Source organism: Gorilla gorilla, chromosome 6, assembly GCF_029281585.2.
Source record: "Gorilla gorilla gorilla isolate KB3781 chromosome 6, NHGRI_mGorGor1-v2.1_pri, whole genome shotgun sequence".
Lineage (NCBI taxonomy): Eukaryota > Metazoa > Chordata > Mammalia > Primates > Hominidae > Gorilla > Gorilla gorilla.
In genome coordinates, this window is record NC_073230.2 from 93,374,459 (window position 1) to 93,435,406 (window position 60,948).

Here is a 60,948-nt window from a genome sequence, read left to right on the forward strand (position 1 = left end):
ATTGGTAACATAAAAATGTCTTCCAAGCTGGTGCAAAGAACTTCTGCACCAGTCATTTAAGTGAGTTCTGAATGCATTTAAAAGAATCTTGATTTCATTCAACCTTACTATTGATGTGTCTCATGGGGAAAAAGGTTAACTGTAACAAAATCGTCAGACTTGAGGGAAGGTTTCAGGAGGATAAAATTAAAAGTGTTAAAAATGTAAAAGATAAATCAAGCTTTTCACTTTAGAACAGAATATAATTCAGGCTAGACTAATTTTAAATTTATGATAATTTCATTAACCGCAGAGAATCTGCCTTAATCCAATCTGTGAAAGAGTAGTTTGCTAATTAATAATTACAAAATATGGGCGACGTTTAAGCATTATTTTCAAGCACTATTTGCATTTGTTGTTTTCAAGCATCATTTACTCACAAGCTGCTAATTGTCACTTTAATTTATTTATCAATCTAGGTCTAACAGAATCTCTAGTAATGTTTTACTAGTCATTCCCAATGTTATTGTAATTACTAAAAAATTATATAAATGTATTTATGTTCAAATAATGTAACTCAGAATTTTTAAAGTAATTAAACTTCACCTAATGGTGCAGGCTATGTGTTAGCTTTCAACTTACTCAAAAAGATTTAACAGACAATTTCTAAGTTCATATTCTCAACTGTATAGTCAAGGGTGAAGAAAGTAAATAAACCAATTCGTCTTAGAAATTTATTAGAAAATTGGAAAATGACTGTTGGAAACCTGTCAGAATGATTTTTTTTCTTTTACTAAGCTACAAAATTTTTATCTATCTGTCTAAAACTCACAATCATCAGATAAAATAATTTGTCTCAACTACTTAATGCATTAGGGCATCTTTTCCACTTTAGTTAAAATCCTTACGTCTGTCTCCACAGCTGTCATAATTTATTTTTCTTTCTCAAGCTGTCCATGTTCATTTCAGTGGCAAAATGATAACTTATAGTAGTTATTCTAACAGATGATTAGATTGAAGACAACCTGTATAAATCCAGGAGTGCTTTTCAAAATGATTCAATTCTTTCTATATCAAAAGTAATATGGAAGTCACAGTATTAGTCTGTTCCCACACTGCTATAAAGAAATACCTGAGACTAGGTAATTTATAAAGAAAAGAGGTTTAAGTGGCTCACAGTTCCACAGGCTGCACAGGAAGCATGGCTGGAGAGGCCTCAGGAAACTTACAATCATGGTGGAGGGGGAAGGGGAAGTGAGCACATCTTCACATGGCCAGAGCAGGAGGAAGGGAGAGAGAAAGCGGCTGCTACACACTTTTAAACAACCAGATTTTGTAAGAACTCTACCGCAAGAGCAGCACTAAGGGGATGGTGCTAAACCATTAGAAACTACTCCCATGAACCAATCACCTCCAACCAGGCCCAACCTCCAACATTGGGGATTACAATTGGACACGACATTTGGGTGGGAACACAGATTCAAACCATATCAATCACAGATCCTCCAGTGTTCCTCTTAAATCTGTGACAAATCTTAGAAGTTCTCCTGGCTGGGCACAGAGGCTCATGCCTGTAATCCCAGTACTTTGGGAAGCAGAGGCAGGAGGGTCACTTGAGGCCAGGAGGTAGCAACTAGCCTGGGCAACATAGCAAGACCTCCACTCTACAAAAATTTAAAAAACAGGCCAGGTGTGGTGGTGTGTACTTGTGGGCCCTACTGAGGCAAGAGGATTGCTTGAGCCCAGGAGTTCAAGGTTCCAGTGAGCTATGATCATGCCACTGTACTCCACCCAAGGTGACAGAGCAAGACCTCGGCTCTTAAAAAAAAAAAAAAAAAGAAAAAGAAAAAAAGACAAGAACTTGTCTCTTAAGAAAAAGAAAAAAAAAGTCTCCCTGAGACTTCCCTTATTTCTCTTTTCTCTGGGTTTCCCTTAGGATTCTCACCTAAATTTTTTTCCTTTCTCCTTCTCATTCACCTTTTGTATAATCTCAACTATTGCTATGGAGTCAACCATTATAATAGTTCCCAAATCAATAGCTGTCTAATTTCTCACAAGCAGCTCAATCCAATAGCTCAATTTGTGTTTGTGGTATGCCTTTATATATGCAAAACCAGAATAATCCCAGTTTTAGTTATTCAAATGCTAATACTAGTTGATGCATACATTTTTGCTAAAATTAGTATTTTTTGCATATAATTTCATAATTATCAGTAAGCGTGATTTGTTAAATGAGTTCCATGTTATGTAAGCCTTTTACATGTAAATAAGGTCACAGGAAAAACATTCATTATCTTCTCGTTCTAGAAGACAGACTAGGCCCATGTAGAAGTCTCTTGTTTTAATACTAAATAACTAGAAATAACAGAAAGATAAGCCATTTGAAAATTTACTGTCACAGAGGTAAAATTTTTTTTAAAGGAAGTAAATATGAGGGGGGGAAATCCTGCTAAAATATAAATAGGTGCTACAACAAGATGTCTTAGAAAAAAAAAGAACTTTTTTAAATAAAAGAGCATAAATAGGAAAAAGCTATTACAAAGGGGGCTGCTCTGGAGATTTCTGGCTCCAGATAAGATGGAGTAAACACATTCCATTTTATTCCTCCCACTAATCACAGGAAAAAATCCTGGACCAAAAATATATATATTTATATCACAGAGAAGACTTTGAAAGGAGGAACAAACAAGGTAAAATGGCTGGAAACCTCAGAACTTGAGAAGCAACCTGGAAGTGAGCTTCCTGAATATTTTGTTGCCTCATAAATACCTTGGCCTGGGTGCTAGAGAAGGCCACTATATTAGTCCATTCTCATGCTGCTGTGAAGAAATACCCAAGACTGGGTAATTTATAAAGGAAAGAGGGTCAATTGACTAACAGTTCCACATGGCACGGGAGGCCTCAGGAAACTTACAATCATGGCAAAAGGAGAAGGAAACATGTCCCTCTTCACATGGCAGCAGGAGAGAGAAGTGCCAAGCAAAAAGGGGAAAAGCCCCTTTTAAGCCCCACTTAGTTGATGGTTTTAACATCAAATCTTGTGAGAACTCACTCACTATTACAAGAACAGCATGAGGATCACCCCCATGATTCAATTACCTCCCACCAGCTTCCTTCCATGACACGTGGGGTTTATGAGAACTACAATTCAAGATGAAATTTGAGTGGGGACACAACCAAACCATATCATTCCACCCTGGTCCCTCCCAAATCTCATGTACTCACATTTCAAAACACAATCATGCCCTTCCAACAGTCCCCAAAGTCTTAAATCATTCCAGCATTACCTCAAAAGTCTGCAATCCAAAGTCTCATCTGAAACAAGGCAAGTCTCTTCTGCCTATGAGCCTGTTAAATCAAAAGCAAGTAGTTACTTCCTAGATACAATGGGGGTATAGGCATTGGGTAAATACACTCATTCCAAATGGGAGAAATTGGCCAAAACAAAGGGGCTACAGGTCCCATGCAAGTCCGAAATCCAGTAGGGCAGTTGTTAAATCTTAACGTTCCAAAATGATCTCCTTTGACTCCATGTTTACATCCAGGGCATGCTGATGCAAGAGGTGGGCCCCCACAGCCTTAGGCAGCTTCACCTCTGTGGCTTTGCAGGGTACAGCTTCCATCCTGGTTGTTTTCATGGGCTGGCATTGAGTGTCTGTGGCTTTTCCAGGCACACAGTGCAAGCTGTCAGCAGATCTATCATTCTGGAGTCTGGAGGATAGTGGCCTTCTTCTCACAGATCCACTAGGCAGTGCCCCAGTGGGGACTCTGTGAGGGGACTCCACCCCCACATTTCCCTTTTGCACTGCCCTAGCAGATGTTCTCCATGAGGACTTTGCCCCTGCAGCACACCTCTGCCTGGACATCCTCCACACGTAAGCTGCCAAGGCTTGGGGCTTGCACCCTCTGAAGCAATGGCCTGAGCTGCACATTGGCCCCTATTAGCCATGGCTGGAGCTGCAGCAGCTGGGATGCAGGGCACCATGTCTCTAGGCTGCATAGAGCACAGGGGCCGGACCCAGCCCAGGAAACCATTTTTCCCTCCTAGGCCTCTGGGCCTGTGATGAGAGGGGCTACTTTGAAGGTCTCTGACATACCCTGGAGACATTTTCCCCATTGTCTTGGTGATTAACATTTGGCTCCTCATTACTTGTGCAACTTTCTGCAGCTGGCTTGAATTTCTCCCCAGAAAATGGGTTTTTCTTTTCTACTGTATTGTAAAGCTGCAAATTTTCCAAACTTTTATGATCTGCTTCCTCTTGAATGCTTTGCCACTTAGAAATTTCTTCCACCATATACCCTAAATCATCTCTGTCAATTTCAAAGCTCCACAGATCTCTAGGGCAAGGGCAAAATGCTGCCAGTCTCTTTGCATAGCAAGAATCACCTTTATTTCAGTTCCCAAGTTCTTCATCTCCATCTGAGGCCACCTCAGCCTGGACTTCATTGTCCATATCACTATCAGCATTTTGGTCAAAGCCATTCACTAAGTCTCTAAGAAGTTCCAAACTTTCCCACATTTTCCTGTCTTCTGAGCCCTCCAAGTTGCTAGGAAGTTCCAAACTTTCCCATATTTTCCTGTCTTCTTCTGAGCCCTCCAAACTGTTCCAACCTCTTCCTGTTACCCAGTTCCAAAGTCGCTTTCACATTTTGAGGTATCTTTACAGCAGCATCCCACTCTCTGTGGTACCAATTTACTGTACTAGTCCATTCTCATGCTACTGTGAAGAAATACCCAAGGCTGGGTAATTTATAAAGGAAAGAGGTTCAATTGACCTACAGTTCCACATGGCTGGGGGAGGCCTCAGGAAACTTACAATCATGGTGGACAAATACATCCTTCTTCACAAGGTATCAGGAGAGAAGAGTACCAAGGAAAAGAGGGAAAAGCCCCTTATAAAACCATCAGATCTCACGAGAACTCACCATCACGAGAACAACATAAGGGTAATCGCCCCCATGATTCAATTACCTCCCACTGGGTCCCTCCCACAACATGTGGGGATTATGAGAACTACAATTCAAAATGAGATTTGGGTGGGACACAGCTAAACCATATCAGCCACAATCTAGAAACACCAGCAGTCACCAACAGAAAATAGCCCCCAAGAAAAGTCAGCTTTCTCTAGCCAGAGGATGAGGAAAGAGGCAGCCCAAAGACAAAAACCCTTTAATCATATCTGCCTGTTCTTTGGGTGAATACCAAGCAAACAACATATGTCTCCCCCACCACAATGGCACTGCAGTGGCAGAACCAGTGGGTAGAGCATCATATTCTGCCCTGCTCTTCACAGTAACAAGAAGGTGCTCCTTCCTCCAGGGTCTGTGGGCAGAACTCTGACTTCTACATGTCTTTTGAAGGAATGGGCATGACTCCTCCCTGCATAATCTTTGGGAATAACTATGACTTCAACCCTTTTCCTGGAGGGTGAAAGGAAGATGCTGCTTGCGCACAGAGTCTATGTGTAGAGCTCTAACTTATAATCCCCACTTCAGTAATGTGGAGGTAACCATCACCAGCTGAATCAGTAGGTAAAATCTTGTCTTCTAAAGTCTTCCATGTAGTAAAGAGTGGCACCCCTCCAACTATCCAGCTAGTGTTAAAAGACTGTGGGATGCAGTGCTGTCATCTGGGTAACACAGAAATGGAGGAGATCTGAAGTGTAGCATGGTAAAGTCTTACTAAACTAGGCTAATATTTGCACTACAACTCACAAAAAGAGTGTCAGGATATGCATTTTGAACCTCGACAGTTTGCTAAAGTAGAATATTTAATAGGAACCAGAGTCTTAAAACAACATTCAAAATGTCCAGGATACATTCCAAATTACTGGTCATACCAAGAACTAAGAAAATCTAAATTCAAATGAGAAAAGATGATCAAAAGACGCTAATGCCAAGATGACACAGATATTGTAATTGTCTGAATGTGGTTTTCAAGAAGCTGTCAAAAAGTGTTTTAACAAGCAATTATGAAAACTTTTGGAACAAAAGAAAAATTCAAAAATATCATCAAAGAAATAGAAGATGCGGTAGGGCATGGTGGCTCATGCCTATAACCCTAACACTTTGTGAAGCCAAGGCAGGAGGATCATTTGAGTTCTGGAGTTTAAGATGAGCCTTGGCAACATAGTGAGACCTCATCTCTATAAAATTTTTAAAAAACTAGCCAGATATGGTGGCATGTGTCTGTGGTTTCAGATACCTGGGAGGCTGAGGTGGGAGGACTGCTTGAGCCCGGGAGTCAGAGGCTACAGTGAGCTATGATTGCACCACTGTACTCCAGCCTGGATGACATATGCAAGACCATGTCACAAAAAAAAAGAAAAAAAAAGATATAAAGAACAATAAAATGTAAATTTTATACTGAAAAATACAATAACCTAAATTTAAAAACATTTACTAGGTGGGCACAATAGCAGACTAGAGATGGCCAGGAAAGAATCAGTGAACCTGGGAGCCTCTCTGAACATATCCTGGTTTTGGAGCTGCCCAATGGAAAAAAAAAAAAGAATCAGTGAACTTTAAGACAAATAAACAGGAAGTGTTCAATTTAAAAAACAGAAAGAAAATGAATTGAACCCTATACACCAATGAGATAATAACAATTCATCTAACATTTCTGTCGTCAAAGTTCTAGAAGAAGGGAAAAAAGAATGCAAGACTGAAAAATACCTAAAGAAATAATGGCTAAAAACTTCCTAAATGTGATGAAAGACACAAACTTACATATTCCAGAAGCTGAGAAAACCCCAAACACAGTAAACCCAAAGAGATCAACACCCAAATACATCACTGTCAGAACTGTGAAAACTTAAGACAAAAGAAAAAATCTTGAAAGCAGTTAGAAGAAAATGACAATACCTACAGGACAACAATGATTCAAATAATAGCAGATTACCCATCAGAAATCACAGGGCCAGAGGAAGTGGCACAACATTTTTAAGTGATGAAAGAAAAGAATCACCAACCTAGAATTCTATATCCAGTGAAAATATCCTTCAAGAATAAGAAGAATCAATGCATTTGAAGACTTAAAACAACAAAACAACAACTAAGGGTATTTATCCCGGCAGAATAAAAGAATAGCTAGAAGAAATTGTTTGTACAGAAAGAAAATGATAACAGAACTAAGAACTTAGTTCTGTTGCAACTAAGAACATCAGATATGAAGAAAGATGTAAAGAATAAATATACGTTTAATAAATAATTTTTTCCTTGTGATTTAAAAAATGTGTTTAATAGTTAAAAGCAAAACTTATGATAATGTCTGCTTTGGTTCTCAATGAATGTAGAATATTTTCAGACAACTATCAAGGGAGAGAGTAAAATGACCTAAATTGTGGTGATGCACCCATATTCCACAGGAAGTAGTAAAATCTTGATAGTAGTAGACTATTAATTGTAACCCCTAGAACAACGGCTTAAAAAAAAACTGTGAAGCAACACACTCAAGAGTTATATTGTAGATAAATCAGAAAACTAAAGTAGTGCTCAAGTAGCCCACAAGAAGACTGGAAAGGAGAAACAGAGAAATAAAAAAAAGAAGAAGCAAACAAAATAAGTTAAAAAATGGCATCCATAAATTATAAAATATTAATCATTACCTTAAATCTAAATGGTCCAAAAACACCAATTAAAAGACAACAATTGATAAAAGGATTTTTAAAAAATGACCAACTATATGCTGTCTACACAACTCACTTTAAACATAACAATAGAGGTATGTTAGAGGTAAAAGGAATAGAAAAATTATACCATGCAAACAACTAATCAAAAGAAAGTTGAAGAGGCTATGTAAATACTAGATGAAGTGGACTTCAGAACAAAGAAAATTACCAGGGACAAAACAAGGCATTACATAATGATAAAAGGGTCAACTCACGAACAGAATATAACAATCTTAAATGTATATGTACCAACGCACACAGGGCTTCAAAATACATGAAGCAAAAACTCACAGGAATGAAAGGATAAATAAACAAATCTACAATTATAATTGAGGACTTCAACAACCCTTTGCTAAAAATTGGTAGAAACACTAGACAAAATGTCAGCAAGGACTTAAAAGAATTGAACAATATCAATTAATAAAATCTAATTGATATTCATAAGAACACTTCACCCAACAACAGCTGAATACACATTCTTTTTAAGTATGCATGAGATATTCACAAGATTCCAGGTCTTAGATTATAAAATAAACCTTAACAAATTCAAAATAATTGAGATCATAAAAAGTATATTCTCTGATCATAATGGAATCAAACTAGAATACCACAATAGAAAGATATCAGAAAAGTCTCCAAACACTTGAAAATCAAGCACCCTATGTCTAAATAATTTACATGTCAAAGAGAAAGAGGTTAGGGAAAGGGGAGATGAGAGGATGGTGGGTTGGTTATAAAAGGGCAACAGAAGGGTTCTTTGTGGTATTGGAACTGTTCGGTATCTTGACTGTGATGGTGGATACAGGAACCTACAAAGGTGACAAAATTGTTTAATATTTAATACACACACACAAGTACACATGCAATGAGTACAAGTAAAACCAGGAAAATCTACATAATATCAATGGGTTTTATTAATGTCAATATCATGGTTGTAAAATTATACTATGTTTTGGAGAATATTATCACTGGGGGGAATCTGGGCAAAGTATATAAGGGCTAAATCTCTCTGTATTATTTCTTAACCACTGCATGTAAATCTGTGGGATATAGCTAAAGCACTGCTTAGGGGAGATTTATAGCAATAAAAAGCTCATCCTTTAACCCAAGTTGCCACTAATTTTTGCTCAGAAAGCTCTGGCTGCAAAACTATGAAAATATTAACTGTATTAGTTGTATTCTAGACAAATAGATCATAGATTTAAATGTGAAATGTAAAATGGTACAACTTTTAGAAGAAAACAGGTGAAACTTTTGGTGATCTAGGGTTAGGTGACCAGTTAGACATGACATCAAAGGCATGAGTCATAAAAGAAATAATGAATTATAGTAGGTCAAAACTTAAAATGTTTGTCTGCAAAATACACTACAAAGAGGATGAAAAAACAAGCCAAACACTGGGAGAAAATATTTGCAAATTATATATCCAATAAAGCCCTCAAATCCAGAATACGTAAAGAAAATTCTAAACTCAACAGTGACTCAAACAAGCCAATTAGTAATTGTGTAATTAGAAGGATGTGGACAGGCACTTTACCAAAGGAGATATGTGGGTGGCAAATAAATACATCAAAAGCTATTTAACAGCATTATTATACTGGGCAGAATAATGGTCTCCAAAAGATTTCCACCTCTTAGTTCCTGGAGCCTGTGAATATGTTGTCTTACTTAGCAAAAGGGACTTTAGAGATGTGATTGAGGTTAAGATGATCCCAGTCTAATCATATGAGTCCTTAAAAGGTGACAACTTTTCCTGGCTGCAGTCAGACATATGTGAAAACAGAAGAAGGGTCACAGAGATATGATATTGCTGGCTTTGAAGATGGACGAAGGGGAGCCACAAAGCAAGGAATGCTGGGAGCCTCTAGAAACTAGAAAAGGCAAGGAAAGATTTTCCCCTACATATTCCAGAAAAAAACACAGCCTTGCCTATGCTGTGATATCATCCCAGTGAGACTTGTATCAGACTTCTGACCTACAGAACTGTAAAATAATAAATTTGTGCTCCTTTAAACTGCTAAAGTTGTGGTAATTTGTTATTGCAGAAATACAAAACTAACACAATTAGTCATTACAGAAATCAAATAAAACCATGATGAGATACTACTACATGCCTATTAGAATAGCTAAAATAAAAATTACTGACAGTTCCAAACACTGGAGAGGATGCAGAGAAACTGGATCTTCATAAATTGCTGGTAAGAATGTAAAATTATAGGCTATGAGAAATAGTTTTGCAGTTTCTTAAAAAGACTAAACATGCAACAATCACAAGACCCAGCAAGTACACTCCTGGGCATTTATCCTAGAGAAATGAAAACAAATGTTTACACAGAAACTTACAAAGAATGTTTATAACAGCTTTATTTGGAATAGTTGCAAACTGGAAACAATCCAAATGTCCTTCAATGGATAAATAAACTGTGGTATATTCGTACTATGGAATACTTCTCAGCAATGAATAGAAACAAAATATAAATATATGCAACAACTTGGATGGATCTCAAGAGTATTATTCTGAGCAGAGAAAGTCAGTCTCAAGGGAGTTAAAGACTCCCTTGAGATTCCATTTGCATAACATTCTCAAAGTGACAAACTAAGGGTATGGCGAACAGATCAGTGGTTTCCAGTGGTTACAGTAGGGGGAAATGTGTGACTATTAAGGAGTAACATGAAGAAATTTATTTGTGTTGATGGAACAGTTCTGTATCCTAGTTGTGGTAATAGTTATTTGAATCTATATGATAAAATGTTATAGCATTGCCTCCCCATAAAAGTATATCCAGCATTATACATAATACCCAAAAAGTAGAAACAACCCAAATATCCATCAGCTGATGAATGGATACCCAAGTGTGGTATATCAATACAATTAAATGTTATTTGACAATTTAAAAAATTGTGCATCCATGTTGTGTATGAAAAGAAAAAGAAAAAAATGAAGTACTGATATGTGCTACAACATGGATGAAAACATTAGGCAAATCTATGGAGACAGAAGGTAAATTAGCAATTGCCTAGGGCTGGATGGTGTGGAATCAAGACTAACCACCACTGGGTACTGGTCTTCTTTTGGAGTTGATGAAAATGTTCTAAAATTAAATTGTATTGATGATTGCACAACTCTGTGGATATACTAAAAATTATTGAATCATACACTTTAAATGGATTAATTCAGTGGTATATGAATTGTATGGCATATGTATATGAATCACATCTCAATAAAGCAGGGGTTTTTTTTAAGAGAATGTATATAAAAATTGATGGAGAGCCAGGTGCAGTGGCACATGCCTGCAGTCTCAGCTACTCAGAAGACTGAGGTGGGAGGATCCATCGAGCCCAGGAATTCAAGTCCAGCCTGGGCAATATAGTGAAAACCTCATCTGGAAAAAAAAAGGAAAGAGAAAAGAGAGAGGAAGGGAGGATAGGGGAGGAGAGGGGAGGATAGTGGAGGGGAAGGGAGGGGAGGGGAGGAGAGGGGAAGGAAGAGAAGGGAAGAATAAGGGAAGATGGGAAAAAAGGGTTAAAGGGAAGAAAGGAAGAAGGGAAGAGAAGGGAAGAAGGGAAAGGAGAAACCCTGCTGGAACCTGAATAAAGTCTGTACCTGGGCCGGGCACGGTGGCTCATGACTGTAATCCCAGCACTTTGGGAAGCCAAGGCAGGCAGATTGCTTGAGGCCAGGGGTTTGAGACAAGCCTGGCCAACATGGCGAAACCCCGTCTCTACTAAAAATACAAAAATTAACCAGGTATGGTGGTGCACGCCTGTAATCCCAGCTATTCGAGAGGTTGAGGCACAAGAATTGCTTGAACCCGGGAGGCGGAGGTTGCAGTGAGCTGAGATCGTGCTACTGCACTCCAACCTGGGCAACAGAGTGAAATCTGTCTCCAAAAAACAAAAAAAAAGTCTGTACCTGAATTAATAGTATTGTACCAACATGAGTTTTCTGGAGAGTACGTAGAAATTCTCTGTACTATTTTGTTGCTTCCTGCAAATCTTAAGCTATATCAAAATAAAAATGTTACTTTTAAGAAAATGGTACTGCTCGATGCACATAAGTAAAGGATATTTGAAGTAGGATGGAAACTTGGAGGCTTAGGACAGTGAACAGAAAGATAATGTGGTTATTAGAGTAGGAACAGACAAGTAGGTCAACCGCCCCATGTTTCCTTCTGCATAAAGCATCAAGCAAAAGTGGTACCTGCCTTTAGGCAGCAGTAACAAATGTAGGGGCCTCAACTGGAAAGGAAGGACTAGGGCCTTTAGAATAATGGTCACTGTCAGGACAATGAGGAGTATCTAGCCCAGAGACTAGCTATAGGTACACCCCAACCAGCAGCCTATTCTGCCTCTCCCCAAAAGCAGCTAGCGGCAGTCTGCTGGTCCACTCCAGCATGACTTTAAGAGTTTCTTCCATAAGCAGACTGGAGTGATTAAATTGAGCTTTCTTAGGATGGCCTGGCAGGACCTCCCAAATACAAAAATTCACACATGAATAATTGAGGTAAGCCAGCATCATGAGAGAGAGGCACCAAATATGGAAGAATGAACACACAAACAAAGTTAATAGAGTAGGCAGCACTGGACTTTAGAAACACCATCATCACTTCATTCAACACATATTTCTTGAGCCTCTCTAATGTGTACCGGACACTCTTAATTTTGAGGGACACTGCAGTAAACAAAATAGGCAAGGTCTCTACCATCACGGACATTGCAATTTACTGATTGAGACAGGCAATGAAAAAATAAGCAAAACAAAATATCTGTAGGCAAAAAGTATTTTGTACAAAAATAAAGCACAGTAAGTAAGCGGTGGGGGAAAGAGAATACATATGAGGATATGAAGTGCCACTTTGGGTAAGGTAGCCAGGGAATCCCTCTCTGCTGAGGAAATGACTGTTAAACAGAGACCTGAATAATGTGCCAGAGCAAGCTCCTATCATCCAGGGGGAGACCACAGCAGCAGGGCTAGGAACAAGTGTATGTGCTTAGAGCTTTGAAATGTTGACAACAGCAGGGAGGCCAAAATGTTTGGAGCAGAATGGGAATGAGGGAAAAAGGTCAGAGAATGCACAGGGGGCCCTGTCATATAGGCCATTCTAGGCCATTAGATTTTTTATTTTATTCTAATTTAGGCCATTCTAGGCCATTAGACTTTTGATTTTATTCTAAGTTTAATTAATACAGTATGTTCCAAGAGATACAAGAGAGTATTTTCACCAGCAATTCTTTTAAAAGAATCAACCAGCAGGCCAGGCACGGTGGCTTATGCCTGTAATCCCAGCACTGTGGGAGGCCGAGGCGGGTGGATTACCTGAGGTTGGGAGCTCAAGACCCACCTGGCTAACATGGTGAAACCCCGTCTCTATCACAAAATTAGCTGGGTGTGGTGGCAGTTGCCTGTAATCCCAGCTACTTGGGAGGCTGAGGCAGGAGAATCACTTGAACCCGGGAGGTAGAGGTTGCAGTGAGCCAGGATGGAGCCATTGCACTCCAGCCTGGGCAACAGAGTGAGACTCCATCTCAGAAAAAAAAAAAAAAAAAAGATCAACAAGCAATCACGTAAAGTAAAGTTTTCATTTTTGAAATGAATCATTCAATAAATGAGTAGAATAGCAGATGGGACACCAAAAAAAGAGCAAATTAGTGAGCTGTACAAAAAAAAAAACATTTTTTCTCAGAATACAGGACACACACAGAAAAAGATGTAAAGGAAGAAAAGGAAGACTTAAATGACCCATCCAGGATATCCAAATTTATTTAACACAAGTGTTGAAAGAGACTATTAGAAAAGTCCATTTAGGAAAAATGAAGATGGAGCAACAATATTCAAAACAATATAAATATAAACATATGCTTGAATTTTCATTAAAATCTTTAATTTATAGGAAACAGAAAAACTCCATATCTAATAAAGATACAAATACTTATCAAATAACCATTCATTATAAAATTTGATCATATACTATACCACAAAAGAGACCTCAACATTTTCAGAGAACAGTCATGATACCAATCATGGTTTTGGACCTTATTGTAATAAAATTTAAAACAAATAAATTGATTCCTTTTTTAAATTCCATGAATTTATAAATAAAATATATTCTAAATAGTTTGAGTTAACAAAATCAAATACCATTTTACATCCACCAGAATGGAAAAGGGAAAAAAAAAAGACAATACCAAGTATTAAAGAGTGTGGAGGGGCCAGACGCAGTGGCTCATGCCTGTAATCCCAGCACTTTGGTAAGCCGAGGCAGGCGGATCACAAGATCAGAAGTTCGAGACCAGTCTGGCCAACATGGTGAAACCCTGTCTCTACTAAAAATACAAAAATTAGCCGGGTGTGGTGGTGTACCTAAGTTGGGGGAAAAACTGAGAAGCGCTGGTTAAGTGCACAGGCTTACCAAAAGACTCAGACTGTAAAACCATTTTCCGCCCCCAATACCTTACCACCAGATCACTAAAGGTAGAACGGGATGACTAGACTGGAGCTGTCACTGGGTATTTTTCTTCCCTAAGGTAGGTTAGGCTCTGATGAAACCCTAGTAGGTTAGGTTTTCGTGAAACAGTTTCTTATGAGGTCACACCTTGTTAAGAAGAGTAGAATGCAATGAAGTATTTCAGAATACTTTTTCCCTCCCTCTACCAAAAGCAGGAGGGGATTTTTCTGTGATACTCACTATGAAGACTTGTCAGAGCTCCTGGAAGTAAAATTCACAAAAGCATGGGAATCTCCCTATGACTGGCTTTCCCTGGGGTTCGTAAACTGTCAGACTTGACCTCACTGCACCACCAGCAATTGTAATTCAGGTGTTCCTTCCCTGGCATTGGATGGTCTGGAGATTTCTGCTCTTGGGTTTCTGCTCCTGTAAGTTGTGGTGATTCTTTGTAGTTGCCTATTTCTCTAATTTGGGGGGTGGTAGATTGCCCTGTGACCTCATTTCTCTGATGGATCTAAGAAGAGTTGCTGATTTTTCAGTTTGTTCAGATTTTTATTAATACTTGTTGTTAGAACACAGTGGCAACTTCTAAGCTTATATGCCCTATATTTTATCTTCTTAAATAGTCTTAGCACAGTAAGTATATAAGGAAACTTCTTTAACTTGAAAAAAGGTATCTATCAAAAACTTAGGCCAGGCATGGTGGTGCACACCTGTAATCCCAAGACTTTGAAAGGCCAAGATGGGAGGATTGCTTGAGCCCAGGAGCTTAAGACCAGACTGGGGAACATAAGGAGAGCCCATCTTTCCAAAAAAAAAAAAAAAAAAAATTAGCCTGGCATGGTGGCACACACATATGGTCCCAGTTTGAGCCCCAGAGGTTGAGTCTGTAGTGAGCTATAATTGTGCCACTGCACTCCAGCCAGAGCAACAGAGCCTAGATGTATAATTTACATGTAAAAATTAATATCTTTTCTATATTACATTAATTAGTGACCAGTTAGAATATATATCATAACAAAAGTTATTTCCTAATTGTAATGTCCCCCTGAAATTCATGTTTACTCAGAACCTCAAAATGTGACTTTATTGGGAAATAGAGTCTTTGCACATGTAATTATTTAAGGATCTAGAGATAAAATCATCTGGGATTTAGGATAAGCCCTAAATCCAGTGACTGGTATCTCTGCAGGAGAAAAGACATGAAAATTTTAGGGACACAGGGAGGAAGGCCATGTGAAGATGAAGGCGGAGGTTGGAGTTATGCAGACACAAACCAAGGAATATGAGGAGCCAGCAGAAACTGAACAGGGCAAGGAAGAATCCACTTCTAGAGCCACTGGAGGGAGTGTAGCCCTCCCCATACCTTGATTTTTAACCTTTGGCCATCAGAACTATGAGAAAATAAATTTCTGTTAAGCCACTGATTTTGTGGTAATTTTGTTGTTGTTTTGAGACAGGGTCTCATTCTATTACCCAGGCTGCAGTGTAGTAGCACAGTCATGGCTCACTGCAGCCTCAAACTCCTGGGCTCAACCAATTCCCCTGTCTCAGCCACCTGAATAGCTGGGACTACAAGCATGCACAATCATACCTGGCTAATAGTTTTATTTTGTAGAGACAGGGATCTCACTTTGTTGCCCAGTCTGGGCTCAAACTCCTGGGCTCAAGCGATCCTCCAGCCTTGGCCTCCCAAAGTGTTGGGATTACAGGTGTGAGCCACGATGCCTGGCCTGTGGTAATTTTTTATGTCAGCCCTGGGAAACTAGTATGCCATGATATCACAAAAAAACTATAAATTACCTAGGAATAAATAAATATGCACAATACTTGTGAAAAAAATAACATTTTTTACAGACAAAAAGAAGAACTAAATAAATGAATAAATACCAAGTCCAAGGATGGGAACATCCACCATTTAAAAAAATGTCAATTCTCCAAAAATTAATCTATAAATTTAGTGTACAACATGCCTAAGGTCAAAATGATTTTTCATACCTTTACCTGGTGATTATAAAATTATATGAAACTGTATATTTTTAAGAATAACCAAGATTTAAAAAAAAAATTGGGCTAGAACAATAAACTCATTCAACCTAATGTGAAGTTGTATTATAAATCTATAGTGATTAAAATAGTGAGCTATTGATACAATAAGTAAAACAGCTCAATACACAAAAGGATAAAGATTCCAGAAACAGATATATATATATCTGTTTATATATAAGAAAGCCAATTGCAGAATATATAATATGTAAGAATATATAAGAAAGCCAATTGCAGAATTACAAATGGCAAATGAATATCCAAAAAGTTACTTAGCTTCACAAGAATTCAGAAGAATGCAAATAAAAAGGAAAATAAAATACTCTTTTTTAATGCAAGTCTGGCAAAATATAAAATTTTAAAATTATATCTACGGGTAAGAATGAGGGGAAGAGCTATTTTCATATTGCTTATGTATTAAATTAGTATAACTACTCTGGAGGGCAATTGGCAGTACAGTCATTGATTAAAATTAATATGTGCACCCCAGCAAATCTAATTCTAAGCATTTATTCTATAGAAACACCTGTACTGTTGTATAAGAAACCACATCCAGGATTATTTATTGGAGAATTATTTATGGTAGCAAAAATTAGAAACAATCTGAATGACTATTCATATAAGAATGTAAACTATAAGATACATCTATAATATTTTATCAGTAAAATAAACTATGGTACACCCATTCAATGAAATATTATGCATCAAAAAATAAAGTACTATTAATACTTTATTATATTGATATATTAATAAAGTACTTTAATAATACTATTTAATCAAAGAACAAAGTACCATTAAAGTACTTTGTACTATTAAGTAAATTACCAAATACGTTTTAACACTTAGTATTAGTATTTTAAAGTACTATTAAAGTACTTTGTACTATTAAGTACAAACAAAGTACTATTATGCATCAAAGAATAAAGTACTAATAAAGAATTAGAACCAACAAGGATAGTATGCATACGTGACCACATGCTCAGAGATAATACTTAAATATTTGTAACAGTTTTATAGGGTCTTAATGATAGACAGTATTGATAGACAGTATAATAAAAGAGTTCAGGTAGGTTTTATGCAAGTTCAAAAGTCTTAATGGTTAGATGGAAATACATTTACTTAAAATTTTTTTTTGAAACAGGGTCTCACTCTGTCACCCAGGCTAATGTGCAGTGGTACAATCATGGCTCACTGCAGCCTCCACCTCCCAAGGTCCAAGCAATCTTCTTACCTTGGCCTCCTGAGTAGCTGGGACTGCAGGTGTGCACCACCATACCCAGCTACTTTTTAAATTATTTGTAGAGATGGCGTTTCCTGAGTTGCCCAGGCTGTTCTCAAACTTCTGAACTTTAGTGATCCTCCTACCTTGGCCTCCCATGCACTGGCATTATAGGTGTGAGCCACTGCTCCTGGCCAGATTTTCTTATTTTAGCCATAGAAACACAAAATTTAATCAAGTGATGTTGCCAACTGGGTGAGGAGTTCACATTCTAATCTGATTTAAATTACGAGTAACTGTAATGATCAATTTTATATGTCAACTTGGTTAGGCCAGTATGCTCAGATAGTTGGTCAAATGTTATTCTGGATGTTTCTGTGAAGGTGTTTTTTGGATAAGATTAACACTGAAATTCGTGGAGTTTACGTAAAGCAAATTACTCTTCATAATGTAGGTAGGCCTCATCCAATCAACTGAAGGTCTTAATAGAACAAAGACTGACCTTTCCCAAGGGAGAAGGAATGCTGATAGTAGACTGCCTTTAGATTGAGATGGTACCTCTTCCCTGAGTCACCAGCGTGCAAGCCTTCCTTGCAGATTTCAGACTTACAAAGCCTCTGTAATTGCATGAGCAAGGTCTTTAAAATAAACCTCTCTTTCTATGTATAAATACTCTGTTACTTCTGTTTCTCTAGATAACCCAACGCAGTGATGATATGGCTAAAATCCAGGGATGTAAGATAGGTATGTGGCTAGCTCACTCTTGAGATTGGTGCATATCATCATGGTCACAGTGGTTCACTCATATAACAGTTTATATCCTCTGTTTGCTAGGAAACACCATCAAGCAAAGAAAGCAACCTCAAAATTATATAGCAAAATAAGCTCAAAAATCATGTGAGATAACATAAGTTTTCTTTGGTAGGTAAGCATTTTTCAACCCCAAGAATATTTGAAATTAAGTATATAAATGTCAAGATAAATCTGTATTATCAACAATTTAGTATTAAGAATTTTACACATATTTATTGTCTATATACCTGTAATAATTTAGATTTGGTCTAGTAGAAGAATAGCTTATTTGAACAACAGGCTTGTGATTCTAATTTTAAATGTATTATTAAGTAATTTATTTAGACTTGTGATTTTAATTTAGTATCATTTCTTTATAAACATTAATGGAACGGAACATTAAGAAAACTTAAGAATCACCTCTTTGGCCAGGCTTGGAGGCTCATACCTGTAATCTCAGCACATTGGGAGGTTAAGATAAGAGAATGACTTGATCCCAGGAGTTCCAGACCAGCCTGGGCAATATAGTGAGACCTCGTCTCTACAAATATAAAAAAATTAGCCAGGCCTGGTGACACATGCCTGTAGTTCCACCTACTCGGGAGACTGAGGTGGGAGAACTACTTGATTTTTTGAGCTCAGGAAGTCGAGGCTACAGTGAACCATGATTGCACCACTGTACTTCAGCCTGGGCAACAGAAAGAAAGACCTTGTTTAAAAAAAAGAAAGAATCAATTTATTTGATATATGAGTTATTTAAGTACTCAAAAAATTTTGTTAAATCACACAATGTAGAGCTTAAAAAGGAAAAAGAATATGTCAGTTTTTGTGAATACAGCTTGACATGAAGTCTAGGTAACTACATTTATAAATTGGACTTCACATTAATCAAAGACCTCTTACAAGTGATTGCTAAAATTTGGTTTCATAGCCTATACCTTTAATAAACTGCTAATTTTTAAAACCAAAGATAACCTTTGAAAAGTATTTTCTTTTCTTTTCTTTTTTTTTTAATTTTGAGACAGTTTCATTCTGTCACCCAGGCTGGAGTGCAGTGGCATGATCTTGGCTCACTGCAATATCTGCCTCCTGGGTTCAAGCGATTCCCCTGATTCAGCCTCCCGAGGCATGTAGCTGGGATTACAGGCATGCACCACCACATCCGGCTGATTTTTATATTTTTAGTAGAGACAGGGTTTCACAATGTTGGCCAAGCTAGTCTCAAACTCCTGACCTCAGGTGATCTGCCTGCCTTGGCCTCCCAAAGTGTTGGGATTACAGGTGTAAGCCACTGCACCTGGCTGGTAGAATATTTTCTATGGCAAAAAAAGTCATGCTTGGGGCACCAAAAAATTAGTTGACAATATTGCTGAATACACACACACACACACACACACACACACACACACACACACACAATAGTACCATATGTTTCTACAGGAACTTTTTTTTTAATTACACATATGAAAATAAGAGAATGATCATAAGTAAGAAAATAAGATGATAGATAAGAAAGGAATACATCTTAAGCTGAAAATAGTGTTTTCTTCTAGAAGAAAGCCAGGGAGACTATAATTTTACCAGTAACCTTTGAATATTTTGCAATGCAAGAGCATTCATGTATTGTCTGTGTATGGAAAAAATAAAGAAAGCCCTTTATCAAGTTATGTGTACCTATTTTGGGTTCAATAATCTGGGTCAACATACTTCTGGCCCTCTATCTTGTCTCAAAATGAGTCTGTGTCAAGGGGGTTAACCTTGCTCTTTTTATTAGCAGCAGAAAGCTAATCTCCTAGCACTACATTTTCCAACCACCTTTCTGCTTGAGGAGCTTCACATAACGGGCAAAACTAAAAAATACAAACTAGATTCAGAATGCAATTTTGGCACTAACGTTGAGAGTTTAGTTTTATTTGATAATATGACCGTGGCAAGGAGTGAAACATCTTCTAATGGTTTAGGGAATATTAATGAGAGAAGCAAAAAAGCATGCTTGAAAAGGGTCACTGGGGTGGGAAGCTATTGTCAATAGAGACCATATTTTCCAAACATAGCCAGGAGAAAACACTTGTTATTTTCAAAGGACTAAAGGTAGAAATCTTCTTGAGGAACTAAGACTCTTGTTTGTTTGCTATATGTTGCTGCAAATGTAATTGGGGTTCTTGCCATTACTTTTAATAGCAAAAGAACATGCAGGCAGGTTCCGTGTGAAGTAATAGCCTTTGAGGCATGGTCTGGAAGAGAAGGCAGAACAGAGAGAAAGCTGAAATCCTTGGCATAAAGCTTTCATCCTAGGGCAAAACTGGGAGGATCCTAATATTGAAGCTGAGTGTTCTTTTTTAGAGATGGAGTCTCACTCTTGTTGCCCAGGCTGGAGTACAATGGCGCAATCTCAGCCCACTGCAACCTCTGCCTCCTGAGTTCAAGCAATTCTCCTGCCTCAGCCTCCCAAGTAGCTGGAATTACAGACATGCGCCACCACGCCTGGCTAATTTTGTATTTTTAGTAGAGGCGGGGTTTCGCCATGTTGGTCAGGCTGGTCTCGAACTCCTGATCTCATGTGATCCACCTGCCTTGGCCTCCCAAAGTGCTGGGATTACAGGCGTGATCCTTTTAAAATTATCCTTTTTGATTTTGTCTTGAAGAAAAAATAGGCAAAATAAAGTGGCATTACTCGAGCTTGTATACAAAGGTTTGAGGAAGATGGAATATTTAATTAAAATTACAGCTACCTGTTGAAAACCTGTGCTTACAAAATTCTATTAGGTTATAAAATCATGAGGTTTTAATTTTATTGATTATTTTTTCTTAAGAAATAGATCAGTGATGCATATTGTCTTCCTTGATAACGCTTTAGTAATTATCTGTTAAGATTACCACCTTGTTGAAATTATTATTATTATTATTTTTTTTTGAGACAGGCTCTTACTCTGTCAGCCAGGCTGGAGTGCGGTGTCACGAACACAGCTCACTACAGCCTTGACCTCCCATCTGGGCTCCAGTTATCCTCTCACCTCAGCGTCCTGAGTAGCTGGATCTACAGGCATGTACAACCACACCCGTCTAATTATTATTTTTTTTTTTTTTGGTAGAGACAGGGTCTCGCAATGTTGTCCAGGCTGGTCTCAAACTCCTGGGCTCAAGTGATCCTCCTATTTTAGCCTCCCAAAGTGCTGGGACTACAGGCATGAGCCAATGTGCCCAGCTCCTTGCTGAAATTCTGTGTGAAAACTTGCCCAGCATAGGAGACAGCCCCACTTTGAGCTGGAAACCAGAGCCTGTTGCTGAAAGTTCTGATCCAACCTTCCTTTTTTCCCATGTGTTAAGCCTCAGAAGAACAAGAATCTCAGGCTTTCCAGGTGAGATACCCAACTGCTAAGCAGAGCTGAACTCTGCAGGACCCTCCAGGTGAGCATCAGCTCTCCTCTCCATGGCCCACCAGTGTCTCAGTGTGGCTGCAACCAAGATCATTTATTTTTCCACATAGTCAGGATGTTATGTACAATAAATCAAGCAAAGACCAATTGGGATTATTTACAGAGAAAAATTTTTCAGTGCTTTTCTGGAACAATAAGTAAATGGAAAGGATTTTGGTTTTGCCCTTTGGAGACCAAAGAGGGGGAAAAAGGTGCTGGAGAAATGGATTGAGCACAAGGTTTCGGTGAGGACACAAATCCAAACCATGTCAGTATACTTACAGTGTACTATCTCCAGAATTTTACTAAAAACCCATATTATAAAGAATCAGCATAGGCTGGGTGTGGTGGCTCATGCCTGTAATCCCAGCACTTTGGGAGGCCAAGGTAGGCGGATCACCTGAGGTCGGGAGTTCGAGACCAGCCTGACCAGCACGGAGAAAGCCTGTCTCTACTAAAAATACAAAATTAGCCGAGTGTGGTGGTGCATGCCTATAAACTCAGCCACTTAGGAGACTGAGACAGGAGAATTGCTTGAACCCGAGAAGCGGAGGTTGCAGTGAGCCAAGATCACACCATTGCACTCCACCCTGGGCAACAAGAGCAAAACTCCTTCTCAAAAAAAAAAAAAAAAAGAATCAACAGCACTTTGGGAGGCCGAGGTGGGTGGATCACGAGGTCAGGAGATCGAGACCATCCTGGCTAACACGGTGAAACCCCATTTCTACTAAAAAATACAAAAAATTAGCCAGGCGTGGTGGTGGAAGCCTCTAGTCCCAGCTACTTGGGAGGCTGAGGAAGGAGAATGGCGTGAACCCAGGAGGCAGAGCTTGCAGTCAGCCGAGATCACGCCACTGCACTCCAGCCTGGGCAACAGAGTGAGACTCCGCCTAAAAAAAAAACAAAAAAGAATCAGCACTGGACAAAGTAGAATAAAATGGAGTATGTGTGTAGTGAGAGGCAATAGTTCTAGCAGTCAGACATCAAAGCGGGGTCAAAAAGTTTCAAACGTGGAGTACAAGAGGGAATGAGCTAAAAAAAACAAGAGGTGGTGATTGGAAGATGAGATCTTAAAATTGTGATTTTGGAGGTGTTGTCATTACCAGTAATGGAAAAGTCTTCAAGTATAACCACAGGAGTAGGTGTCAAAGTGGAGTAGAGACGAGGTCATTGGGAGAGAGGAGATTATGGAACTGAAAAGTTAGGTATGAAAGGGTTACACATGGATGCTAAAATCACCAGGAATTTTGACGGTGTGTTATAAAAGAGAATGACTGTGAGCCAGGAGCTAGAACCTTTTGGAACAGGTGGGAAAATGTCCTGGCATTGGGGGCCAGTAGATAACATGAAAGTATTGAAGAGACTATTTAGAGATATTGTGAATATAAGGGATTTCGCTAATGATTGACTATGATTTCCAGGGGACATAAGGAAGGAGTTTGGGGAGTTGGGGGTGAATTGGGAGATGGAGAAAAGTACCCAACCACATAGGGAAGAGAGTCTGGAAGATGAGGGTTGCTGGGGGAACCGCAACTGCTTTTGGGGACTGAAGAAATCTAGATCAAGGGATACCACAAATATTGGAAGTGAGGCAGTAAGCACTGAAGAAGAGAGCGATCTTGCCAGAAGCACACTCCAGGGCTTGCTAGTCACTCCTGCTGCTGGGGGTGTAGAAAGCAGGAGACAGGCTGTCTTATGTCAAGCAAAACTAATAGGAGATTTCTTTCCAACCTCCTATCCCCATCCTCTTCTTCCAGTTGGTTTCCAGGCTCTGTGGAGGGATAGCAAATAAGGTTTCATTCTCCATAGACACAGAATGACTGCCTGGAGCCAGTATGAATTTCAAGGTCACATATACAGATTCAGGGGAAAGAGAAAAGGACACCTTTATGTCAGCATCTGCTTTCCTTGGTTTAAGGTGATCCCTAAAGCTCAAATCAATTTCTAATTCTCCATTCTATTTCTCCGCCTTTCCCCGTCTCCTAGCCACCTGCATACTGATAAAGCTCTTAGGAATTCTACTTACACCACTTCAGGCTACAGCCTCAAACCTTCCTGTAAGTCATTTACTCAGATTGCTACACTCTCGGTTAATGATTCCCAAGTCTCTATCTCCAGACAAGATCTCATTCCTGAGCAGCAGAAACTTAGCTGCAAATGTTTACTGGGCCTTGAGCACATCAAATGTGCTATGTCCCAGGCCATACTCACTATTTTGTCCTATCCCTGCCACCCCAAACTGTTCATCCCCCATCCCAGTTAATATGCCCCCATTCACTCATTTCCTTCCATGTTTTTCCTCTTTTTAAAAACACTCTAATCCCATAACAGATTACAGCCACATTTAAAAAAAAAAAAAAAAAAGAGTCTCATTATGTTGCTGAAACTGGACTGGAACTCCTGGGCTCAAGTGATCCTCCCACCTCAGCCTGAAGAAGAGTCTCTGCCCACCCCCATTTTATTAGCCATTTCTATCCATTCAACCTTCAAAATTCCTTAAATCTGCTCCTCTCCACCATCCCCATACCTCTGCCTTGTACACATCTGTATCTTCTCTTGAATAGACTCCAGTCCACCTTCTCAATATCCCCAGAGCCATCATAGTGACCTTTGAAAACACAAATGTGCCTCCCTTCCTAAAAAGTCATTAGTGGTTTTACATCATACACAGGATAGAGATCAAAGTTCTGAGCCCCTGTTACAACATTGCATGTTTGTCCAACTGCCTAGACTCTGACCGCCACCAAGGCAGGGAAGGTCTGCCTCCGTTATCTTTGAATTCCCAGTAACTGCTTGGATACACAGAATATCATCAATATTAAGTGAATTACTGTAAGCAGGCAGAGGAAAAGTATAAAAAGCAACCTAGTTTTAAACTCTCCCTCATGCAAGTTTATATGATGCAATTTTCTACAACTCTCACTACCAGCTCATTCATCTCTGCTCTGACCATGAATAGCAAAGAAATAGAAATCATTTTTTATTTGACAATTAACAAAAGACATATCAAGGTGGGTATGTGGTCTCAGTGTAAGTTTTTTTATATTGGGTCCTGACCCTACCATTTCCAGGTGTATAACCCTGGGTCAGAGACTTAATCCCTGGCCTCAATTTCATCACTTATGAATTGGGGATAATAATAGTACCTAATTCAAATGGTTGTTAAATGAGGCAGTGTGTGGAATAAGAAGTGCTCAATAAATTATACCCGTAGTTGTTACTTCAGCAGACCCCTTCATTAAGCCTGTTTCATTAAGGCTTCTAAAAGGAGTAGAACGTACAGTTCATTCATGGAGAACTACAAACAATGCTGCTTTGGACAATGGAAAACGTGCATGCATTTCCTAGAAGAGGATGTAACATGTCTTTACTTTTTCCATAGAGTTCAGCCCATCCAAAGTCAGCCTCATATGGAGGTTGGGGAGTTTTTGTATCTTTCTCTCCCTGCTCCCCTCTTCTCTCCCAGTGTTTTCTCCCTCTCTGTCCTCTTCCCCAGGGTTCAATGGCTCCTGGAAGAGAGGCAGCAAAGCCTATAGCTCTCCAAATAAATAGGCTTGGGTCTCATGGGGACGGGCAAGCCAACTGGCCTAGACTTGAAGTTTACAAAGAGCCCTAAATGTTGACTTTCAACATTATCTCACAATTCATTTATTCATACATCATAAAGATACAGTGACACAACTGAAAAAACTCATTCATTTTAAACTTGAGTTCCATGACTGGACCACTCTTCCTATAGCAAACCAGGAATAAATATTTTTTATGAATTGCATAATTATTTTGTAACTAGCACATTACATTGTATTTTATCTCTGTTTATGAATTTGACCTCTACAAACAAGTTAATATCATTCAACCTATTATTTGAAGATGTTAATTTGTTGAACATAAATATTAAAAAAAACTTTGTTTCTGTTATGCCATTTCTTCACTTTTTAATATGTTGGAATTCTCAGAAAACGGCCTGGCTGTGGGGAGGTTTCCTTTACTCTTTGAGAAGCCACGGAGTGAGGCATCTACAAGGCAAATCTTTCTTTTGCTGATAATAACCATCTTTGATAGCATCCCTTCCATGCATTTTTGCTCCCTTTTTAAAACAGAAGTAAGGAGAAGAAGGGATAAAAGGAACATGGAGGGCCGAACTCCCTGTCACGTATTATATAAAATTACAATAATCACGAGTCACCTATTTCACAAATTACTGTGAGCGTTACAATTAAGAATACACTGCAAAGAACTTTAAAGAGTTAAAAGTACAATTATGAAAGGCAGTGTGCTCCAGGGACCATTTCAGTCTGTGAACTCTTTGTTTCTAGTCCATGGCTAGTTAAGTATAAAAAATTGAAAGTAAGCATTTAGAAACTGTTACAGAAATTTGACAAAGTAATTTTATGTCTGTTGAACCAAATAATAAAAGATTTGGGCTTGTATTTTGTATGTCTGGTTTTTTTACTTCCTCTTCCAGTAAGTCATTTTCATTGTATTTTACAAAGGCCAAGAAAAACCTGTCCTTCACTGCACATAGTTTGAGAAGCATTGATAAAAGGTATTATTATTTCTGAAATTTTGCTTAAAAACACTTAATAACCACTAAATAAGTCAGAAGTCATTATTTGAGAAACACTGTTTCATACCAAGTATAAGGAGTTGCCAGCACACAAGCAAGTTCCAGAACAAGTTTGTTTTGTATTGAGTAACTTGGTTATTTGGTAGTCAGAAACCACTTTCCCCAGGAAACAAATGTAACCAGGGGTTATGTTCTTGGTGTGGCCTATACATCCTAGTTATCTCAAAAGACAGCTAAACTATACTATACAATGTAATAACCACTATAACATTCTTACAATGGTTTCTGATTTCCAAATTAGAAAATATGTCTCATCTCCATCCCCATGTGAGGAATGACAATTCCAGCCCTAGCATGGTGGTGGGGCTGGGGGTAAAGATGGATACTACTTCTGCAAAAGTTGCTTCAACCGCAACATTCAGAAAGAGAAAGAATATGGGGGTAGAAGATTCCTCACACAGATTATTGGGGGAACTCACTGGTCATGTTAATAAAGTTAAAATAAGGTTTCCATTTCTCTTGATTCTCTGAGGGTGAGCTTAGGTAGGTTTTGGTGGACTTGAAAGTCCTGGCTCATTATCACAAATGCTTCCATGCTAAATCCCAAGGTGCTGTTCCTCCTGACCACCCAGCACCAAGATGGCAAACAGGTTTCATCCTGAACTGAAATCTGTTCCCTAGCTCAGGGATTCTTATTTCCCTTTTGTTGTTGTTTTAAAAAATTGTGAGGACAAGTCTGGGTGTGATGAGACACTTTGCCAAAATCAATTAGTGACGCCTACCATGGGCCAGGGAAGAAAGGAAAGTCAGCACAAAAGCTGGTTTTGGTTGTTGTTGTTGTTTTTGCTATCCTGAGACTAGCCTAAAAGATGTAGACCTCCAACCCTTTAATGTCACCTGAAACCAGGTTGAAGAACATGACTATTAAGAACATGACTTTTTTCTCTTTTTAAAAAATTGGGAATAGCAAAAGGGAAATAGACAGAGAATAGCATATACTTGGATATTCTTATTTGCCATCTATGTGGTTTCCTCATTTTGCGGAACCTGTGGAAAGACACGGTAGCCTGGCTCCTGACCCAGAATCCATGAGGCATAGTTGTATGTACTTCCCTTGGGGCCTAAGAGATTAAGAGAGAAGCCCAGACAATAGTCCAAGGCCCTCTGCTTTAGGTCTTTCTTCTAAATTCTGATTCTTTAAATTTTTTTTGTTAATTTTAATTTTTTTTTTTTGTAGAGATGGGTTCTCCCTATGTTGCCCATGATGGTCTTGAACTCCCCACCTCAAGTGATCCTCCCACCTGGGCCTTTCAAAATGCTGAGATTATAGGCAAGAGCTACCTTGCCAGGCCTAAATTCTGATTTTGTATCTGAGGCTCTTCTCTTCCTCAATAATTGACACCAAAAATAGTCCTAGAAAGGAGATTCCACCCTTCTCTAAACAGTCATAGCCTTAGCCTATGTCAGAGTTCTTAACCCAGTGGTCCATTGATAGTTCAGAGGAATTAATGACCTTGGATAAGAAAAAAAAAAATCTTGATTTCAAATGGAATTTAGCATTTTCTTCTATTACAAAACTAGCAGACAAACCTCAGAAGCATTTGCAGTACTCGCGACTGTTACTAATGGAAATAACAGTTATTTTCATTATTTCATTATAGTTGTTTTCAGTATCATGAAAGAACATTTGCACTCCTCTTTATTTAAAAGAATGTTGCTAGATCTTGTTATTTAATATGTTAAATAATGTTGCACACTTTACATTACATTACTATAGCAAAAAATTATGTTTTAGATATTTTAACAATTACATTTCAATTGTTGACCTTTAATTTTAAAGCTAAGGCAAAATTAATGTAAGTAGAGAGTTTATTTGGGCCAAGTTTGAGTACTGCAACCCAGGAGCATAGATTCAAGTTTCCCTAAATATACACTCTGATTAGCAGCAGTTACACATAGATTTTTAAGGGGAAGGAAGAGGCAGTTCCTAAATTCCTTGCGTTAAAATAACATAAGCTGTGGATTGGTTATACTTTGTTCTTTGTATCATAAATTCCAGGAATATGAAGATAATGGGTGGGACAGCTACTCGGGAACAAAATGTCTTTAAACAACTGTCCCCAGGCATGGGTATTGGGGAGTGACTGAAGTCCCATACTCATGTCGCTCTGGGCCTGATAAATTTTGCATACCTCACAAAGCTCAGACTGCTCTCAGCTATTTTTTTTCCTTACAATGTAATTGATTTCCTTTGCAATCTATACATTTTATTCATTTATTTAAAAAATTTTTTTCTTTTCTTTCTTTTTTTCATGAACCGCACAGGAGAAAATCTATGCATTTTATTGTAAGCATTTATAAACATTATTCTGAGAAGTTATCCACAGGCTCACCACTGCCAGAAGGGTCCACGACACAAAAAAGGTAATGCCTCATGGGCTTTCAAAGGACAACTTTTTACTTCTCTTTCTACCATCCAGTATAATCCAATATCCCTTAGGACTGAAGCAGAGATACACACACACAGGGAGAGAGGTGTTTGTGCTTTTTTTTTTTTTTTTTTTTTTTTTTTTGGTGAGAGGCAGGTGGGAAATTGGCATCCACTTTTATTTACTGGTTCTTTATAAAACTGATATTTGTTGAAAATTGTCAAGTGTGACCATTTCTGCCTACATATTGTAGGGTGGCAATTAAATACCGAAAACCATTAGAAGCTTATTTCAGATGTACTCATTTATTGTAATGGTATCAATCTTGATGGGTAAATTTCATTTTACTTTTAAAATTGTATTTTAAATTATTCCTTCATGTTACGGTTGTTAGAGTAAAAAAGGAAAAGAAAAAGACTACACTTCTTCCCTTTGAGTTTGGATGAAAAAGACGTGTCTAAGTCCTTAAGTCTGTAGTCTGGAAGTATTAATAGAGGCTGGGCATGGTGTCTCATTCCTGTAATTCTAGCACTTTGGGAGGCTGAGGGAGGAGGATGGCTTGAGTCCAGGAGTTTGAGACCAACCTGGGCAACACAGCAAGACTCGGTCTCCACACACACACACACACAGACACACACACAACTTACACACACTTAGCTAGGTGTAATGGTACATGCCTGCGGTCCCAGCTACTCAGGAGGCTGAGGCTGGAGGGTCCCTTGAGTCCGGGAGGTCCAAACTGCAGTGAGCTATGATTGTGCCAATGTACTCCAGCCTAGGCAACACAGCGAGACCCTGTTAAAAAAAAAAAAAGTATTACGAGGCACAGGATGTTTATTTATCTGCAACTACGTCCTGTTATAAAAAGTAGTGATTCCAACGTTAAATATTTACAAGACGCATCCCGTTACTTTCCCTCCCTTGGCCACCGACCCCCATCCCCAAAAGCTGCTTTTCTATGTAAGTTTCTCACTGGAATAGCGAGTGAGAAATGTGTTTGAAGACTAGGGAAACGAGAAAGGTATGCGGGCTGCTAGAGGGTTTCGGGTGGGTTGTTTGAAAAAGGAAGTGAAGGAATTCAAAGTTTCACGTCATGAGCCTAAAGTAAGGCGTGTCCCGGCCGTCCCGAAAATATCTGGGGAAATAGGTTTGTGAGGACAAAGACCAGGGCCAGGCCCAGGGCGGAGCCTCCGCGGCCCCGGCGCAGGGACTCGGCCTAGGCGGAGGACGGGGCGGAGCGCGGCCGGCACCGTCGAGCCGGGAAGATGGCACCGCCCACGGAGCTGCTGGCCAGGCCGGAGCGAGGCAGCGTCCCCGGCTCCCGCGCCATGGGGCGGCTGGTGGCTGTGGGCTTGCTGGGGATCGCGCTGGCGCTCCTGGGCGAGAGGCTTCTGGCACTCAGGTAGGTGGGACTCCCGCGCGCCCCTCCTCGACGGTCCCCAGGCTCGGGGTGGCCGCGTGGTGCGGGGAGGGCGCAGGCTGGGGGAGGGATTCCTGCGGGACCTGGCCCTGCGGCCGGGGGTGGAGAATTTTTGAATGCTGTCCCTCCCCCAGCTAGTTGAACCCCCATCACCCCGACTCTCCGCTTCTAGTGAAAAAACTAGCAAAGTTTGGAGTGAATCGCGACACTTTCTTGAAAGTTTATAAGCCCTTGCTGCTAACAAAGTTCTCTTCTGCTTAGGCTGACAAGAGAATGCTTTGCAATTACTCAAGGGCCAAACTGGTGGTTTAAATTGAAAACAAAGTGACTACTCATGCATTGAAACCTTAACTATGAAGATTTATTTCAGGTCATTGGTGCTGTTTCTCCTTGTTGCCCAAACCAGACCCGTCTTTAATAAAGTTGTTCTCCACCCATTTCTGCATAGTTTGAGAAACTCTTCAGCTGTAGATCAAAGACACTTGAAATATTCAGCTACTGTTCTTACTTCCTATTTATTCACCAGGGAAGCCTGAAGCCAGAATGCCAGACAGCGCAGACACTATTCCATCTCGCATTTTAGTTTTAATGAAAATCTCTGGTAGGTAGACATCATCGTTTATAAATTACCAACTCAACGTTTGTTTTTGTTTATTTTATTGTTTGTAGAGATGGGGTCTTGCTGTATTGCCCAGGCTGTTCCCTAACTCTTGCACTCAAGCAATCCTCCAGCCTAGGCCTCCCGACAGTGCTGGGATTACAGGTGTGAGCTGTTCTGCCCTGCCTCAACCAAAATTTTATAGTCATGCAAAAGAGTTCCAGAAATACTGAGCACCTGCTATGTGTAATGTTCTCTCTTAGGCTTCTGTAGTAGAGTACGACCCTTATGGAATTTAATACAGGGGAAGAGAGAATTAAAATACAGTAAATATATAAATTAGGATGTCCTAAGGACAGACACAAATGAACCCCATAGGCTTAAAGAGGAAAGATTACATCCCCTGAAGGTGGAGTTCTAGAGGGAGGAAGAGACATTCGACCTGACCTTGAAGGGTGGGTGCAACACATATGGGCATGAAGGGGCCCATGCCAAATGTATAGTGCAGCAGGAGCAAAGGGGCTAAGGTGGGAAGTTGGAAGAGTAGCAGATGGGCCAATTTGAAGGGAGCATAAAGTCAGGAGATGAGAATAGTAGGGTGGTGGGAAGGATAGGTTTTGAGGCCATTAAATATAAATTGAAAAATGGGGCCCCACTTTCATAGGCCCAATAGTGCTTCAAAAGGGAAATATTGGTGGGTTTTGCTTTTCAATAAGAACTTAATATAACTAGTTGTGTTTTATAGAGATAAGCCTGGAAGGGGGGATTGGAGGAGAGCTATGGTTCTCTGTACATTAGAATCTCCTGGAGGGCTGGTGTCTGAGTGGCACCACCAAAGATTCTGATTCAGCTGTTCTGGATCAGAATCTACAGCTCACACCTGTAATCCCAGCACTGTTGGAGGCCTAAGCCAGAGGATTGCTTGAGCCCAGGAGTTAGTGACAGGCCTGGGCAACATAGCAAGATCCCACCTCTACAAAATGAATAAATAAATAAATAAAAAACAAAATTTGAGTTGGTAATTTATAAACTATGGTGTCTACCTACCAGAGATTTTTTGTTATAATTAAAATATGATATGGAATAATGTATTGTTTGGCAAGCTGGCTTCAGTGTTCCCAGGTAAATAGATAAATTAGGAAGTACATAATGTAAGAACAGTGGCTGACAGTAGCAGTGGCATTTTTTATTTTTAAAAACATTCCTGATAATTCTAATGAGCAGTCAAGGTCGAGAACTACTAGAATAGAGAGCAGACATGGGGTAACTGGTTAAGGTATTGCAGTAGGTCAGAGAGGATAACAGGGACCCAAACTCTGGAACCCCAGGGATGAGGGAGAAGTCAAAGGTGCTACCAGAGTTTGTGCCACAGCTCCACTGTCCCATGGTTGTAGTTTCATGTACTGATAAAGCAGTGCAAAGAGGAAGCGTGTGGTGGCTGAGATGGGAGTGAGAGTTGAGGAAAGAACGCTTATGGGTAGGAAATGGACATGTTGACCTTAATTTTCATGTTAGGTAATGCCCATTGTGCTCTACAGAACATTCATGAGTTGGATGACTTTGTATATGATCTGTCCTGCTCTCCATTTCAAAGGCAAGACCACCAAAATTCACAAGCTTATTATGTTCTCACTAATGTGTAAGCCACCAGTTTTTCTGCAAGTTGGAAGTTTTCTCAACAGTCAAATTTTCCCCCTTCTCACTAATCTTAAGGTTTTAAAGTTATAGCTGCAAATCTAAAAAAAAAGAAAAAGTAAATAAAACTTATTGACAGAATGCCTGATAGTTTATTTACAGGTTTTTGTTTGTTTGGTTTTTGTTTTTCTTTGTTTTTTATTTTGACACAAGGTCTTGCTCTGCCGCCCAAGCCAGAGTACAGTGGTACATCAAAGCTCACTGCAACCTCAAACGCCTAGGCACAAGCAGTCCTCCCTCCTCAGCCTCCTGAGTAGCTGGGACTACAGATGCGTGCTACCATGCCCAGCTAGTATTTTTATTTCTTGCAGAGACAGGGTCTCACTTTGTTGCCCAGGCTAATCTCAAACTCCCAGCCTCAAGTGATGCTCCTGCCTCGGCCTCCCAAAGTGGTAGGATTATACACATGAGCCACCACCCTCGGCCTACTTTACAATTTGATGCACCTTTTCTTTACGTGACTGTGATGCACTTTATTGGGCAGTGACTTTATAAAACGGTAACTTTATTGGATATGTGGAGCCCCAAATGGGCTGACGTGAGAATGTTGGGGTAGGTGGTGGGTGGCTGGATTTAGCAAAGAAAAATGTAGGCTACCCAGTTAACTTTGAATTTCACATGGATTTTTTTTTTTTTTTTTAGTATAAGCATGAAATACTTATACCATACTTTTAGCATTAAGCGTGGAATTTGAGACATAATTATACTAAAATATCATTCATTGTTTATCTCAAATTAAAATATCACTGGGTACCCTGTATTTTATCATATGTTCGAGTGCCTTCTGTCAGAATTTGGTGACGCTTAGAGTCTGTTTTAAAAAGGAGCATGTTCGGCCGGACACAGTGGCTCACGTCTGTAATCCTAGCATTTTGGGAGGCTGAGGTGGGCAGATCACTAGAGGTCAGGGGTTCAAGACCAGCATGGCCAACATGGTGAAACCCCATCTCTAATAAAAATACAAAAATTAGCCAGGTGTGTTGGTGCATCCCTGTAATCCCAGCTACTTGGGAGGCTGAGTCAGGAGGATTGCTTGAACCCCAGAGGTAGAGGTTGCAGTGAGCCAAGATTGAGCCACTGGACTCCAGCCTGGACAACAGAGCAAGACTCCCTCAAAAAAAAAAAGAAAAAAAGTATGTTCCCACCTCCCCATAAGGAAAGGCTCTTCAGAGGAAGTTGAAGGAACAGAGGCTTTATGTTTGATTTTTGCTTTAATCTAATGCCTACTGTTTGATTATTCAATATTTAGAGATGGTACTTTGGCAATCAAGTTATTTCTCTCCCCAGGTTGCCCACTTCAATTTTTAGTATAAGGATGTCCCAGAGGGATAAATGCCATCAAAGTTGTCTTTCTTCTTCTGAACTGTAACTGGGATTCCACACCCTCCTTTTCCACCCCTCCCTAGTTGAGCAATAAAGGGGAAAATAACAGTATACAAATATTCCCAGGCCAGTTCCTGGTGTCAAGGTACACAGCCATGGATGAATCATGAGGCTTGAGTGCATCAGAGATCTAAGCGTGGGCGGGAACCCCCAGAGTACCCATGTGAATGTTCTGCTTGCTGCCTGGCACCTTTTATGACAATTCCCACAAGAAGCTATGTGGTCTGTTTCTACTTCTGAAGGAGCAGCCTTTTTCTTTCTTTCTTTTTTTTTTTTTTTTTTTAAACCACCATCCTTTAAATCATTTATTAGGTGACTCTTGTGTGCTGGTCAGTCAGTGTGTCAAAAGTGTAAAAACTTCTTTATTTATTTTTTTAATCTATCTTTTAAAAAATGTTTTCATTCTTTTTTTCTTTTTTCTTCAAGGCAGGGTCTTGCTCTGTCACCCAGGCTGGAGTGCAGCAGCACAATCATAGCTCATTGTAACCCAGAACACCTGGGCTCAAGCAATCCTCCCGCCTCAGCCTCCTAAGCAGTGAGGACTGTAGGCATGCACCACTACACCTGGCTAATTAAAAAAACATGGCCGGGCGTGGGGGCTCATTACTATAATCCCAGCACTTTGGGAGGCTGAGGTGGGTGGATACCTGAGGTCGGGAGTTCAAGACCAGCCTGACCAACATGGTGAAACCCCATCTCTACTAAAAATACAAAATTAGCCGGGCATGGTGGCACATGCCTGTAATCCCAGCTACTCAGGAGGCTGAGGCAGGAGAATCAGTTGAACCCGGGAGGCGGAGGTTGCAGTGAGCCATTGCACTCCAGCCTGGCAACAGAGCGAGACTCTGTCTCAAAAAAAAAAAAAAACAAAAATTTTTTGTAGAGATGGGGGTCTTGCTGTGTTGCCCAGGCTGATCTCAAACTTCTAGCCATAAGTGATCCTACCGCATCAACTTCCCAAAGCACTGGGATTATGGGTATGAGCTACTGAGCCCTGCCAAATTTCTTTATATTAAACCAAAATGTACATTTACTGATATTTGGAAAGAAAGCTCTTTTACTTTTATGCCTTCATCCAGTCTTCGTAGATAGCTTCCCTTTTACATTATAACTAAATACTGAGGTTAGAGAGGTTAACTAGTTAGTTCAACAGAATAATATAAATATTGAATAATATAATTAATGAATAATTAGTGCTGAACCTGTCGCCTCAGCCAGGTCTCCTGATTCCAAATACAGTTTGCCCCAGCTCCCCACAGTCTTCTAGCTTCTCTGCCAGTGGAGCAAATTTTCCCTAGGTTTACAGGCCTAAGCACAAATTCTTAGTTACTTAGTGCAAGTATTGCCAGAGCCCAAGGGGTGAATTCCAAAGGGTTTTTACAAGGCTATACATAAAAGATAAAGCCCTGGCTTGTATATCACTTGCACGTAGGAGATAAAGCCCCAGCAGTTGTATGTAAATTCAAAAGCGGAAAAGTATGGCACAAAGAAACTCCTGATAGTAACACTGTGTTCCCACTTTGCTTAGGGGCATATTGGCACCGTAGCATGGTACACCTTTACTGCTACCTGCCATGAGGCCAGATAATAGCTAGCAGCCCCTGGTCTCATTCTACTCTGGATGGGTACTGCTGTTTCCTGAATGAAAGACACTGAGATTGATTTCATGCTAATGACTGTTGGTTAAGAGTTCATGCTTTCTATTCACAATAGCAAAGACTTGGAACCAACCCAAATGTCCGTCAATGATAGACTGGATTAAGAAAACATGGCACATATACACCATGGAATACTATGCAGCCATAAAAAAGGATGAGTTCATGTCCTTTGTAGGGACATGGATGAAGCTGGAAACAATCATTCTTAGCAAACTATCGCAAGGACAGAAAACCAAACACCACATGTTCCCACTTATAGGTGGGAATTGAACAATGAGAACACTTGGATACAGGGTGGGGAACATCACACACCGGGGCCTTTTGTGGGGTAGGGGGAGGGGGGAGGGATAGCATTAGGAGATATACCTAATGTAAATGACGAGTTAATGGGTGCAGCAGACCAACATGGTACATGTATACATATGTAACAAACCTGCACATTGTGCACATGTACCCTAGAACTTAAAGTATTAAAAAAAAAAAAAAAAGTTCATGCTTTGTGGACAGGTAGCCTGAGTTCATTCATAGCTCTACTATTTACCTGAAACCTTGGACTAATTATTTCACTTTTCTGTGCCCCAGTGTTGTAATCTGTAGGATGGGGTACTGCCTGCTCCACAGTGGGACTATGAGAATGCTTAAAATAATGCCAGGCACACAGTCAGCTCCATAAATGTCATCTATGTAGACAATGAAATTCAAGCATAATTCCTTAAACCTTTGTGCCATACATCCCTTTGGCAGTCTGGTAAAGCCTTCATTCCTTCTCAGCATCATGTTTTTAAATGAGTAAAATAAAATATATAGGATTACACAGGAAACCAATTAAATACTGCTGCCAAGCTATTTTAAAATCTATGATATAATATGCTTTTTTAATTAAACCCTTAAATGGATCTAGAGGTAGGTAAATGTCTAACAGCAGATATTTTGAAGTTGCAATGAATGTAAATGGCACTTTGAGCTATCTACAACTGAAATGCGATAGAAAAGTATCTATAATTTCTATTAGTGACAGTCACAAATACTACTAATAGTATTGTGGTTTGTTGCTTATACTCATCATCAAAGGAAATACTCAATTTGAGTTAAAGGTTTAAATAAAGATGTATTTTTCCCCCATCCAAGTTCATGGATCCCTGAATTCTACCCATGGATTCCTTGGTCACTGGACTCCATAGGGGTCACTTGGGGAATGATTGTGACACCAATGAAGGAAGCCAGCGGATACTGTTTGCTGTATTATACCTACCATAGGCTCGTGATGAGGAAATAATAAAATAAATAACTGTAATGAAAAAGAAAAGAAAGGAAAACAAAAGGAACCTAAAACAGAGAAGGCAAATAGCTTTCCTTTTGAGTGTCAATTTTAACAGACTCCCTGTGGTTGCGAAACAATGTGTCTGAGGCTGGCTCTGGGTTAGAGGGAGAGTGCTGTTATTGATTAGCAATTCCTGCATGACAGCAGAGTGGCAACAGCCATGCATCTCTGATCTGGCACAGTCATAAGCATGTTATAGACATGAAGTGTTAAGGAACAAATAGGCTCTAGCAAAAGTAAAGAGTGTTCCTCCTCTCATATCATCACTTATATGTGTTTATACCATTTATGTTGTATTTTTTACATGAATACTTTTAGGTTTATTAATCTAATCCAAAAAGGTTTGTATAGCTTTCTCTATATTAAGAGAAATATGTGTATTTCTTAAATACACAAAGTTCTTAAATCTGATGCCAGCGAGGATTGCTTCCAGCCACAAGTAACATATATCAGATTAATAGTAGTTCATTCAAAGAGGGATTTATTTTCCTCACATGAAAAACAACTCTGTGGGTGACCCAATATAGAGCTTGTTCATTGAGCCAGTGATTATATCAAGGAACTGGGTTCTTCATATATTTTCATTCTTTGATTTCTCCCTATTGACTTTATAGCTGTATCTTTCTCAAGGATGCAGAATGGCTGCCGCAGTCTCAAGCACTGCGTGTGTGTTCAAATCACGAAGAAAGGAGATTGAGTGATGCCAGCTAGCTCTCCTCTCGTGACTCTCCTTTGTATCTAGAACACAGTGTCTTTCCCCAAAACCTGGGTCATATGACTACACCTCAATACAGGGGAGTCTGGGAAAGCAAATATTTGCTTTGCCCACCACTACAATAGAAACGACAAGGGAGAAAGAAAGGGGGTTGGGCATGGCGTTAATTTTGTCAGCCGCTAGGGTCTGCCACCCAGAAAACAGAAGTCCACTAACAAGCAGGGAACTGATTGTTCTGCCAGGGAAAAAGTCTGGCAGTTTCCTACTGAAGAAATTTGGAAGTCTTGATGGTCCAGGAAGGATAAAGGCAAAACCTTCATTTTCTTTTATCAAAAAGGAAAGCCAAGAAAAAAATTAGTTAAGTAGAAGTTATGCACAACCCTCATGTAACTCTTCCATGTTAATAGCAGGTAGGCTGCATATGAAAACATGATATTATACAAGAAAACTAGTTGATGAAGATTGCCCTATTTAGCATCAATTACTTATGCAAACCTAAGTTGACTCTGAAACAGGAACCCCATATTAAACTTTTCAAACACATCAGAATATGTTACTTTGAACAGATTTTATTTAATCCAAAGAGATTATCTTTGAAGAAGGTAGATGGTAAACATTGTTATCCCTATTTTTGTATAGTCAAATAGGCATAGTAGTAAGTTGTGTAAAATTGACATCCAAACCAATGCATGATACTAAAACTTGGTGTACAAACAGCAGTTATAACCTATTGCTTTGTATCTGCATCTGTTTCTGGAGTCATATAACATTAGTAGAATCTTGGAGGTGTTTTAGGCTCATCCTTATTTTATCCATAAAGAAGACTGACACCTATAGAGATTAACTGACCTACCAAGGGTCATGGCAGTTTCACTGCTAAGACAAAAACACAGATCCCTTTATTTCTTTCTGAGAAAAGTACAAAGTAGTTTAAAGCAAAAGCTTCCCTGCTTCCAGCATTTCTGGCTAAGTTGCGCCGTGGGAAAATTGTTTTGTCTGATTCAGTTTTCTCATCTTTAAAACTGGAATAATGCTACGTAATTTACAGGGTTGTTTGAAGAATTAAATGAATGCATGGAGGTAAATCACTTAGAACAGCGGTAAATTATACCTTTTTTATTATTTATTTCCTTTGACCACCCACAATTATCATCAGTGTCATCCTCATCATCACAATTAAGATTACTACCACATTAGGCTACATAAACTTTTTTTCTCTCTCTCTGTTTTATAATTTCAATTTTATTTTAGATTCAAGGGGTACATGTGCAGGTTTTACATGGGTATATTGTCTGATGCTGAGGTTTGGGGAACAACTGATGCCATCACCCAGGTAGTGAGTATAGTACCCTGTAGTTTTTCAGCCCTTGTCCACTCCCTTCCCTTCCCCTTCTAGTAGTCCCCAGTGTCTACCATCGTCATCTTTATGTCCATGTGCACCATTGTTTAGCTCCCAGTTAAAGTGAGAACATGTAGTATTTGGTTTTCTAGCTTATTTTTCCTCTCTTAAATCACTTCTGTGACACGTAGGCCATGAGATTTATTGTATTTTTTAATGCTTTATTTAAAAATTTGTATTGTTTAATACATTTAATGCATTATTTTTTATTATATTTAAATATCGATTTATTTATACTTTTTGCCTTATTGCTATATTGTTTCAAAAAATTTAACATTATTTGAGTTACATGATTTCAAATACATACTGATTAACATTTTAATTAGAAACTTTATGTATGATATGAATTGCCAAAATGTGTAGTTGGTACAACCTATGAGTCGTTCTGGGTTATCTAGAAGAAACTGGTGGCCTGCCCCATACTCTAGAAGCCTTCCCCAGCGTCTAGACCTCAGAAGCTGTCAGGAATATGCACAGGAGAAGGACACATGGCAAATAGCTATTTCGTCTCTTAAATGTATGGTATGTGGGAACCACTGAAAAATGTAAAGTTTCTACAAGGTGCTATTTTTATTATTTATGGCTCTAGAGAACAGAGAAGGTAAAAAATGTGAGAGAGAAGGGAAAGCCAATAGTATGTGGCCTTCAAAACGAAAGATCCCACAGATATTGTCCCAAACTGCTTCCTGGCCCTCTAGAGTGGAGAGGGAGGGGGAAGACATCCTATTAGAGTTCAACATTCTCTTATTATTTCCTTCTTTTAATTTTCTGGGTATACAACAGCAAATAGTTTTGCTAAAGTAGTTACAGAACTAGTTGGTGTTCTCCAACCTTCCTATTCCAATACATACTGTCATGGATGGGTACACTAAAATCTCAGAATTCACTGCTATATCACTCATCCATGTAACCAAAAACCACTTGTACCCCCAAAAGCTATTGAAATAAGATAAATAAATTCTTATTTAAAAAAATACTGTCATAGGGATGCTACCTTCTTTTCTTTTTTGTTAGTAACTATTTGTGGGATGTCTTTGGTGTGTCAGGCTCTGAGCAATGCCGTTTTCTCTTGGCTTCTTTGCAGTCTCTGTGTGAGGCTTACAGTCATTTTTCACGTTTGACTCTTCAGAAGGAAGACAGGGCTTCTGGTTCTACATCTAGAACTCTTTTCCCACAACACCAACACTGAGAAATGTGACATGGTGCTGTGTTTACATTTGCATAGGAACTTGCATTATAAGTTTTATTTCTTGAGTTATTGGCTTTTTTTTTTTTAATAACCCACATCAGTATATAGAACTTTGCAGTAGGCATTTTTGTTTTAACTTCATTTCTGGTGCAGTTTTATTTTCCTACCCTTGTTTTTCTATTTTCTCTTTCATCTGCTTTAGACTTAAACTGTGTTTTATGTATTGCTGTAAGCCTCTTTAAACCCTTTCTAAAACAGAGCAGGGAATACATAAACAAATAGTTTTTTGTTTTTTGTTTTTTTTTTCTTTGTAACAGAAATCGACTTAAAGCCTCCAGAGAAGTAGAATCTGTAGACCTTCCACACTGCCACCTGATTAAAGGAATTGGTATGTATATAAAAATGCTTGTTGGGCACATTGCATTTTTTGGCCATTAACATTAAAACACTCATTAATGGCATTTTAGCATGAAATTACTGCTTTTCAGTGGATAAATCACGTTAGATCAACAAAAACCTCTTTGGTCAACCTCTTGATCTCATGAACCCTGTATTTATTCTTCTTTCCTACCCTTACTGTAATTATTCTTTTTTGTGTATAATTCTATGTTTAGCATTTGATTTCTTGCTTGTTTTGTGACTTCTCTGAACTATTTTTGTTGCGTCTGTATTGTTTGTCAAGTATGGCCGCTGCAGTCTGTGTTCTGTGAGCCTTGTGGTCAGCTAGTGAAGGAAGCTTTAAGTAGGCAGTGACAGCATTTACCCTGCTCACTACTCTATAACTAGGATCTGATCTTATGGCTAACACATAACTGACCAATATGGTTTGGTTGTGTCCCCACCCAAATCTCATCTTGAATTGTAGTTCCCATAATCCCCATGTGTTGTGGGAGGGACCCAATGAGAGGTCATTGAATCATGAGGTGGTTCCCCTGTGCTGCTGTTCTCGTGATAGCGAGTGAGTTCTCATGAGATCTGATGGTTTTATAAGGGCTTTTCCCCCTTTTGCTCGGCACTTCTCCTTGCTGCCGCCATGTGAAGAAGGGTGTGTTTTCTTCCCCTTCCACCAAGATTGTAAGTTTCCTGAGGCCTCCCCAACCACACGGAACAGTGAGTCAATTAAACCTCTTTCCTTTATAAATTACCCGGTCTCAGGTATGTCTTTATTAGCAGCCTGAGAACGGACTGATGTACCGGCACTTCACAATATGTATTGTAAAAACTTGTTTTTATTTTATCTTCTAAGCTATGACTGCAGAGGGGGAGTCTCCCTCTTCCCTTGACTTTATGTAGGATGTATTGTGGAGTCTGAGTCTTTGAGTAGGGGTTCCTAAGAGCAAGCCCCAATTTTGCTATAGATAAGGAGGGATCTGTCCAGATTCTTCTCCAGCACTGAGGGTCTCTCTGGTGTGTTTGCAGTTTTTCTCCAAGGTAGAGTCTGTGTCTTGCTGTCTTTTACCCTTTATCATCTACTAAGTACATGTCCCTAGTACATAATAGACTAGTAGTTAGTAACTATTGTTAAATTATCAATGAACAATAAATATTGGCTTTCCTTTTTTTTAAATTTAAATTTTTTTTTTTTTGAGAGGTGGCCTCACTTTGTCACCCAGGCCAGAATGCAGTAGTGCAATCTTGGCTCACTGCAGCCCTGATAACCTGGGCTCAAACGATCCTCCCGCCTCATCCTCCCAGGTAGCTGAGACTACAGGCACATGCCCCCACTCATGGCTAGTTTTTTATTTTTGTAGAGACAGGGTCTTGTTGTGTTGTCCAGGCTGGTCTTGAACTCCTGGCCTCAAGCAATCCTCCCAACTTGGTCTCCCAAAGTGCTGGGATTGCAGGCATGAGACACTGAGCCCAGCCAATATTGGCTTTCCTTAGATATGGTTCATGGTATGATTAGAAACAAAAAGAATTAGCAGTCAAAACACCTAGTTTCTAGTTCTATTCTGCCACAGTGTAACCTTAGGCAAAGTTGGTTTTTGTATTTGTCACCTATAATGATGAGTTTGTGATTAGACTAATGGTTTTTAGACTTTAAAAAGCCTGGGACCATTTATTTATAATCTTACTCTGAGAGCCACAGTGTGGAAATAACTAGACTGTCATTGAGTCACTTCTAGTCCTTTACAACAACATCCTTCTCTAGAGGTAGGAGAGACAATTTAATATTTTGTTTTACTCTTTAGAAATTAAAACTCAGGTTACATGGAAATGTTCTCTTCTCTGAATAGGTAACATTGTTAAACAAGTTTTGAGTGTCCTTCCATCTTTTTCTTTTTATGAATACTCCTGTACATAATTTTTAAAAACATAAATGAGGTCAAATTATGCATAATATTTCAAAACTAGCTTTTTGTACTTAATACTAGGTTTTGGAAACTTATGTTTGTACATAGAGTTACCTTTTCTTCACAACTGCACAGTATTTTTTGTGCAAAGTTCATATAAACAGTGTATGTGCAAACAATATAGAAAGATATAAAATGGAAAGTAAATAAAAATAAAAATCTCTCATCAAACTCTTCATCACCCCCAACAGAAATAACCCCAAAGATAAAGCTTCCTTTTTTATCTTTCCTGATAGTTTCAGTGCATTTGCAAACAAATATATTAACTCTTTTTTTCACAAATAGAATTTTAGTGTAAATATTTCACAACCTTCTTCATTCCTAAAACAGTGTGAGCAGCTTTCCACATCAGCACATATAGTTACTTTGTTCTTTTTAATATTTTCACATTCCATGATTTATTTAACCATTCCCCTTTTAATGTACATTTGGGTTGTTACAGTTTTTTGCAACTATGAACAAATCAGTGAACATCATTGCTGTTGAGTTTGTGTGTCTGTAGAATACGTCCTTAACAGTGGGATTGTTGTTCCCTTAGAATATGTGTTTAGAGTTTTGACAGTCATTGCTAAATTGCTCTCAATTTGGCAACAGTAATAAACTCAGTACCTCATAGTTGTAACCACATTCACTCCAGACAGAGTTCTCAGCACTCTTTTAGTAAAAATAAACCATCAGTTGACAGTGCCACCTTCAGAGTTTCTCTACAAATACCTTGCTTGCCTCCCTTTCTTTTTTTCTTCTTTTAAATCAGCTTCCTTAGGTTGATCTGCCTCTCATTCCTTAGGCATCTGTTTCCTATGTGTTCTTTCTCCTTTTTTTCATTGATACTTTTGTATTTCCCCAGTTCTACCTCCCCTCCCCTAGACTGGTTGGCTGTCCTGGAATTTCCATTCTTTCTTTCAATTGCCCAAACACTTAGTGGGAGGAGGCAAACTCATATCAAATAGCAGATTGACTACATCTGTGCTGGATCATGCAGACAGTTCAAGAGTCCCAAGTAACTTAGCAGCTTCATCTTGCCTTCCAGCTGCAATCAAGAAGAGCCCTCTCAGAACTGGTCACTCAGCAAAAGCCAGATGGCATTAGTAAAAGATGTTGGGCAAGGGTGGGAGTTTGGGCCAGTGATCTCTTAGGTTACTTTTGCTGCTGAGTTAATAATTGTCACATTATTAAACAGCCCTTGGCCCTGGGAAGCCCACCTTCTGTGAATACAAGTCTCAGAGTAGACAATAGGGCACAACCAGCCATGTTACATGACAGACTGCCAAGTGCATTCCTCTTACAACTCACTGGGATGGAGCGCTCCTCAGAGAAAAACAAGCCCAGCAACATTTGTATTCTGAACAGGCATCTGTCTATGTTTGTGACCTTTATGTTGTGATGTGTGTGAGCTGCTGTCTGGAATTGGAAAGAATGAGGAAATATGTCACCTATGGCCCCTCTTGTGAAGTGTTAAATGCCTCTGAGGCACTTCAAAAGGCAACAGAGCGGAGAGGATGGGTGATTAGAAGCACATTTGGGATACATTTTTAGATCTAATTAGAATTGTGCTTTTTTTTTTCTTTTTTTCTTTTGCCCTGTGGTTAGCACACACCATATGAACGTTTGTTGAATGCTATGTTAGTGATGCATAATGGTTAATAATAACTTTTGGTTATATATCTTTAACAACAGTTGCTTATTCACAGGTCTTTGATAAGAAGAAATAACAATGTGCTGGACACACATTTCTATACAGGCAAAAGTGACTTTTTATGATAGAGAGGGCTGTTTCTTATTTTCTGCTTTGAAAACAGTAGTAGCTATGCACTTGAGGCCAACTAATCCCTCTAAGAGGTGAACCTTCCTTCCCCCTTGCCCTTGATTCCCATCAACACACACATACATATGCACACACTACAGTGCTTCAGTCACCATCACTGGAAGTGAACTATGTGCAACTTTTGGGTGCTTTATATATATCATATCATATTGTGTCTGTTTTAATAAATCATAGTTATTGACTACATATCATACAGGATATGTGCCTTCTGTGGGTCAGAAAGTAAGTTCACTATTTAGTCCTTTTCAAAAATTCCTTCCCGATCTATCTTATAGACAGAAACTAAGCTTTTATACACCCAAGATTTGGCAGATTAACATCTGCATATTAAAATGTCAAGAGCTAGTTAACTTTATTTGAGGCTTAAAAGTTAAAAAATCTGATTTTCTAAATGTCTGGCCTTCAAAATTTGAATGGACTGTCTTTCTCAAGATAACTAACAATTTTATGCACTCGGCAGTCAAGACCTTTACAATAACTGCTGCTTGGGAGATTGAGGGGAAAAAAGCATTAAAGTTTGTGGCCCTTATAATCAAGTACTTTACAGTCTACTGATGGGAGAAAAGGAAAACAAAACAAAACAAAACAAAAAACCACTGTGAGATATAGATATGTCTTTTCTTTCTCTAGCAGATAAGTACCTGAGGCTCAAGGAGGTTAAGCAACTTTTGCAAATTCACTTTCCAATATAGTGTCTTTTCCCAGGGTGACTAATGTATATACTTGATGAGTGAACCAGAAAAGTAGGAAATAATATGTTACATATGGGATGCTCTATTGGGTATAGTAAAGGATGCGTTGCTGTTATAAAATTATAGTCACTTAGAAAAGAGATGTTTATTTTTATTTTTCTCTCATCAGTCTTAAGGTAAGCGAATTGCCTAGGGTAGTTAGGTGACTGTGTTCCATATGGTCATTCAGGGGCAAATGCTGATGAAGCAACACAGCTGTCTTCATCTAAGACTAGAACTCTGCTTGTTGCCATTTCCCAGCAGGAAGGGGTTGAAAGAAAATTTATGTAGATTTTTTTTCTACCCAGTAGTTGCATATATATTGTATTCTCACATCCTATTGACCCAAACTTAGACATATGGCCACATCTGTCAGCCAGAAAGGGTGGGCAATGTTATCTATAGCTGTGTTGCTACGTGCCTATTGCTAAAAAGGCTAAAAAGGAAGAAGGGGAACATGGATGCTGGTGAACACTTGGCCACCTCTGACACAGATAATTGCTAAAGTAATAAGAAGAGATGGAAATTAAATGTGCTAAGCTAGGAGACTTTCTAAAGAAAGGGTTTGTCATGCTACGCTGTGCCATTCATGTGTTTTTGCTCATGCTGTTCCTTGTGCCTGGAAATTCTCCCCCTAATTCCCCTGAGCAGTGGATGCAGTGGATACCCTCCCCAGATCCCCCCCAACTTCTCTGAATGTTGGCTACCAAAAGCTCTGAGTGCACCCAGGGAGCTAAGTCCTCCTGCCCACAGGCAATAATGGACTGACACGGGGTGGATTAAAAGAAATAAGAGACACATCAATCAGTTGAAATGTGTGGGACCTTACCTGGACTCTGAATTAAACAAACTGTAATTTTTTAAAGCTACACCTTTTAAACATGATTGGCTATTTGAACACTAACTAGATATTTGATGATATTGAGGAATTATTGTGAATTTTTAGTGTAATAATGATATTGTGGTTTGTATAAATATATTTAGGGATAATATGATACCTGAGATTTGCTTTAAAATAACACAGGATGAGGATAAGTGGTAGGACTGCAAGGGAAACAAGACTGGCCATGAGCTGATAACTGTTGAAGGTGGGTACTGGGTATATAAGGGCTCATCACACCATTCTCTTGATTTGTGTCTATTTCCCATAATAAAAAGTTTAAAGAGAGAGAACCGATGAAGGGGAGGGAGAGAGTCAAGCACACAATAAGAGTGACAAACAGTGCCAAATCAGCCAACAGTATTCAGTTTTCACATATTTATATAAATATCACCTGGAATGCAATATTGAAATTAATGTATATCACTAGAATAAAAAAAGTAAAGATTTAATAAATTTGTTTTGAAATAAAATAAGTTGAAATACGAAAAAGACAGAAAAGGTTTTGAAAGAGGTTTTAAAGAAAAGTGCAGGATATTCATTGGTAAAGATGTTGGTGAGAGGCTTGGAAGCAAAATTTCAGGGGAAAAAGACAACATATGGAATTGACCACAATTGAATTTACAAGTGAAGTGGCTTTACAGAGGAATCAGGGGATGTTTCTGAGAGAGGAAATTCATTAAATTCTAACTTGAATATTTTCTGTTTGCCTTTAAGTCAGAGCAAAGGCTTTGAGTCCCAGCTTCCCAGTTTGTGACCTTGAGCAATTGCTTAACTTTTCCAAAGCCTCCAATAGTCTTCACTCTAAAATAAAAGATAATCATACTGCCTCTTAGTATTATGAAATCATATGAGATATTGTATGCAGGGTATTTACAAGGAGCCTGGTACTTGGTGTACCTAATGTATGTTAGTTATTATTATTAAATTAGAGGAGCAAAAATTTCTCTAGCATTGACTGCTCTTGACATAATCACACCGAAGAGGGGATATGCGATGATAAAACCTTCCTGCAGTAGTGGTATAGAAATGATGACGGGGAGAAGATCTGGAAAATATTCCAAAGAAGGCTACAGATAGATACATTTTTTCCATTGGAATTAGGCAATGGAGTTAAACAGAAGTTATAATATGGTTGAAATAAATGTATTTTTTTAAAAAAGATTTCTCTTTCCTTAATTATTAAAAAATATACAATTTTGTAGAAAATTTTAAACAAAGTATAAAGAAAAAAATAAAAATCATTCATAATCCTATCAAAGAAGGATTGTTAATTTTTTCTGTATGTCTTCTTTTTCCATGTGTGTAAGCATTGTATACTTGGAAATTAAATTTTCTAAAATAATTTTCAGGAAAAACAAATTTTAATTAATTGAGCTTCTACTAAATAGGACTGAAAAGCAAAACCTGGACTAGAATTCTCTCTCTCGGTGTGTGTGTGTGTGTGTGTGTGTGTACATGTGTATGTGCTGTGTATACATGTGTATGTGGTGTAGCGTTCCCCTGATTCTCAACTTATTACCAGTGGACAACCACTGTGGAACTAGAGTCTAGTCATTCTTAACCTTTTTGGGGGAATCACAGTCTCGTTTTTGAATCTGATGAAAATCAAGGACCGTTTTTACAGAAACGTTCTCATCTGTGCATACATGAGACATTTTGCATTGCATAGAATTTCCGAGGGTTCACAGATACTTTGAAGCCCAAAAGTGATCCACAGACCCCAGATTGAGAACTCCTCCACTATGCCATGCTTAAGCTTATTTCTGTGTATCTTCTTTCTGAGGAGCAGGCAGATGGGTCATCTTTACAATGTGAAGTTCTTGGCATCTTTATTTTGTTTTGTTTTTCTGCACTACGATGGAGCAAGCAACACTGGAGGCAACTGGCTAAATGCAAACTCATGAAGCAAGACCAAAATGGCTGGATAGATAGATGCTGTTTGGTTTTGACAACCTAGAAATAATCTTGAAGAAATCCTATGGAGAAGTCTTAAAGAGGAAGATTGGATTTTGTAGACTCAAAGAATGTGTCATGGTTTGGCTTAATCTAAGCCATTTTTATTCTTCTTTTCTTGTGTTTGGGTCTATTATCTGTCTGTAGAATTTATACAGTGAGACTGCTGGGGAAAGTCTTATGTCTAATTATTTGCTGTGCTGTGTGGAGTGTACTGCAGACAGTCAATAAACAATCAATAGTAATTGTAGCCTGCCTCAGAGACAGGAGTTAGAAACTTCAACTGGCTTAGGTGCATGGTATTTTTCATTAATTTTCTTCTGCTAGTTTTTTTCTCTAATTTAAAGCCTAAATTTAAAGATTAAATAGAAAAGCTTTCTTTGCTTATGAGCACAAGTAGGCACTGTTTTTAAAAGAAGGAATATATAATCCCAGGTGTTTTACCTCTGTTAATGAGAAAGATGTCTGTTTGCTTCAGATTGAATGAGCAAAGAAGAGGACAAGGATATTTGCATGGTTAAATGCCTATGAGCCCTTCCTTCAGAAAGTAATATTCCCCTGATGTCAATTACTTTTATACGGACATCTGGATGTTTATCATGAGAGTGTACAGATGTCAACTTTTTCTGTATTATAGCTGGAAATGTGGTGATAACTTGACTTTGATTTGAGTAAACATAAAATATCTAACATTTAAAGTCAGAAGTTCACTTCAGGAAGGGGTTTAAACTGACATTTATTAAAAAGAATGGTTCCTTGGAAAAAACATCAGAAGCATCCCTAAAGATACAGTCACTCTGATAAAGTAAACAGAGTCCCAGTTATGCTCTGTGTAACAAATAACAGAACTTGAACATGACATTTATCTGTTCCTTAAACTTACAGAAGCTGGCTCTGAAGATATTGACATACTTCCCAATGGTCTGGCTTTTTTTAGTGTGGTGAGTGTCTTCTTCCTTCCCCAAATTCAGCAGAGGAGATACAAGGGTATTTGATGAGGGCTGCAGAACAGTAAGTTGCTTTTAAAATTCACTTTCCAAAATGCATTCTGAAGAAAAGAGAGGTCAAATAAGATCTTGGAAAACTTCCTCTAGCTTTTCTAAATGTAGAGATGAAGACTCTTTGCCCATTGAGATAGTGTTCTTTATTTCCCCACTGCATTGCACTAAAATATTCCAATGCAATATGTGTTTTGTTTTGTTTTTTCTTTTTAAATTTTTTTTATTTTTTGAGACGGAGTCTTGTTCTGGTTGCCCCTGCTGGAGTGCAGTGGCATGATCTCAGCTTACTGCAACCTCCGCCTCCCGGGTTCAAGCAATTCTTTTGCCTCAGCCTTCCGAGTAGCTGGGATTACAGGCGCCCGCCACCATGCCCGGCTAATTTTTGTATTTTTAGTAGAGATGGGGTTTCGCCGTGTTGGCCAGGCTGGTCTCAAACACCTGACCTCAGGTGATCGCCTGCCTCAGCCTCCCAAAGTGCTGGCATTACGGGAGTGAGCCACCACGCCCAGCACAATCTGTTTTAAATGTGCATTATTAAAAGGGATATTTGAGGTCTTACTGTGGATACTCAATACTAACATTATACTATTTTAAATACAGCATCTACTCATCTTTCTATTACTATTCAACTTGAAGCAAATATTCTTGCCATTATTATTTATTTTCAAATATTATACCAACCTTGCCCTTTTGCTTTCTTTCTTTTTTCCCCTGAATAGCCAATCGTAAGTGGAAAGTCATTGAGTTTATTTACACCCTTCATTTTGCCTTGATTCTTGTAAGCTGAAAAACAATATCCTTTCTGGGTATACAATAGAAAGACTTTAAAAACAATTGGCTTGTGAAGATTGTTGTGAATATTGTTGAAACTAGCTTGTAACAATGTCCATTCTAATTGGAAATCCAGATAAGGGGACAGTTGAGGAGGTTCTGACCACCTACCTCCCTGGCTTGGGCAGACATAGGAGTTCTTGGCATCTTCATAGGTCCAGTTTTTCTGGAGGAAGAAGTAACCAACTCTGACACCTGACTGTAATTATTCCATTTCCTCTCAACATCCATTATTTTCAGGCTCTGAGACTCAAGAGGGATGTGAAATACTGGGAGATACTTAGAAGGGAGTCACCACACTAATAAAATAGTTGTTAGACTTATGAGAAAGGTGAGAGAACTCAGCTTGGAGTAGAATGAGAATTAGAACACTCTTCAGGTTCCTGATGGTTTTTATGTGAAAGACAGTGAGCAGCTGGTTATTACCACTGAGGCAATAAAGAGATACTATGGGCTTTAGCAGAAACACCAGTATATATATTTAATTTTTAAAATAAGGTTTTAAAAGGAATGTTTTATTTAATTGCCTACACAGAATGAATAAAGTGATATTTATAGTAGGACTCTGGGTTTGTTTAGGAGCACATGCTTGCACATGTGTGGCTTAGGAAAAACCACTGGGACCACTAGTCTAAAATATTCATAAGTAAAGATGCAAACATTCTGAATAAAGTAGAAGGCAGTTGCATTGATTTGTTTATTTGTTTGTTTATTTGTGTTTTTTGTTGTTGTTTTGCAAGGATGTGTTCTTGGAGATTTTTATAATCTAGAATTCACCTATTTCAAGATTTCTCTCCAGCCCCCATAGTAATAAATCTGAAGTAGGAGGGATGAGGTCTCCAAACACATAAATCTACAGCCATTTTAGCTTGGGGGCATATTATAGTTACAAAGATCTTATAGCCATATCAATATAACTTTTTCTGCTTTTTTTCTGTTACCCTCCTTTGCTCATTTGACTTTTTTTAAAATTTAGAAACATTCTCAGTTTGCTGCTGTTTTTCATTTACTTGGCATTGTCTCTAATAAAACCCAGAGTGTACTCTCTTCTTAATAAAGAGGTCCTACATTGTGGAGGTTGTTCATTCTTCTTCCTAGCATTTTAGCTCATCTAACCCAACCTATTTTACAGTTATGGGTTGAGGGTCACCTCAAAACTAATGTCACACTTCATGAAGAATTGGATGACATAGAATAAAATATAAAAAATGTAAACAATGTGAGTGTGCTTAACACCACTGAACTGTACACTTAAAAATGGTGAAAGTGATGAATGTTATATGTATTTTATCACAATTAAAAATAAATTTTTAAAAAGAGAAAAAATACTTAAATAAATAAGGAGTGCGAACATAACCATGACTAGTTATCACCATCTGATAGTGCTTCCTTTGCATGTAAATCATGCTTTTGTTTTGGGGACATTCATAAAGAATAGGGATTAACTGAAGTGGCACCGCCATGTAACAATAGCATAATTCCAGTTTGTTCTACTTACCAGGCCTGCCCTCCATGAAAATATACAATTGTAGATAATCTTTTTTAATTGGAGAGATTTCCTCTTATGTCCAATTTTATACATAAAGTAAGACTTTTTTATTGTGTGCCTAAATTTGTGTAAATATGACTGCATCGTATTAGTAAACTGAATTAGGTAGTGCATTCACATAAAATTTAACATCACCAAGAAGGCTTTACCTTAAGAATGTAATGATGAATCACCATTTTAGATAGACTGATAGGTAATTTATTAACTGATTTAAAAGAGAAAAGACCTATATCATCTCAGTGAGTACCAAAAAAGCATTTAATAAAATTCAATACTCATTCCTAAAGTTCCAAGCAAACTAGAAAGATAAGGAAAATTCCCACAAAACTACAGCAAACATCATTCTTGATGGTGAAGCATTGGCTGCATTTGCATTAATGCTCAGAACAGGAAGAAAATACCCAACACCACAACCATCAGTAATCTACTAGAGTTCTTAGTAATTCAGTAAAACGAGAAAAAGAAATGTGAGATAGGAAAGAAAAAGACAAAACTGTCATTAGAGAAGCAGGGACTGGCTCAATTGCCCAGGCTGGTGTGCAGTAGTGCTATCATAGCTCACTGCAGCCTGAACTCCTAAACTCCTGTGCTCAAGAGGTCCTTCCACCTCAGCCTTCCAAGCAGCTAGGACTACAAGTGCTCACCATAACACTCAGCTAATTTTTTTTTTTTTTGTAGAGACAGAGTCTTGCTATGTTGCCCAGGCTGGTCTCAAACTGCTGGCCTCAAGCAGTCCTCCCACGTCAGCCTCCCAAAGTGCTGGAATTATAGGCATGAGCCACCAGGCCTGACCTAAGGCTGTAGTAATTTAAAAAGTGTTATATTGGCACAGGAATAGACGTGAGACATTAAAAGAACAAAACAGAGAGTCCCTAAATAGACCAATATGTAAATGTCAGAGATCTAGCACATGATAAAGGTGACATTTTGAATCAGTGGGAGAAGGATGGACTGTATGCCAGGCACTGTTCCAGGCACTGGGATCTAGCAGTGAACAAATTTCCACAGTCAGTATGTAGATGTCACTTTTCTCCACCCTCAGCTCTCCCTGGAATCACCTAGTCCACCAACCTTCTGATTACTCTCTGAAGAGAATAAATCCCTGATCTTCTTTTCAGTTATTTTCAGGCTTTCAGTATTCCATCTTCCCGTTATTATTTTTTCTGTTATCTTTTCTCTGTTTTTTGAGTTTTTGTGGCTTTATGCCACTACTTTAACCACAATCTCTATTTATCCTTCATGTACAGTTCCCATGTTAGTCCATAAAAATACTTAAGCTTTTGTATTTAACATTTTTCACCGTTTTGGAAAGGGTCTAAAATTCCCAGGACTCCACAGCTTTGCACCAGATAAGCCTGGGGGAATACTAATGATGGATCTAAAAGAAGAAAAACCAAGGGCACGGGAATTAAGAATCAGCCGTGGGTTTGATTTGGCCTCATTCAATCCACATGGCATCAGCACTTTCATAGACAACGGTAAGAGCCAATGGGCTACCAACATTTAGTAACGTGTCATGGTTCACAAATGACTGTGAAAAATAGATTCGGATCATATTTATAGGAAGAGAAGAACAATTAACTCATGAGTGATTTCTGTATTCTTCATTACAAAGAACTTGTTCATTTGCCTCTTCAGCTGGCAGTAAGTTATGCTGCATTTTGAAATTCCTAACAGGTAACACCTGAAAGAATGTTTAGATTTCATAATCTTTTCATATACCTACGATCATCACATTTAAAAAAGAACTGTATTTTTGAATTAAAGTAGAAACAGATTATGCATGAATTCTGTATATGGAGTAGGAAACACTTTCTTAAAGGTCAGGGAACCGATGATCAGAAATAACACCAGACGGACAGCAATAGGAAAGACAGAGAATGATCTGTTAGGTCATCTAACAGCTTATACATTCAACCTTTCCTTGCCCGTGGTATTTAAATGTCAGTGCCTGCCCAGAGGTCCCGTAGTTACGTCTTGTAAATTAACTCTGTTCTTTCAATTCTTTAGATGACACAGTTTATCTCTTTGTTGTAAACCACCCAGAATTCAAGAATACAGTGGAAATTTTTAAATTTGAAGAAGCAGAAAATTCTCTGTTGCATCTGAAAACAGTCAAACATGAGCTTCTTCCAAGGTACTTCCTCATTTTGTTCCTTCTCTAATTTATCCCCAGCATTTGCAAACAATCCCTATGGTGGGTTGTCCTGTCATCTTTTATAAGCGCTAATGTATATATTAGCTAATATGTAAGAGCTAAAGAGCTTATATTTCCTTATTTATAAATGTGTGTGTATAGTTTCCTTATAAACCAGGGCAAGCATGGCATATGGAAGTTGATGTCACTCATACTATTCACTGTTCTATGCGGACTCCTTTGAGAAATGATGAAGTGCCCGACTACAGGGTGATACTCTTCAGGCCCATCTTGAGGGTAGAAGGCAAACCCTAACATTTTTTCCTGCTGTCACCCTCCATCTTAGATGACTCATCACCCAGATGAGTGTCTTGCCAAGGAAGAATGGCCTGTTTTTTATTGGGTTTGTATGCTTTGCATGGGACTTTATACCAATCGCTTTCATAGGGTTAGTGATGGTTGCATGCTAGTAATCCCACAGAATTAGAGCCACTCAAGTTGAGAGTGAGTCATTACACTTCAAGAACATAAAGCTGGTTGAAAATGTGGCTAAAAGAGAATCATGTGTACCCCCGCCCCCAGTTCAGTGTGTATTAGCCTACTGCTTCTTTTAGTTTAAACTTGATGAATATTTTTAATTTCTAATGAAATTTCATTTCTAATGAAATTAAAAATATTGCCTATCTAGGGCATAAGCATGTAACTTCCAATCATTTCTTCCAAAAATACACTTGATAAAAAAAAATAGGAGCATAAATACCATCCAAGCATTATGGTGCTCTTTCAGAAAAAGGAGATCTACCTTCCCTGTAGCTCTATATTTTTCATTTAGCAAAGAATAAAGCAGCTCTTTCAGAAATTTTTGCATAGAGTAATTGGAATTTAAATTTAATAACACCCTCACCTAACTGGTCTTAAAAATGAAATGGTTTTTAGCATATAAATATCTCACCTGAAGCATTGTACTATGGCAATTTTATCATCCATCTCTCTGCAAGTGTTTATTGAGTGCCTGTTCATTCTCGGCATGTCAGCTTTGTGAGGCAGGTAGAAATTGAACAGTCAACCTTAGTTTGACTAATAACTAAGCCAGGGAAATTAGAAAAATCCAGGAACTGAGTAAATGGAAGCTAGGTAAATGTTACTGACTGCCTAACCAGCTCACCAGCCAATCAGGCTCTCTCCAGCTCTGTACTGTGGACAGCTCTGTCCTTACGTATAATTGTTAAACCCTACATTTCTTGCTGTCAAAAAACATGCCCTGATGGCACTAAGTTCTTTGTTCTATTATGGTAATCCTGCCATAATTGCTAAATGACCTGTGTTCAGATTACCTGGTACCATACAAAATTGTTCTCTGGCAACAATATTATAGTATATTGTATATGACTATAGTCATGTGATTTTTAGCTCGTCTTTTCCTCTTACCAAAAATTTAAAGCACATGTTGCATAAATCTTATGAGTACTTAATATTTAATATGGAGACCAACAGGCCTTTTATTTCCTCTCACATGCTATTTTTCTTTTTCAGTGTGAATGACATCACAGCTGTTGGACCGGCACATTTCTATGCCACAAATGACCACTACTTCTCTGATCCTTTCTTAAAGTATTTAGAAACATACTTGAACTTACACTGGGCAAATGTTGTTTACTACAGTCCAAATGAAGTTAAAGTGGTAGCAGAAGGATTTGATTCAGCAAATGGGATCAATATTTCACCTGATGATAAGTACGGCCCCTTATAGAATATCTTCATTTTTCTTCAGTTGTGGTGCTGGCCAAATTCTTTACTTTGCTTTCTTTGTCGATGTGAAAATAGTTTTCTTGACATTTATGGTATATTATACATATAATATATAGATACACTATATATATAATTATATATATTTTGTATATATATTTACATATACTTAGTCACATGTATTTATATGCAAATACAATACCATATTTAAGTAAACTATATAATACAGTAATATATATATATATTTACATATAATATATAAAGTTTGGAATACATCATTATCAAATTTAATTTTATAAATATAAATTTTAAAGTGTGATCATACTGATGCATACATATTGAAGTATCAGGTATCTCCTTTTAAATAAATGTATTATTTTTATTGGCTATACATTATTCCATTATAAGGATGATCTTAAACTAATTTAACCAATTCTCTATTGATGGATATGTGTATAGGGGTGGGGAGTTCTACATAAAAAATATTTTATACTTCTTATTTACCATGGAATTTTAAACAACTATTTTTTTTAAAGAAAAAGTCCCTAGGAGAGTGTTTTTTTTTGTTTTGTTTTGTTTTGTTTTGTTTTTTGGAGATGGAGTCTCACTCCGTCGCCCAGGCTGGAGTGCAATGGCATGATCTCAGCTCACTTCAACCTCTGCCTCCTGGGTTCAAGTGATTCTCCTGCCTCAGCCTCCCAGGTAGCTGGGATTATACGCATGAGCCACCATACTTGGCTAATTTTGTATTTTTAGTAGAGATGAGGTTTCTCCATGTTGGTCAGGCTAGTCTTGAACCTCCGACCTCAGGTGATCCGCCCACCTCAGCCTCCCAAAGTGCTGGGATTACAGGCATAAGCCACCACACCTGGCTCTAAGAGAGTATTATAACATAATGGTTAAACTTGCAGATTTTGGACTCATATAGGCCTGGGTTCAAATCCCACCCAGGGCACTGGCTAAATGGTTCTATGAGCTACTTTTCTGTAGAACAGACCCCTAGAAATAGAACTATTTCCTCAAACAGTGTGATTCTTTTAAATGTTAACTTTAATAGATATTGCCAAATTGTCCTCCAGAATTATCTCATTAATTTTATATGCACAACCACAACCTATAAGAGAAGATATTAAATTCTTGATAGCTTTCTTATCTACTGCCTCAGCCCACTGAAAAATTTAAACTACTACAAATACAACATAAAATAAATTTGGCACTCCTTGACAACTAAATGCCCTTATTTTTGTAATCCAATTTCTCCTCCTTTCTTGTTGACTATAGAAAAAGAATTTAGAATCATTTAATTTAAATTGTCTCTAACTGACCTGATCCAACCTCTGCAGCCAAATCTGTTTTTCACTCTTATATTTCCATTATGAGAGTCAAACTTTCCAATCACCCAAGCTAACAAAAAAATAACAATAATGAAAAGGGAGAATCAGCTTTTACTCCTCTTTCACCATTCCTATCCAGCCTGTAGGCAGGTCCTGTTGGTTCTACCTGTGCCTCCTTCCTCTACCCCCAAACTCCTTTCCCTTTGAGTGAGACCTGCCTAGTTTAGGTTGTCATCCTCTCTGACTAGCATATGAGACTTTCTTCCAATTTGTTTTCTGTCTACTTGGATTTTTTTCACTCTTGCCAATTTTGTCTTTCTATGTCTATTAGCCTTGAAGGGCTCCCCAAAGAGGGAACTCTGTCTTCCTCACCTTTGACTCCTTATGCCAGTACAGTGCCAGGCACAAAGCAAATGCTCAGGAATTGTGGAACAGAACTGACCATTTGTTGCCACTTTATTATTCTAAGATTTCAGTGGAATCCAATTGCTTATCAAATCAAGGCAGGGTAAAGGGTTGGACTTTGTTTAGCAGGCCACCTCCAACCTCCCTTTTCTACTATTTCCATGCTTTCTATGCTTTAGACAAAGAACTCATTGTTTTAAACATTCCTTCCTCTTCTTGCTCCTGTGATTCTGCTCTTGTGCTTGCTTCTGCCTGGGAAGTGCCTCCTCCGTCCTCATCTCCTCAAATCTTATCTCTCTTTACATAGCCACTGCAGATGCCCCTTCCTTGGTGAGCCTTTCTGTGTCCTCGGAAGTTAGCTGTTTCTAGACCTGAACTATTTCTCATGCTTATTAGGTGTTTAATGTGTACAAACCAGTGAGATTGTTCCAACACACTATAAACTTTCAAGGAGAGAGGCTGTGTCTTCTTCATGTTTATATCTGCTACAACACTGAGTTCATGGCTTTTCACACATAATTGCTCAACAGAGCAGGTGCCATGGAACAGTCAATTCAATGAGTAAAATTACCTCAAAATAGTCCGTTAATTCACTCACCTTTGACGTAGACAGATTATTCTGAATTGATACTTATCTCTTACTCTTAAAATTCGCTATGTATTAATAAATATTTTATTGAATATTAAGGAATGATCACTATTTTAATAAGATGTTCTTTACCATATATTTCTATACATACACGATAATTAGAAGTATCAAATTATATTGTGGAATGTAAAAGCTTTTCCTGTGAAGCCAAGCATTTGTTTTATTGTCATTTCAGTGGCAAATATGGACTTCATACTCAAAATGATGTTCTATATTATTTTTCCTTACAAGCTTTTTGAAAAACAATTTAATAATTCCATGATTGTTGTAGCACCACTGAATTGATTCTGAAAGCTTACTTTTTAAATAAAAATTGACCTTTATCAAGCATTCCTTGAGGGCCCATGATTGATTAACTTCTTGGCAGGTTATTAAGACTTATTCTTTCATAGTGTATTAATGAAGCTTTATATTGGCATGGAGCTCTAACCACTGTGTCCTTTCTGCAAAGGTATATCTATGTTGCTGACATACTGGCTCATGAAATTCATGTTTTGGAAAAACACACTAATATGAATTTAACTCAGTTGAAGGTAAAATATTTATTTTTACATATAGACAGTAATCTATTATGCTTTGCAATGACATAGTTTTTCTATAAGAGTACCACACGTAGAACAAAATATGGATGCCAGTGTAGCTATTCTGGGTTTTTAAATACTCCCTACAACTAGAGAAAGCTCCTGTTTCCAGCGATCACAAGAACTGACCATGATTACATGCAGCAGCAGGTTGAGAGTGATACTCATCAGATTTAGGGCCCATTCCATGAAGTATTGATGGCAGTGGAAGAATTCCAATAAGAATTTTCACAATTGAAAATACTAATAGATGAATTCTCAAATGAAGGTTTATGCACAGTGTCAGTTCTTTCAATAATAAATGAAGGTAGAAATTGGGTTCCACACCATTATTATTTTCTTCCTACTCAACAACACATATTTTAGGTTAAGAATTTCCTATCTTGCTTTGATTGAGTTCCTTGAGCTAACTGATCATTGTGCATCTTTTAAAGGAAAAGGAGTTCAGTTTTTAAGAGAGAGTTTTAGAGAGACCGATTATCACCCTAACTTTCTTAATTTCAGGGAAGAAGAAAAGTGGCTCCAAACCAGTTTTTAATACATTCCTTTTAAGCAATATTGGTGTTAGAAGGTGGAAGCAGGGCGATGTGTAATTTCCTCACATGCATAGAGGCAGGAAGGTTACCTCTAAATTATTTAATCAAGTTTCTCATGTCATTTAGATATTGACAATTTCTCATTTGGAAGGTACTTGAGCTGGATACACTGGTGGATAATTTATCTATTGATCCTTCCTCGGGGGACATCTGGGTAGGCTGTCATCCTAATGGCCAGAAGCTCTTCGTGTATGACCCGAACAATCCTCCCTTGTCAGAGGTTTTTATATTTTCAGTTTTTTAAACTTAATTATTCAAGTCCTTTTGAACTAATAATACAATAAATTGTCACAGGGATGATTTGTTTAGTTATTTTAAAGCAATAACATAATAAGCTTATGTCGTGGTTTTGTAATTGCGTTAAGCCAATAATTGGCAGAATGTTACATTGTTCAAATACTTTAAGAAAGGTAATCTTTTGATGTATTAAATTATGGTGGAAACTAGTCAAAAGGCATTTTTATAAAGACATGTGCCCTTCTTGGGTGGTATACTGGCAATTTTTAAAATATCTGATTTATTGTCAGCTCACCACATGATGTGATATTTGTTCATGTTGAAGTAGTGTGAAAGTAGGCACATTAGTATGAAAGTATTTCTGTTAAAGCTGAATTGCTATAATAACACTAAATCCTGTGTTGGCATGGAATAACTAGATGGTTTTAAGAAAGTACTTTCTTTGAAGATTGGAGAAAGTACTTTAATTTAAACATTAAAAAGATTGGTAACTGCTATTTTCAACAGCATGTCCCCTTAATCAGTGTGTCATTGTGGAAAACAGGGCTTATTGATGATTGAGCGACATGCATGTACGGTGGTCTTATATTAATACTTTGTATCCCCTGAATAGGTTCTCCGCATCCAGAACATTCTATCTGAGAAGCCTACAGTGACTACAGTTTATGCCAACAATGGGTCTGTTCTCCAAGGAAGTTCTGTAGCCTCAGTGTATGATGGGAAGCTGCTCATAGGCACTTTATACCACAGAGCCTTGTATTGTGAACTCTAAATTGTACTTTTGGCATGAAAGTGCGATAACTTAACAATTAATTTTCTATGAATTGCTAATTCTGAGGGAATTTAACCAGCAACATTGACCCAGAAATGTATGGCATGTGTAGTTAATTTTATTCCTGTAAGGAACGGCCCTTTTAGTTCTTAGAGCACTTTTAACAAAAAAGGAAAATGAACAGGTTCTTTAAAATGCCAAGCAAGGGAGAGAAAAGAAAGCTGCTTTTGAATAAAGTGAATACATTTTGCACAAAGTAAGCCTCACCTTTGCCTTTCAACTGCCAGAACATGGATTCCACTGAAATAGAGTGAATTATATTTCCTTAAAATGTGAGTGACCTCAGTTCTGGCACTGTGACCACTACGGCTGTTTAGAACTACTGATAATAACGTATTTTGATGTTTTGTACTTACATCTTTGTTTACCATTAAAAAGTTGGAGTTATATTAAAGACTAACTAAACTCCCAGTTTTGTCTGTGTTTAACTATCAAGGCATATGACTAGGAGAAATGGGAAAGCAACTGCTTCCTTATGGAGTTTGGATAGGCAGGCATGGCCATATTAATTTCTCTTGTGGAAAGCTGAAAGTGAGTGGACTCTTAATTTGAAACAACAACAACAAAAATCAATGAAATATTGCAACTCAAATTCCCAGTTCCTAAGGAGGTTTCCATCAGCTCTCTTCCTTAATGGGAGTCCACTTTAGATACAAAGAGGAAATAAGGGTTTGGACAGGAAGGTCTTGCCACCTCCTCATTGAACAGAACTGTGAACTAAAGCCAGGAGAATGAAGTCAGTTGTCCGTGACCACATGGTTAAGCAGCAGCAATGCTAGGATCAGGGCCACATGCCCAGCTCACAGAGGGAGAGTTTTTCTGCTCACTGTACCTCCTATAAAATCATCATAAGCCCTAGAGAGAGACTTTCATGTGTTTCTTTCCATTGTAATTTATCAAAGCACTTTACTTCACTTCTCATACTTTTTCCCTATCATCATCATGAAAATATTTGTCAGTTAATTACAATATGCCAAACAATGCACTGCAAGTATTACATTCGTTATCTTATTTAATCCTAATTGCAGCCTGGAGTAAGTATTGATATTATATCACTGTTAACATTTCACAGATATTCAGTCTATTTCTGATGCCAGAGCCTGTGCCGCTAACCACTACATGATGCTACTGCCATAGAACGAACTAGTATTTTGTTACTCTTTTTCCTAATGTATACAGTTTCTTCATGTTTTGTAGATATGTTTGAGTTCTGCTTTTAGATGAATCATTTAATGGATTTTAAATTTAAATTTCAGTAGTATTCTTAAATTTGGCCTGTTATCCATTTGGCCTGTGTTGTTATTTATTTATTTAAATAGTTTGCTACATATTGTATTGGATTTATTTCATGCTAAAATAATT

The 60,948-nt window shown here is 38.4% G+C and overlaps 1 protein-coding gene and 1 long non-coding RNA gene across 3 annotated transcripts in view; one reads left to right on the forward strand and one right to left on the reverse strand.

Annotated features, from left to right (window-relative positions):
* LOC129523785 (uncharacterized) overlaps nucleotides 1-3,327 on the reverse strand; it is a 12,501-nt gene extending 9,174 nt beyond the window's left edge. The window contains exon 1 of the long non-coding RNA XR_008667400.2: nucleotides 3,267-3,327. This is a non-coding gene — a long non-coding RNA (uncharacterized lncRNA). The remainder of the gene's footprint in view (nucleotides 1-3,266) is intronic.
* A 26,322-nt stretch (nucleotides 3,328-29,649) lies between these two features.
* PON2 (paraoxonase 2) lies at nucleotides 29,650-59,997 on the forward strand. Of its 2 annotated transcripts, none has more exons than XM_019031007.4 (9): nucleotides 29,650-29,966; nucleotides 40,260-40,330; nucleotides 48,574-48,629; nucleotides 52,382-52,547; nucleotides 53,080-53,206; nucleotides 54,740-54,940; nucleotides 57,792-57,873; nucleotides 58,609-58,737; nucleotides 59,368-59,997. In XM_019031007.4, exons 1-9 carry the CDS (start codon nucleotides 29,830-29,832, stop codon nucleotides 59,524-59,526), a joined length of 1,128 nt encoding a protein of 375 aa, XP_018886552.2. In that variant the 5' UTR covers nucleotides 29,650-29,829; the 3' UTR covers nucleotides 59,527-59,997. The 2 variants fall into 2 exon arrangements, with proteins under 2 accessions (XP_018886552.2, XP_018886553.2); XM_019031008.4 differs by having other exon boundaries at nucleotides 29,703-29,966; nucleotides 53,116-53,206.
* The last annotated feature ends 951 nt before the right edge of the window (nucleotides 59,998-60,948 follow it).

Bases quoted from the DNA above. Each gene is read 5' to 3' on its own strand.
- PON2 (XM_019031007.4), top strand. From the start codon at position 29,830: ATGGCACCGCCCACGGAGCTGCTGGCCAGGCCGGAGCGAGGCAGCGTC. The intron at 48,630-52,381 runs GTGAGTGTCTTC...CGTTTTGGAAAG, and splicing joins GTCTGGCTTTTTTTAGTGTG to GGTCTAAAATTCCCAGGACT. The intron at 53,207-54,739 runs GTACTTCCTCAT...TTTCTTTTTCAG, and splicing joins AAACATGAGCTTCTTCCAAG to TGTGAATGACATCACAGCTG.